The sequence below is a fragment of the Rhinopithecus bieti genome, unplaced genomic scaffold, assembly GCF_001698545.2.
Source record: "Rhinopithecus bieti isolate Rb0 unplaced genomic scaffold, ASM169854v2 scaffold_44779, whole genome shotgun sequence".
Classification (NCBI taxonomy): domain Eukaryota; kingdom Metazoa; phylum Chordata; class Mammalia; order Primates; family Cercopithecidae; genus Rhinopithecus; species Rhinopithecus bieti.
Window position 1 is genome coordinate 119,464 of NW_016817929.1, and position 72,089 is coordinate 191,552.

Sequence of the window (72,089 nt, forward strand, 5' to 3'; positions counted from 1 at the left end):
GAGGTCCTTGCCAAAATAACAGTTCATGGCTTGCTTTTCTAGATCTGGGAGTGAGTAGGACTACTACTAGACTCTCATTTGACCTCTCCTTTGGGAATTGCAGGGTATATAATGCCCACTGATTGGTGGGAATTTTGTCAAGGTGGGTCTGATAATCTGTGGCTTCTTTCCCTTCCCAGCTCTTTAGAGTCTTTCTTTCTTTTTCATTGTTCTCTAGAGCCCTCTCTCTTTTTAGAGATGTGGTCTTGCTATGTTGCCCAGGCTGAGTGCAGTGACTATTCACAGGCCGGATCTAGGGCACTGCAGTCTTGAACTCCTGGCTTATAGTCCTGCTGGTTTCTGAGAAGCAGGGGAAGAAATGGCCACCATGCTCTGCAGCTAGGTTTCAGGTAGGTTTGGGCCATCTGAACCTACCTTCAGGTAGGTTAGGGCCATTTCTGGTTTCTAGGCTTATCTCAACTCAGCATGCACCTCTCCCTAGAAAGGTGCATCCTGAGTTGAGATTAAGTATTCATCCTGGTTGCAAGATGAATACTTTTCATTCTTTTACTACATAATCATTTTAAAGTTAAGTTTCATCTATGAGGGGTATTCTGGGTCCTAGAAAAGAGGTGGTACCTGGGTCAGTTCCTTTGCAGTCTGGAGTCTAACATGTACAGATTAAATGAATGTGAAAATATAAAAATGCTTTGTAATTACAAAGCAGTCTACAAATACAAATGTTGCCGTAAAGAAAAAAAAGTATGGTTGACATCTTTCTTTATCCTGGAAAGTACAAATCTATCTTTTTTGAATATTTAGCACTTCTCTGAACTACTGTATCTTGCCAGCACTTTGCACAGTGCATATTAGAATGATTCCTTCAGTTAATATTTATTGAGTGCCTGCTTGCCTACTGTGCATCTCTTAGTGCCTTTCTGGTTCTTTTTTTTTTTTGAGACGGAGTCTCGCTCTGTCACCCCAGGCTGGAGTGTGGTGGCGTGATCTCGGCTCACTGCAACTTCTGCCTCCCGGGTTCAAGTGATTCTCCTGCCTCAGCCTCCTGAGTAGCTGGGACTACAGGCGTGTTGCACTGTGCCCAGCTAATTTTTGTATTTTTAGTAGAGACGGGTTTCGCCATGTTGGCCAGGCTGGTCTCGAACTCCTGACCTCAGGTGATCCACCCGCCTCGGCCTTCCACAGTGCTAGGATTACAGGCATGAGCCACCAAACCCGCCCCCTTTCTGGTTCTCAAGTGAATCTTCTCCATTACTGCTGTCTTTTGGTTTGAGAAAGGACAGGACCAGAAATTGGCCTTCTCAGCATCCTTGATCACCTCCATTTTAGTGGTACTAGAGTCCCCTTAGCAGGTGGGACTTCCTAGGACCCTAGTGTAAGGTATTATAGAGTTGGCTCTTGGCCCTTGGTATGCAAATGTTCTGCATTTCTTTTTTCTTTCTTTTCTTTTTTTTTGAGACGGAGTCTTGCTCTATCGCCAGGCTGAGTGCAGTGGCATGATCTTGGCTCACTCAACCTCCGCCTCCCGGGTTCAAGCGATTCCCCTGCTTCAGCCTCCCTAGTAGCTAGGACTACAGGTGCATGCCAGCATGCCCGGCTAATTTTTTGTATTTTAGTAGAGACGGGGTTTCACCATGTTAGCCAGGATGGTCTCAATCTCCTGACCTCGTGATCTGCCCACCTCTGCGTCCCAAAGTGCTGGGATTACAGGCGTGAGCCACTGTGCCTGGCTATGTTCTGTGTTTCCCCCAACCACAGATTGGAAATATTGAGCAGAAAACCCTCAAAATGATGCAATAAAAATTTAAAACTACTGTGTAACAACTATTTACATGGTATTTACATTGTATTAGGTATTATAAGTAATCTAGAGATGATTTAAAGTATTTGGGAGAATGTACATCAGTTATATGCAAATACTATGCCATTTTTTATATCAGGTACTTGAGCATCCAGGGATTTTGGTATCTATGGGTGTCCTGGAACCAATCCTGGAACCAATACTGAGGAATGACTCTACTTTAATGTAAAATATAGTGCTCAGCATGAATATTCCAGGTATAGTTTAAAATCAGTTTACAGTGGAGATCATTCCTTTTCAACTTCTGGATGCAGATATTATTTTGGTATGGCCCAAAATTGTTCTTCAGGAAAAAGCCTCTACTCTTGTAGGCATGAAACAGCCAACTTTATTGTAAAACCAATAGGACTAAGATGATTATTGGTGAATAAGAGAGTGGCTCCTAGCTCCCCTGTCAAAGTTATAATGAATTTAGAGAGAAGAGGTTTGGGGATGGAAACAATTTAGTTTTAGGTTAAACCACATAAAGTACTTGTGAGATAGTTCTGGGTGATCACTGACTATATGGCTTTGAAACTTGGGATAGATCTGAGTGAAAAATTGGTAGGGGGAGGTGCATCCTGAATTGAGATGTTCTTATTTAAACATTTGAATTTAAGAAACTGTACGGGAGGGGGACCTCCTCTTTTGGCTTTGGAGCCCCCCCAACCCCGTCTCTGTACAGGGGAGCTGCTTATTTCTTCCTTCTCCCTTCTTTCTTGCCCCTCTTGCCTATTAAGCTCTCCGTCCCTTAAAACCACTCCACGTGTGTCCGTGTCGTTTCATCTAAACCGGCATGAGGACCAAGAACCCTGGTGTTCCTCCACTCATCGGAGCCGTTATCATTTTGGTGCATTGGCTGGGAAAGGAAATTCAATCATGAGACTGGTGAGTATGGAGCAGATTTCAACTTTAAATCTGTCCTTTAATCTCAAGGCTCTCTTCCAGCTACCCTGTCGCCAAACTTTCTTTCTATCCGTGGTCTCTCTCTCTCTGTGTGTCTAATGTGCAGGATTCTGTTAGAAAAGATCGTGAATCACGGCAGGCAGTGACTCAATAAATCTCTCTCTCTCTCTATGTTTTATCTGGCAAGCACATGGTATTTCTAAGCCACCTAGTAGAAATCAGGCTCTAGACCTCCTCTAAGAACCATAAGTTTCTGCTTTTTAACAGGAGTAGGATGTCTTCCGTAGCCAAATTTTAGTCTCAATATTGTCCCACTGGCAGGAAAACGGCCATTCAGTTCCTATGTTCCTTTAAGCCATCATTCTGGCCCCTACTAAGACAGTACTTAATTAGTAAGGGGATTTTAAGTCCAGAAGTTAACCAGAACCATTCTTCTATGGGTAAATGCTTTAGCATGGGCTATAATAGCAGGATATAGAGTTCAATCTAGCACGCCCCCTCCCTTAAAGGGGCTCTTCCCAATTACCTGGTTTTTCTTGAAATCCATTTTTTTGGGAGGCCACACAAGTCTAGGAGGTCAAAGGGAAATAAAAGGCAGAAAACTGATTGCTTGGAAACAACGTGACTAAGGCCCCAAACTCAGATCCTCTGATGCCATGGCTTGGAGGGTTACACCTGCAGTCATGGGTGGCACATTTAAATGGGTGCTGGGAATCCAGGAACGAAGTAGAGAAAATAGTTGGGGGACGCCTCCTACTGCTTTCTTCTCCATTCTGGATCTCATACCGAAAGGAAGGAGACTAAAAGGATGCTTTTATTCTCACTTCTCTTTCTAGATGGGTAACAGATCGTCTTCAACATGCACTCCCCTTGAGTGTATTTTGAAGCACTGGGACTCTTTCGACCTTGAAACTTTGAAGAAAAAGTGGCTTATTTTCTTTTGCAGTCATATTGGGCAGGCCCAGGGAAAACAGTTCCCCCAAATTAAAAAAGTAACTTTCAGGGAAGTCATCTGAGGGTCCCCCTTATTTGGGGCCCCTTCAAGTTCCCTTCTCATTGCAAGACCTTTGGCAAGTAAAGGGAGACTTAGGCCAATTTTCTGATGACCTTAATAAGTATATAGAACCTTTCCAAAATTTAACTCAGGTATTTAACATCTCGTGAAGGGATGTTGCTGCTAAGGCAAACCCTCACTGTAGCTAAAACAGGCAGCTCTGCAAGCAGAAGAAAATTTTGGAGATAAGCAATATGTCTCCTATAGTAGAACAAAAGGGAAAAGAAAAAATTGAGAAGGCAAAGGGGAAACACCATTCCCAATAGGAAAAGAGGCAATACCGCCTGACAACCCTAACTGGAACTCCTTTCTGTGGTGTTGTTCCTTCATCCGCAGTTTAAAATGGCTTCTATCTCTTTTATAATGTTCTTCCAACATGGAAAAGGTTAATTTTCCAAATCTTAAAATGCTTGGCGTAGAGTTGAGCTGGGGGAAGGAAACCCAGAAGCCTGATATGCTGGCAAAAGGGTAAAATCTTCTTACCAGTTGGGCTTTTGGCTTCTCTCTTCCTGTGGAAACTGGAAAAGGGATAATAAAGGGATAATAAAAGGGATAATAAAGATGATTGTTTATGTTTTCTTTAAATATATAATCAATGAAAAAGGATTTGTGAGGTTGCTCTTAAGCTGTAAACAATCTGCTCTGCTTTGTATGTCTTTTTGTATGGTTCTGTTAAAGAAAAGGTATCTCGGCCGGGCCCGCTGGCTCACGCCTGTAATCCCAGCACTATGGGAGGCCGAGGTGGGTAGATCACGAGGTCAGGAGATCGAGACCATCCTGGCTAACACGGTGAAACCCCGTCTCTACTAAATAAAACACAAAAAATTAGCCGGGAATGATGGCAGGCACCTGTAGTCCCAGCTACTCGGGAGGCTGAGGCAGGAGAATGGCGTGAACCTGGGAGGCAGGGCTTGCAGTGAGCCGAGATTGCACTACTACACTCCAGCCTGGGTGACAGAGCGAGATTCCGTCTCAAAAAAAAAAAAAAAAAAAGAAAGAAAAGGTATCTAAGCTCAGGATGAGGCCGAGAACCCCACAACCCTGCTGTTCAAACCAGCCCAGCAAAGCGTCAACTGGCAAACTTGGCTACAGGCCTCCATCGTGTTTCATGTCATGGGAACATAATCTGTAGCCGCATGGTAATACTTTGTTTTAGTCTCCGCCATTTTACAATGGTGGCTGTCTTCTTGTGCTAAATCAGATATGCCAATTTGTCAACCTGGGCTGTGTCAGCTGATCCATCAAGGGCAAGGTTTACAAAACATCTTAAGCACTGATCATGAGAGCAGTTTAGGGAGGGCCAAAATCTTGTAGCCTCCAGCTGCATGGCTCTTGGGCCATGGTTTCTAATCCTGTAGCTAGTTTCTTGGTCTGGTCCCCAGGCAAGAGGGAAGTATATCTTGAGAAGCAGCTGTTATCGTCTTTGTTTTAGATTATCAACTGTGAACCAGGCTCCTCCCCAAGTTGGTTCAGCCTATGCCCAGGGATGGGCAAGGACAGCTTGGGGGCTGGAAACAAAACGGAGTTGTTTGGGTCAGATCTCTTCCACTGTCTCAGTCACAATTTTGCAGTGACAGTTGTAAAAGCTGCCTGTCCGGGTGGATCATGAGGTCAGGAGTTCAAGACCAGCCAGGTCAAAATGATGACACCACGTCTCTGATAAAAATACAAAAATTAGCCGGGCGTGGTGGCAAACACCTGTAGTCCTAGCTATTCGGGAAGCTGAGGCAGGAGAATTGCTTGAACCTAGGAGGCAGAGGTTGCAGTGAGCCGAGATTGTGCCATTACACTCCAGCCTGGGTGACAGCGAGACTCTGTCTTAAAAAAAAAAAGCTGCCTGTCGCTTCTTTAAAAATACCTTTTACACTCCTGGTTAAGTCATAACCTAATTAAAGCTCTTTAGTTTCACCTGTGAGGTTACTTGTTGTAAAGTTCAAAAGGCAAAAATTTTAACTGCTTGGCGTGGCTAAAGCCAAGTAACAAGTGATTTAAAATAATTTTCTTAAAGAGTGCTCAGCTTAATTAAAAGTGGATATTCAAGTTATAGGTATATTAAAAGGCCTTTATGTTTTTTCTCTTCTTGAATCTTGTTTTCTGGAAAAGGCTCATCTCAGTCGACTGAATTATTTTCTCCATTTTTTGTCTTACTACTCTTAATGCATGCATACAAGGCCCTAAGATAACTTCTGGTAGCATGGGATTCATTGGGAAAAACAGAGGAGGTGCCACAGACCCCGTTTTGGGAAAAAAACCCCTCTGTTTTCCTCATGAAACCCCAGGAATTAAAAGCAAATAATTCCCTCTCAAAATCAAAGGCTCTGTTCTGTTTTGCATTGTGTTATCTGATGGTTTTGAGTTTTTGGGGTATCAGAAATTACTTTGCATTATGAGAAAACTTTGGTGGATAATAATTAAGTACAAAATACACTGTAAGGGATGGCTAATAGTAGTTATAAATCAGGGATGCTCTTGGCCACCTGGAAGATAAGGAAACATCCCCACCCCCGCACTGGGAGATGAGACTCCCATCAGGGATGGGCTAATTACAAAATAAGCCAATCGGCTTGGGTTACCTCGCACTGCAATGCACGGTAGAAGCACTACAGCATCTTCTCCCATAGTATCTACATGGTCTTTTCATAAATTAAGCATTAAAATAAAAGCATAGCAAGGAGTTCTTAAGACACTAATCTATCCCTTAGTAAAAAGGTTATAAAAAGTTTGTAAAGATTTCACCTTGGCTGGGTGTGGTGGCTCACACCTGTAATCCCAGCACTTTGGGAGGCCGAGGCAGGCAGATCATTTGAGGTCAGGAGTTTGAGACCAGGCTGACAAACATGGAGAAACCCCATTTCTACTAAAGGTACAAAATTAGCCGGGGGTGGTGGTACATGCCTGTAATCCCAGCTACTTGGGAGGCTGAGGCAGGAGAATCGCTTGAACCTGGGAGGTGGAGGTTTTGGTGAGCTGAGGTTGTAGTGAGCCAAGATTTTGGTGAGCCGAGATCATGCCATTGCACTCTAGCCTGGGCAACAAGAATGAAACTCCATCTCAAAAAAAAAAAAAAAACCCATTTCAAAAAAAAAAAAAAAAAAAAAAAGATTAAAGATTTCACCTCATGGTCAAATTGGTTAGGATTAGATGGAATAATCTATAAGGTTTCATGTAAACGAATTGGGGTCAACATTAATAAACTAATGCAAGGGTAAAGTTTTGCTTTGAACAAGATTTTCATTTCATAAAAAGGCTAATGAAAGGTTTTGCCTTGAGTCATCATTTTGGCAAAATAATTTATGGCAATCTGGAAATTGTCCTTCCTGATGCCTGGCTTTTTGGATGGCTCAGAGGGCCCCTGAAACATTCAGAAAAGTGGTAAACAGGATTATTTGACATGTGTAGTCACATGAGATTGCCAAAATGATGTCCAATCTTATTTAAGTTATATTTTGGTGAATAATACTAATATATGTTCCAGAATTGTATGGGATCTCTAAGATTCTAATGTCTAACTATGTGCTATCAATCATAATTAAGGGTAAAGTTATTGTAAACCATGAAGATAAACTTCATTTGCAGACAATTGTTGTCCTGATTTGTTCCTTCTCAAAAAATAGTTTATAATCAAGCTCTATTAAGGAGTTTAACAGGTGTTCTCAAATGTAGGTTTTTAATAGCTTTAAAGATTGTAACATTGGAATAGAGAAAGAATGTACGGGACTCATAAAGAACTAACATGTTCACAAATATCAAGCAAAACAAGAGTTAACTAAATGGACTACACTCAGAAAGTTAAAGCAGACTTTTTAACTTTGCTTGGAATATTGCTGATCCTTGTTTTGTTTTTCAGAGTCAAAAAAAGTTTTAAACTATTTATGGCCTTTAATAATTGAGTAAGGTATACTCCTGTGAACAAAATTTGGGGCGTGTTTATTTTTCTCTGCCTGGTTCCTCTAGAATTTGGAGACTAGTTGTAAGTACTCTTAACTTATGGCAATATAGCTGTTTGCATCAGTGCAATAAGAATCCATTTTTCTTTGTCAACAGGACACAATTGGAAAAACTGGTTATTTTAACCAAGGCTTTGACTGAAAAGGATGTATTTCCTTTTAAGGAATGAAGCTTGACATGCAGAGCCAATAAAAGCCCCTTGGGGAGAATTGGCCTCATATCTTGTCTGCACAGTCCCCACACAGGATTCCTAACCGGTGGTCAGTAAAGAATGTCACTTTCTAACAGGTCTGGGGGCTCCGAGTTTATCTTGGGACCTCAGGAGGAGGGGATCACCCAACTCACAGGTATTTAAGGATACAAACCCATGGCTGGGCTTGGCTTTAAAAGGGATTATCTGAGATTCCTTGTGGAACAGTTTCATCAAAGCCAATCCAAAAGGCCTGTATAGAAATAACCTTTCTCACTGCACTTTATGCAAATAATCAGGCCACGTATAGGACTAAAGTTTACGGACAACACACACGGTCCTATCATAATTTGTTTTTATCAAAAGTGAGGACTGGAGAGAAAAATTATGTTCCAAAGTTTATCATACATTTCTCCAAAGCTTAGCATACATTTCTCATTAAATCCTAGTCTCATTGTTTTTAAACTTTTTGCCTACATTTTGTACTAACCCTGCTTATTCCTCTGAATCAAGTGGTAATCTCCTCCAGTTTGGAAGAAATAAAAAGGGATGGGTAATGTAAAAATCTGAATCAATATGCTAGTTCTGGGCAATTATCCTGCAAATTCTGCCAGGTAATGAAAGTGAGTATGATGCCCATAACCCAGAGGTTTTTTGTTTGGGAAGATAAAACCAAGGCTTTATAGACCACCAAAGGAAAATTCTGTATCTTGGCAAGTAAAATTTTACATGGAAATTATCTACTACACCATACTTGTGGAAGTTGCTATACTCACTCTACTATTTGCAATAGGGTTATACATGGTAGCGCCTTCTAACTGAAATATTGGACAGAGTTTACATTGCTGTTGTATTTTGCTTAATTATTATCCTTATAGCAGGGATAATAGTTACTGACAAAAAGGAAGCATGAAAGTTTTACTATCACTGAGTATGCTAGGACTTTTTTTTTTGTTTTTTTGAGATGGAGTCTCAACTTTGTTGCCCAGATGGAGTGCAGTGGCGCACTCTCGGCTCACTGCAAGCTCTATCTCCCGGGTTCACGCCATTCTCCTGCCTCAGCCTCCCAAGTAGCTGGGACTACAGGCACCCGCCATCACGCCTAATTTTTTTGTATTTTTAGTAGACGGGGTTTCACTGTGTTAGCCAGGATGGTCTCGATCTAACCTCATGATCCACCTGCCTTGGCCTCCCAAAGTGCTGGGATTACAGGCGTGAGCCACTGCGCCTGGCCTCTGCTAGGACTTTTTATTGGGTTTAGTAATGATTAACACCTCTAGTAGAGGAAAATCTACAGGTACTTAAAAACGAAATCAAAATTATCAACAGGCTCAGGGAAAATGCCAGCTTCAGCCCTGGGTGGCTACAGTCCCTCTTTAATGAATTCTATTCTTCTTTATGGAATTGGTTAGCCCCTTTATCAAGCCCTCTCTTGCTTATATGTCTTGTATTGACATTTGGACCCTGTATACTCAATACTATAACTCGAACTGTTTCTTCTCACCTCGAAGCAGTCAAACTCTAAATGATGCTGCAAACTGAACCACATATAGACACGCCCTTCTCCAGAGGACCCTTAAGTTGACCCCAGGAGGAGCCCTCGCTGCTGGTCCCCATTTGACTTCCTGCTGAAAAGCAGAAAGTAGCCAGAAAGAGTCGTAGCCCAAAACCCCCTAACAGCAGTTAGTGTCACATCGCCACAGGGAGGAATGTGGTAGGAGTTACTAAGAAATTATTTTAGGCAGATAGACAGGAAAAGGGCTCTTTGGGAAGTTCTAGTTTTTTAAAGCATCTCCAGAAAAGATTCTTGTAAAGCCCAGGCTCTTACAGTCAGGCTGTCAACCTTTGATATACAAATGCAGACTATTTGAAACTGGGTCAACGCAACATGGTGATTCCCACAGCCTTCTTGCCCTTGCCCCACATGTTCCTGGCAACATGGCCACCCCCACCTATCCCCACGTGTGTAGAACATCATGGCGCCCTGTATTTGCATATTAAAAGACTAGGGTGGGAGGGCCAGCTCTTTCTCTGGCTATGTGAAGACATGCCTAGTCAAACTAATCCCCTGAGCCCTATGCAAATCAAACACCGTGTTCTCCAGCCTTTGCATATATACCTAGCTGGTATCCGTGGCGGGTGGGGACCTTCTCTTTCAGCTTTGGAGCCCCTTCTCCTTCTGTCTCTGTACAGGGGAGCTGCTTCTCTCTTCCTTCTCCCTTCCTTCTAGCCCCTTCTTGCCTATTAAACTCTCTGCTCCTTAAAACAAAAAACAAACAAAAAGAAACTATGGGAAATAAGACAAAACAGATTTGAAAACTTTCAGTGCTCTAATCTCATAAAATACATAATTTTATAAAATTGTAGGTACATACTCTTTGTACTCAGAATTTCCATTCAACATTATTTTACAAGAAGAACTCAGTTAATTAAGTGCTGGAGCTATGCTGTTCCAATCCTTTTCCTGTCATTATATGACGTATGACCTCAAGCAAGATACTTCAGCATCATGGGCTTCACTTTCCCCATTCATACAGAGTGTGGGGCCCGATGCTGCTTACACACTTACACATTTGTATGTATCACTGTAGTGCACATGCTTGCCATTTTTAATGGTTATAGTGTTCTAAGGGGCTAATACTTATGAAAGAGCTATGGGGAGAATAACAGAAACAGAGGAGTAAGAATACATTTACAGGCACATGCAAGTGAACTGACACCAGAAGACAAAGATGAAACATAACAGCCTTAGTTTTAGAGATCAAATAAAGGTTTAGTAAGAAAAACTAATACTTAGATTTGCATGAAACAGATCCTTAGGATTAATATTCAGATCTTACCAGAAATCTGCCTTAAGAGATGTGATGGGAAAGGAGGGCTATTAGCTTATAAATACCGTAAGTTATCAAAACATGTAACAGTTAAAACACAACATATTAGGTATACATCTAGTTGCTCTCTTAATTGCCCTCAACCCACTTGGCAGAGTAACTGACAAGCTCTATTCCCTTGTAAATTTCCTGATGGCCTTGTCACAGGCCTCTTGCAGCTAATTTGCTGCTTTCTAGCATACATAACATGGAAGTGTTCTCTCCAATTTAGGTGCATGCTTAACAAGATTTAGTTGTTTGTGCCCTAAAGTTTATCCCAGTTATGTAATTATATCCCTCATCACACAGACATTATATAACTGATGGCATGAGTGAAGAGTTGTCTTTATGAAAACCAACTTGAATAGTTGGAAAGAATTGCCAGTGACACTCCAGGAGCAGTGAGAATGCCTAGTGCCTAGATCTTGGTTTCTAAATAGCTACCTATTAAAAGGAGCCAGGGATTCTTGGAAAAAGGTTTCATTCCATGCCTGGGGCATTGAAAATGCAAGGTCGGCCGGGTGCGGTGGCTCAAGCCTGTAATCCCAGCACTTTGGGAGGCCGAGACGGGCAGATCACGAGGTCAGGAGATCGAGACCATCCTGGCTAACACGGTGAAACCCCGTCTCTACTAAAAATACAAAACTAGCCGGGCGTGGTGGCGGGCGCCTGTAGTCCCAGCTACTCGGGAGGCTGAGGCAGGAGAATGGCGTAAACCCGGGAGGCGGAGCTTGCAGTGAGCTGAGATCTGGCCACTGCACTCCAGTCCGGGCGACAGAGCGAGACTCCGCCTCAAAAAAAAAAAAAAAAAAAAAAAAAGAAAATGCAAGGTCAACTTGAGATATCTTGTGTTAGAAGGCAATCAAGTGTCCAAAGACTAGAGAGTGAATGTCAAAAGGACACAAGAGCTACTTGAAGGGCTCCACCTGGCCAAATTTGGGACAATTTGAACATCAGAAACAATGATCATAAATGACTGTTAACACATTGAATCATTTGTTATCACTGCAGATGAGAGCATCAAACTCTTTACTGGTAATTAAACTCCTACACCAGTAATTAAGGGAAAATAATTGAGCCTGACTCTGCCTCTAGTGCATTCCTAGTTGATGAGGGAAGGTTATACAAGAATGCCACTCAACAAATGTAGAGTGATAGAATTAGAAAATTGTCATTTTGCAAACACTGATGAGACAATGGATTCAGGCAAGGATCGTTAGTTACTTTTTACCAGGTAAAAAGTTGTTGGCAATCAAAATATCCATATGCTGCCAGTGTCAGTACACAGATTAACTGTAATTGGCAATCAAAATATCCATATGCTGCCAGTGTCAGTACACAGATTAACTGTAATAGGAAAAACTATCTTTATGTTGGGAAGATCTGGTGACCTCAAATGAGTGATCCATTAATAGTGACTCAACCTGATATTAATGAGACTTTTGATATGATGCACTATGAAATACATCTGTGAGGTTTTATCATTAAAAATGTTTAAACAACCCAATCAAGCCTTTTGCCCTAACTTCTAATTTATGGAAACTACAGGGGGTACCAGAACCCACATGTAAATAGTCAGTTGAATCCTGAACGTGAGATGTTTTTCAAGACAACTGACCTGCTCTCTTAAAAAGACGAAATACCAAAGTGGGGACTGTTCTAGATAGATGAAACATATAATAATCAAATATTATGTGTGAAAACTGACTGGATCAACAGAGGAAATTTAAACACAGACTAGATGTTCAGATATTAGGGAATTACTGTTCTTTTTTAAAAAAAGGTATGTAAATGTATTGTGGTTATGTAAAAGACCATCCTTATTTTTATGCAATGCATGCTTAAGTGTTTAGAGATGAAATGTCATGTCTGTAAGTTCCTTTCCAATGTTTGGTTAAAAAAAATATGGCAACATGTTAGTTTTTAAATCTAGGTGGGTATACAGTTCACTTTATTATTTTAAACCTTTCTGTATATTTGAAAACTCATAATAAAAGTTCTGGAAAATAAGGCTATTTGCTAAAACTGTTGAATAATCTGTGGGTCAGACAACTGTAAAAGTGGGAAAAATACACACAAATCTACAGTTCTCCACTATTACTAGTCTGTTATTTTATAAGGGGATAAATTGCCTCTGTTTATCAGTGGAAGACTTTATAAATGCATTATTTACATAAAACATACAAAGACAGGAAATACAGAGTAATGCAAAGGAAGGTGCTATGGACTGTCACGTGCCACGTGCTCAACCAAGGGAAGTAAGTGCTGTGTGAGGGATGAAGCAGCATCAAAAAAATAAGATTATCAAACCACTGTTATTTAAAAAAACATAGCTATATAAGCACAGTTTGAGTATTCTGCAACCTGTACTTTGTGCAGGATGATACTATGAAATCAAGGTTAACTAATGTAAGGGAAATGGAAATCAAGTTTTTTAAAGAAAACACTCAACAATATAGCCTTTAGGATGCTAGCATCCCAGGTCTTTCCTTCAGTACCTGTTTGTAGGATGGTTTTATAAACAGTAATGTCCAAAGGAAGTTGCATGGTTAATACAAGCTTAAATTGATATTTATAGTACCAGAATTGATATCAATTTCCCCTCATTTAGCTCAGGAAAACTTCCTGTACAAAGATGTCCCATGAAACCTGATTCACTACTTTTAAGCAGTTCCCAAGTAAATGTTATTTGTTGAACATTTCTTTGATATATGCACAAAAGTATTTTTAGTTATGCCAACTTTCACTCCATGCCAGTCAATTCTACTTTATTACTGAAATCTAATTTATATAATTTATTCATTAATTCAACCATGTATTGGCTATGCACTATTATGCAAGGGACTGGAGAAACAAATATGAGCACAATGAAATCTCAGTTCTCAGAATATGGCCTTATATTCTGGTAGTGGAATGCTGTAAATATGAAATACAATAGTATTTTTATCTATTTCTATTTGCATTTCTGCCCGTTTTCCTTTTATGTTTAAGACCCACAAATCCAGTAATCATTGTTTAATGATTACTGCATCAATGCTTTTGCCAATTAAATTTTTTCCTGACATGTTAAGAGTAACCTCTATTTTACTTGCATGTGTGAAGGAGTGTCAGGCTTCCAATTATTCCTTAAAAATCAGTCACTTTGTTTTTAGTTTCTTCTAATATCCAGGCTGAATTCTTTTTTATTTAGCCACTCATTTCATAGGCAAAGCAAGTCCAATTACATTTCATGTTATAGCAATTATCTATGTATTTTTTTCCTCACTCCATTAAAATTTCACCTTTTTCCCTGACCCACATTCTGCAGTGAACTCAAATCTATTTTCCATTATTTATTTTTTCTCACATTATTTATATAGCTACACTATTATTTCCACTTCCTTCTCTTGGGATGTAGGTAGCATTTGGCAACCCATTTTAGCAGGTTGCTTATGCTCATCCCATGACAAAATATCACATCCTCACTCTCTCATTGCTCTGGAAATCTTTCTGTTGTGTAAACCACCTGTGAATTTCAGCACTGTAACAAGCCTTGAAAGGATCCAATTAGGAAGTCTGGGACCTAAGCATAGTAGACACTTAAGAAATGTGTTTAAGTGGAAGAAATGAACTTTCCATGGTAAAACAGTCACAGATAAATCTAAAGTATAAATTTAGGAGTCAGGTGAAAAAAATGCGAACTGTATACCTTATACCTACTTTTTTCCTTCAGGATGACCTTGAATGTCAAAACCTAGTAAAATCAAGGCTAATGTGTATTAAAAATTCATTTAAGCTTGGAGCATTTAATTTTTGCCTGTTTAAATCTCTACACATCTTATGTTATATACACATTAGTTTCTATCATATCTTTCATTAAGCTTCTCTTTAATATTTCGATATGTGAGGGAAGGTGTAACCAAACTGTGGTCACATAGAAATCTTTAAAATACTTTCAACTGTTTTTTTCAAACCTACTGGCTCCATATGGCAGTTATGGCATAACAGGAGAAGGGGAAGTAAAACAGGGAAGGGAGTCCTTTACATATTTTAAGGCTTCAAAGCTGGGAGTAAAAGGCCTGAAAGCAGCTTTCTCTTTATATTCTATAATTTTAAGATCACTCTCTAGTGTGAAATCTCTACTTGATGGACACCTTCCCAAGTTACATTCATAAGGCCTCATCAGGATGTACAGTTGACCCTTGAACAACATGTTTGAACTGTACAGATCCACGTATACTGGAATTTTTTTTTTCAACTGAACAGAGTTTGAAAGCACATTATTCAGGGATGGGAAACCTGCGTAGATGTAGGGTTTTTCATATACACAGGTTCCACCAGACTGACCGTGCAACTTGAGTATGGGTAGATTTTGGTATACATGGGTGGTCCTGGAACCAATCCCCCGAGTATACTGAGGGATGACTGTACTTGAAATAGAGTTGATGAGTTATGTTTCTGAACACCCTTCACAGGGTTTCTTTCTGTAATGAATTAAACTCGTATCAAATAAAAGTTAAGAAGTCAAGTTTCCTTCTTAAATTTCACATTAAATCTAAATAGGTTATATCCCTACCACTACTTCTGATACTTCTGCTGAGTGGTATCTAACATATTGCACTTCTTCGGATTTCTGAACATCTTGACACACAGAATGCACAAAATAAAATTGAAATGAAGTTGTAAAACCTAACTGAAGTTTCCCTTATCCATTAATTACGATGTTTGGCACCTGTATGAACACGCTGATGCTGAATAAGGTTTGTACTCTGGGTGAAGGTTTTACCACATATACGACATGCATAGGGTTTCTCTCCTGTGTGAATTCTCTGGTGTTGAATAAGGCATGTTCTCTGGCTAAAATCCTTATCACATTCATTACATTTATAGGGTCTCTCTCCAGTATGAGTTCTCTGATGTTGATTAAGTGATGAGGAATAAATGAAAGCTTTCCCACATTCATTACATTTATAGGGTTTCTCTCCAGTATGAATCCTTTGATGCTGAGTAAGATTTGCACCTTGTCTATATGCTTTCCCACATATATTGCATTTAAAGGGTTTTTCTCCATTATGAATCCTCTGATGTTGAGTAAGGTGCACACTCTGGCTGAATGCTTTCCCACACACACTGCATTTATATGGTTTCTCTCCAGTATGTGTTCTATGATGTTGAGTAAGATTTGCACTCTGGCTGAAGGCTTTCCCACATATATTACATATATAGGATTTCTCTCCAGTGTGAGTGGTTTGATGTTGAATAAGGGTTGAGGAATGAGCAAAGGCTTTTCCACATTCATTACATTTATAACACTTCTCTCCAGAATGAATTCTCTGATGTCGAATAAGGTAAGTACTCTGACTAAACACTTTCCAACATTCATTGCATTTATATGGTTTCTTCCCAGTATGTATTTTTTGATGCTGAAGAAGGTGTGTACTCTGACTGAAAGTCTTCCCACATTCATTGCATATATAAGGTTTTTCTCCAGTATGAACTCTCTGATGATTAATCAGTGATGAACTGTGACTGAAGGTTTTACCACATTCCAAGCATTTATATGGTTTCTCTCCAGTATGTGTCCTTTGATGGATGGTAAGGTGTGCACGCTGACTAAAGTCTTTCCCACAGTCATCACACTTATAGGGTTTCTCTCCAGTATGAATTCTCTGATGTATAGTAAGGTGTGCACGCTGGCTGAAGGCTTTACCACACTGGTGGCATTCATATGGTTTTTCTCCAGTGTGCATTCTCTGATGTGCAATGAGGGATGAAATATGCCTAAACTCTTTCCCACATTCTTCACATTCATACGATTTCTCTTTGGCATGGGTACTTTGGTGTTTCAGGAGGGATGGGTATTTCCTAAATTTTTTCCCACACACATTACACTTGTAAGGCTTCTCTCCAGGAAGTATTTTCCTATGTACAATACCATATGAGACATGATTGAAGGTTGCCCTGCCTTCATTATACACAGAAGTTTTATTATCTAATTGGGTATCAAACTGTACAATTAGGTTTGAATGCTTTTCAAAATTATTTCTATATATATCATATTTACTAAGACATTCTTCTGTAGGATCACCTTCTTGTGAAAGGACTGACTTCAAACTGAAACCTCTTTCATTAGTGTGAAATTTCCAGAAGCCACCTGTTGCTCGCCTCTGTAATCTATCACTGTAGTCATATGAGTCTTCTAATTTGATGGTCTGGGTTTCTTCCTTTGTCAGTTTAGACATATCCTCCACTGGAGTACATGCTTGGGCTTTAGTTTCCCATTCTGAAATTAAAAAAACATAAAAAATCTTCATTTATTTTGAGAGAGGAAACTGCCAAAATAGAAACAAAATAATAAACATAGATAAAATGCCCAAAGAGAACAACAGCTCTGAAAACGTCATCTTCATGGTCTTTCAAATTTGGGAAAGGAGACAAAAAGGGCAAAAAAATGGGAGACTAAGTTGTTGAAAACAGACAGGTTCTTCATATTCAACATGGACACAGAGGGAATAAAACAGATTAAGTCAGGTGACAGAGCTAAGAGAAGCCAAAATAGTGATAACACTGTGTGGGATAACTTGGGATGGCTTCATGGATTAATTTATGTAATGGGTTCATAAAGTAGACATGCTGAGTCTCATCACTCTCTCTTCCAATCTGCTCTGCACAATCCACATAATATTCCTAAAGCAATTTCACCAAGTGCTTTCTATGCTCAAATATCTCTAGTAAATCTCCCATAGCCTAAAACAATGGTTTTCAAGGTAGTCGTCCCACTAGCAGCATAAGCATCACTATCATCAAGAAATGTGTTCACATTATTGGGTCTCACCCAGACATACTGAATCAGAAACTCTGGCGGTAGAGCTGAGTAATCTGTTTTATTAAACCCAGCAGTTTTGCTACATACCAAAGTTTAAGGACTAGTCGCTTAAAGTATAAAAGTGAAAAAGTTTAAAATACCTCCACTTGGCATTCAATCCCAGAATAACTAAGCCCTTTCTATTCTATTCTGTCTCCTACTACAACTCATGTTCAGCTTAATTTAAAGTTATCCGCTACTTTTTTTTTTTTTCTTTTTTTGGAGACAGACTCTGTGCCATCTTGGCTTACTGCAACCTCTGCCTCCCAGGTTCACGTAATTCTCGTACCTCAGACTCCTGAATAGCTGGGATTACAGGCAGGAACCACCATGCCCAGCTAATTTTTGTATTTTTAATAGAGACACGGTTTCATCATGTTGGCCAGGCTGGCCTCAAACTCCTGGCCTCAGGTGATCTGCCTGCCTCAGCCTCCCAAAGTGCTAGGGTTACAGGTATGGGCTGCCATACCCAGCCTAAAGTTATCCACTACGCTTCATAATCTTCTCTAGATGCCACGCTAATCCTAGACTCCAGGCCTTCTCTTGTGATGCCTTCTGCACCTATTAAAAAAGATGTTTATAGTCCAACTCATATTTCTCTCTACAATGCTTCTTTGAATTTAAAATACAGATTAGAGGCCAAGCTCTGTGCCTTTCTCCTGTAATCCCAGCACTTTGGGAGGCCACGGCAGGTGGATCACTTGAGGTCAGGAGTTCGAGACCAGCCTGGCCATCATGGCGAAATTCTATCTCTACTAAAAATAGAAAAATTTAGACAGTTGTGGTAGTGTGCGCCTGTAGTCCCAGCTACCTGGGAGGCTGAGGCATGAGAATTGCTTGAGCCTGGGAGGTGGAGGTTGCAGTGAGCCATGATCGCCCCACTGCACTCTAGCCTGGATGACAGAGCAAGATCCTGTCTCCAAAAAAATAAAATAAAATATAGATTAGGTTGAATCATATAGGAAATTGCCTTTTTTTATAGGTCAAAATGGCTGAATGTCAGCAACCCTATATGGTTCAACCTAATATAGTACTGGGCTCATGACAGAACTTGGCTTTATATGAGTACAGTCATGGATTGCTTAACAATGAGGATACGTTCTGAGAAATGCGGTGTTGGGTGAATTTCATCCCTGTGTGAGCATCATAGGGTATACTTATATGAACCTAGATGATATATATATATATTTTCTTTTTTTAAACATGGAAAGCTAAATGTACCAGCACTATTACTGAATATCAATAATTTCCCCTACTTGATCTGCAATACAAATATCAAGTGCTTATATATCAGGCTTCTATATATGCTCCATTGTTGTCTTATGGGACCACTGTCATACATGCAGTTTATTGTTGACCAGAACATCACTATGCAGCACATGACTGTAATTCACAATTCTGTACATTTCTTATATTTCCAACCTAGGTGCAAATTCTGGAAATAGTTTATCCTTCTTACACATTTCCTTTAGAAAATGGCCCAAGACTCTGGATATGGTGGCGACTCAACTGAAATGGTAAAATAAATGACATTAACATGTAAAAAGGTGAACTCAAATCAAAGTGTACACAGATGTGCATGCATAGACATAACCAAACACACACACACACAGACACACACACACCCCAAACCAAACCAAACCAAAAAGGTTGACCCTCAATCTAACCTGGCTGTAATAAGGCAGTCAAATATGTATTTGTTGGTGCCTATTATGTTTCTTATATAATTATTTAACACAAAATTTAAGTTACAACCTCTATCCTTTGAAACCAGGTGGGAAACATATAACTTGCAAATATCAAGAATTACATAATGTAATTTAATCAAATATGGAATTTATAATATAGCAAAAATGGTACTAAATACTTCAGAAACTTTCTAAGAGGCAAATCACAGTATAATACCTTCACAAATGTATCTATTCAATTGAGTAATATGCAGTAATTGAAAATGACAGCTACATCATCAGTAAGGGACTAGTTATTAATAGAATAAGGGATAACATAATATTGATAACTGATAATTAGGTAGGTCTAGGTACACTGACATGAAAAGGTGTACAGGATACATTAAGTGAAAAAAAAAAGCAGATGTATTAAAAAAATAGAGCAACATCCTAACTGTGTCAAGATATGCTATTTGTGTTACAGACAGACAGACACACCCCCACACACCCACACACATAATCTAAGGGGAGAAGGTCCTGGTCATTACTGAGGAGAGAGGTACACTTAATATTTGCTTCCTTGTATTGCTTGAATTTACAAACTACTTTTTTTACTTTTATTCAAATACAAAATCATAGTTTATATAAGAAAATGTTTAGGAGTAATGTTAAATGAAAAAAGAGTATAATAACAAGCATGAAAACACATCAGAAGTGGAAAAAGATTACCAAAATGCTAATAATGATATTATAGGTTTTCTTTTCTAGTTTCTAATTTTCAATAAATTTGCTATATTACTTTTGTTGCTATTTATTACTAGTAAGTAGTTATATTCCATTCCAGTAGGTATAGCAAAATAAAAGTAATAAAACAGAAACATAGACAATAGTTATATTACTTTTATGAAAGAAAAAAATTTATAAACCAACTTTCTCAAACCAGGATTTGTTATTCCCCTCCCCAGAAGAAAATGAGAATGTGGATGGACTGTACAAGTAGGTGTGTATACACACAGAAAAGAGATAATATCAGAAGCTGAATTCAACTTCTATGTAATCAGTATCAGTCTATGACAGATTGTACATACAACTGAAAAGTACTAAATTTATAATTAACAAACTTAAAGTGAAAGACTGAATAATGACCAGGAATAAATTGCTACTATAAACACACTTTTGTTTTTGATATGGAGTTTTGCTTTTGTTGTCCAGGTTGGAGTGCAATGGTGCGATCTCGGCTCACCACAACCTCCACCTCCCGGGTTCAAGCGATTCTCTTGCCTCAGCCTCCTGAGTAGCTGAGATTACAGGCATGTGCCACTATGCCTGGCTAATTTTGTATTTTTAGTAGACAGGGTTTCTCCACGTTGGTTAGGCTGGTCTTGAACTCCTGACCTCAGGTGATCCACCCGCCTCAGCCTCTCAAAGTGCTGGGATTACAGGCATGAGTCACTGCGCCCGGCTGATAAACGCACATTTTTAAACAAATTAGTTTACCAAAACTTCTGAAACAGATCATTAAGCAGGGTTTAAATACATGTTTATCACTAAAACCAGAAAGGATTGGTTAGAAGTGTTATATATATTGTATAAATATTATACAAACAGTATAATATTTCTAAACAGAGGAGATTAATGTTGACTCAGGTAATCAAGGAAAGCTTCAGTGGGGGAAATGTGAGTTGAAATGAGCCTCAAAGAATGGCAAAGTACTGTATAAACATAAAGAACTATAAACCATAAAATATAAACATAAAGAACTATAAAAGATCTGAGACAGTAATGGCCATCAAACCAATACTACTATTCTGTTTGTTAATTATCAAAGTTTCCATTTCCTGAAGTGTGACTAACCTACTTCCTGAAGTACCCTAACCAAAGGTAGATTCAACTTACTATGTATCTCTGAGCTGGCAAGAAAGCAAAATCCTCACAGGCCAAAAATTAAGTAAAAGCAGGAAGGCAAGAAGTCAGTAATAGCTGAAGTTGACTGCCTGAGATAGCTTTCCAATCATGTTTATGACCTTAAGCTTCCATTTTGAGGGTACAAGGGATTCTGGCACTAGAAGACAAAGGCTGGGGCCCAGTCAAGGAGAGGAGGCTGACAGGAGTCCCTTGAACAGAGGACTACACACTATGTAAGAACAGGCTAGGCTAAAAAAACAAAACCCCAAAACCTCACCTCTACAGAAGGAAAAAAGGAACTGTCTTTCTCAGTCTTTGTGCTCTTTGGAGGGTGGAAAATCCCCCCTCTCCAAATGCATAACCATACATTGCCCTTTCTTGAGTATTCAGAGCCCAAATTTGTGCTCTCTGATGATCTAAAAAACTCTTCATGTTGAGAACTGACTTCAGACTGCAAGTATCTCCCAGAAGACTATCCTGACTCTAATCCAGGCTTATTTCCATTATACTGTATATGTTTTCTCAGTGCCTAGAGTGTGCAGAATGTGTTCCTCAGAGAATCTAGTGTGCTGTAGGTGTATTTTGTATTTTGCCAACTAAGGTATATAAGGCCATAAATTATAGAGAATAATTAGCTTTTAAAGTTTATGACCCTTAAAGTACCTAATGACCAAAGTTAGTTTTTTAAAAAAGTGAAACAATTCACTCTAAGGTAGCATTTTTTTTTTTTTTTTTTTTTGAGACAGAGTATTACTCTGTCACCCAGTGGGAATGCAGTGGTGCGACCTTGGCTCACTGCAGCCTTGATCTCCCGGGCTCGAGTTATCCTCTCACTTCAGTCTCCCTGAAGGTGGGACTATAGTCATGAATCACCACGACCAGTTAATTAAAAAAATTTTTTTTAGTAGAGACAGGTCTCACTATGTTGCCCAGGGTGGTCTCAAATTCCTGAGTTCAAGCGATCTGCCTGCCTCAGCCTCCCAAAGTGTTGGGGTTACAAGTGTGAGCCACTGTGCCTGGCCGTATCATATCTGTCATTATTGTTTAATTCACTGTTGTATACTAGCATCCATATTGGTGGACATATAAGAAGTCAGTGTCTTAGATTTAAAAAATGGAATAATGGCTGGGTGCCATGGCTCACACCTGTAATCTCAGCACTGGAGGCCAAGGCAGGTGGACTGCTTGAGCCCAGAAATTGAGACCAGTCTGGGAAACATGGCAAGACCCTGCTCTGCAAAATATACAAAAATTATCTGGGCATGGTGGCACGCACCTGTACTCCCAGCTACTCAGGAGGCTGAGGTGGAAGGATCGCTTGAATGCAGGAGATGGAGGTTGCAGTGAGCCATGGTCATACCACTGCACTCCAGCTTGGGTGACAGAGTGAGACTCTGTCTCAACAACAGCAGTAAAATAAAATAAAATAATAATTAAAAAAATGGAATAACAACGCAAGATGCAAGAATATACATAGTATACTTCTTTCATATACAAAAGAAGATACTATATTAATAATTTATTTTTGCAAAGAGAAACATAGGAAGGATACGCCAGAAACTGATGATCATGGTTACCTATAGTGAGTAGGTGGAAAGAGAGCAGAAGGAAAGGAAATGTATACTTTTCTATATAGTTTTTGAGTTATCAGCCATGTTACTGTTTTCGCATACTCAAAATGTAAATTAAAATAATTTTAAAAGCAAGAAAACACTATCCTTAGTGGTATATATTCTAAGGACAAAAAGGACTTCAAAGAAATCTTGAACTTTCTAGACTGTTTGTTATAGTGATGTAAATTTGAAACTATTTTTGTGTGTAACATATGATACAGCAAATAAGTAAATATACTGATGTTGGAAACTAGGTTATTCACTGCATGAGAAAGGAGATACAAAATGGAAAATTGGAATATATAAAATGGAATATCCTTGTGGTGTTAGATTTGAATTGGAGTTTAAGTATGAACTCCTGACTTAAAAGAACTAACACACACGTACACATGCATACACACACACACACACACACACACACAAAACTTCCCAGCTCTATCCACTGAACAGTAGCAATGATACGCTAAATGTGTGTATAACACATAACAGTAGCAATGATTCATTAAACAGTGAATGCACTTATGGCCCAGATCTTGGTTTCTAAGCACCATTCCCTACTAAAATGAATCAGGATTCCTTGGAGAAATCCCAAGTCTAAGGTGAGCATAAGGTGAGCCTAAAGAACATCTGGTTGTGCCAGAAAGCAAGGAAATGGATGAAGACTAATTGGGACATGTCAAAAAGATGCTGGACTTTGTTTGATGCTAGAGTGCCCAAATTTGGGACAACTGAGCATCAAAAACACAAAATGTAAAACTGGAATTAATGGACTAATAATACATAAATATACATACATATATATATTTTTTTCCTTTTTCTTTTTTGAAATGGAGTCTTGCTCTGTTGCCTAGGCTAGAGTGTAGTGCCACAATCTTGGCTCACTGCAATCTCCACCTCCCGAGTTCAAGCGATTCTCCTTCCTCAGCCTCCTGAGTAGCTGGGACTACAGGCACGCACCACCATGTCCAGATAATTTTTGTCTTATTATTATTATTTTTTTAGTAGAGACAGGGTTTTACCGTGTTGGCCAGGCTGGTCTCAAACTCCTGACCTCAAGTGATTCACCTACCTTGGCCTCCTAAAGTGCTGGGATTACAGGAGTGAGCCACCATGCCTGGCCAACTAATAATATATTGAATTTTAAAAATTTCCATTAGTCTAGAGTGGTATATACATAAAAATGGCGTGGGGGAGAGAGAGCTATTCTTTTTTGTTTTTTTTTTTGAGATGGACTCTAGCTCTGTTGCCCAGGCTGGAGTGCAGTGGCACAATCTTGGCTTACTGCAACCTCCGCCTCCTGGGTTCAAGTGATTCTCCTGCCTCAGCCTCCCAAGTAGCTGGGATTACAGGCACCTGCCACCACACCCAGGTAATTTTTGTATTTTCAGTAAATACAGAGTTTCACTGTGTTGGCCAGGCTGGTCTCGAACTCCTGACTTCGTAATCCGCCCACCTTGGCCTCCTAAAGCACTGGGATTACAAGCGTACCCAGCTGAAAGAGCTATTCTTTAATGAAGAATGCTATTAATCATTTAGAAAAGATGACTGAATTAGAAAATCACCATTTTGCAGCTGGGCATGGTGGCTCATGCCTGTAATCTCAGGACTTTGGGAGGCCAAGGCAGGTGGATCACCTGAAGTCAGGAGTTTGAGACCAGCCTGGCCAACATGGTGACACCCTGTTTCTACTAAAAATACAAAAACTAGCTGGGTGTGGTGGCTCATGCTTCTAATCCCAGCTACTGTGGAAGCTGAGGCAGGAGAATTGCTTGAACCCAGGAGGCAGAGGTTGCGGTGAGAGGAGATCACGCCATTGCACTCCAGCCTGGGCAACAAGAGTGAAACTCCAACTCAAAAACAACAGAAACGAAAATCACCATTTGGCAACCAGCAATGTAACAACGCAAAGATCATCAAATGGATGCTAAAAATTTTAAGTAAAAGATTATCGAGGAATAGTCATGTGACCTCAAAGTATCACTCCACAGATTACTTATTAATCACAAAGAATGCACCTTTAAAAAGGAGAGATCCTGTAGACACCACCTTAACCAAACTGAGCATCACCAATGATAAGATGAATTACCATTATGTACCTCCTGAGGAAATGCAATGGAAGATACACATCACCTTTCAAATATTCTTGGTAAAATCTTTAAACTGACTAATCTTTAGGAAACAATGAGGCAAATCTACACTGTAGGTCATTAAAAAAAAATGGCTTGGATCCTTTAAAAACTGTCAATATCATGAAAGACTTTTTTTAAAAAAGAAAAAAGGCTGGGGAACATTTCTCTATTAAAAGGTACTAAAGATAGGAGATAAACAAGTGGAACATGTGATTCCTGACTGGATCCTGTACTGGGGAGAAAGATATCTATAAAGGATGTTTTTGGGACAGTTGGGAAAATCTGAATATTTGACTATACCTTTGATGACACTATTATATAAATGTTAAATATCTAGAGTGAGAGAATGGTATCATGCTTATGTAGAAGAATGTTCATGTTCTTAGAAGGTATTTAGGGGTTGTCATGATGTCTATTAAAATGGCTCAGTGCAAAAACCTTTGTACAGAGATAGAGCAAAAGTGGCTAAATGACGATAATTAGTGATTCCAAGTAGACAGTACATAAGTGATTAATGTAATGTGCCTGTGTAGGTTTGAAACTGTTTAAAATGAAGTTACTATGGAGGGAATAAGCAAGGAGTGAGAATGAAAAAGTCCATGAATAAGGAACAAGTTCAATAATAAAAATATGATGCAGACATAAAAAAAGAAATGAGGAAGCTCTTTACATACTCATTTGGAAGACTTTTCAAGATATACTTTTAAGTTAAAAAGGCAAGGTACAAAACAGTATGTATAGTATGCTACCATTCATATTAAAATGGAGAAAACTATTTTATATTGGCTTTACATGCAAAAAACCCAAAGCAAAATAAACATCTCTAACAACTGTTTATCGCCATACTTTTATCCTGGAGACAACAGTTGTTCAAACTTTATTACCTGACTTCTACTTATGTGGGAGGACAGACTTCTACAGGAAAACAGTGGTTCATGGACGTGCTCTAATGACAGCGGTCACGTGCTAGGGAGATGTAGGAACTGGGTGAATGTGGTATTCAGGTGGGTAATTTATACATATATTTATATATATATTTTGCTTTATACATTTTAAAATTGTGAATCTTGTGAATATATTATCTTTTAAGTAATTAGAAAATAAAAAAGAAAGGGATGATTTAGAAAAGTGAAGGCAGGGGATGTAGGGATTTGTCAGTGAACAGAATAAAAGAAACTCAAAAGAAGAAGGTTTAACATTTAAATTTTAGGGGCATTCATGCATGTTTAAATCTAGAGGAAGGGGAACATGGCACAATGAAAGCCCTAGACAGAGCCCTAAGAGATGGGACCTAGAGGTCATGTAGAAGGACAAAATGAGAAGAGACACGGGAAAAGTGTGTTAACAGCGATCTTAGGAAGCTCTTCCTGAAGAGGCCTCTGTAAGGAAGCCACACCAAACAGCTCAGTGTTCTTCACAGGCTAGAAAGCCTTGGCAAAAAGTGACCTGGTCATATTTAAAATGCATATCTCACCACACTTAGGATATAGATTGTTAAATGCAAAGAAGCTCATGTGCTTTCTGTTTCTCACCTGGACTAGGGCCTTCTAAAATTTCTTTTATCACCATCCATGGTTCTTCCAACATGGGAATCACAGTTGGTCTGTACACTGTAAGTCCTGTTCAGGAGGAATATAATGAATTTTATCCTGGAGATAAACAGTTGCTCGAAGTTTTATTACCAGACTTCTACCTATCTGAGAGAACAGACCTCTGTAGGAGAACAATAGTTCATGGACATGATCTATTTTTCATTTTATTTTTTGAGACGGAGTCTCGCTGTGTCGCCCAGGCTGGACTGCAGTGGCGCGATCTCGGCTCACTGCAAGCTCCGCCTTCTGGGTTCACGCCATTCTCCTGCCTCAGCCTCCCGAGTAGCTGGGACTACAGGCCCCGCCACCACACCCGGCTAGTTTTTTGTATTTTAGTAGAGATGGGGTTTCACCCTGTTAGCCAGGATGGTCTTGATCTCCTGACCTTGTGATCCGCCCGCCTCGGCCTCCCAAAGTGCTGGGATTACAGGCATGCGCCACCACGCCTGGCCCATGGACATGATCTAAGAAGATAATTAGGTTGTTGGTTGTTATCCTTTTCAGAGATAGGATAACAATTTCCTGCCACTTAAGAGGATATGTGAAGGAAGAAACCTTCCCTTAGAGTAGCAAAGGCTGGGCAAGGCAGCATCAGGTGGCGGCACTATGAAGTTGTGCATCAGTTGCCAATGTTCTCTCACTTAAAAACCTTTCCTTTGGGAAACGGGAGTAAAACAGTCACTCTTGTGCTTGAATGAGATAAGAGCATTTATTTCTAGACCCCATTTTTAGCCAAGCATGTCTGAGGGCCAACCCATTTTTAACAACGGGTGTAAGAAAGAGACCCGGGGGGACAGGCTGAGAGGAGGAGGGGTATAGATGATCCTTACCCAGAGAAACCATGTTCCAATAGTTCTGTAGCGTCACAGTCTTGTATAATTCCTTCTGCACAGGACGCATTAACTCCCAGTCCTCCTGGGTGATGTCTACAGCCACATCTTTGAATGTCATCGATTCCTAAAATATCAAATGTAACTTAACTCAGTTCAAGAACTAATGGCAAAGGGGACACTGATAACACTGGGTGTATGTATGCTGGGGGAGTGTCACAGAATTTTAAGCTTTAGTAGGATCCTAGAAGTTGTCTAGTCAAAACCCTTCCCCGACATAGCCCCACAGCGTCTCTCCATGACCCTAAATGGAAGTTTGAAAATAGATCAGAATTTATTTTCACTTGGCACTCGTGCATGCATTGGTGGCAGCTCCATTTTACAAAGAAAAGTTTATTATTAATATTTTAAAAGAGACGGGGTCCACTCTGTTGCATGTGCTGGACTAGTGCATGCATTGGTGGCAGCTCCATTTTTAAAAGGAAAAGATTTATTATTATTATTATTATTATTTTTTTTTGAGACGGAGTCTCGCTCTGTTGCCCAGGCTGGAGTGCAGTGGCTGGATCTCAGCTCACTGTAAGCTCTGCCTCCCAGGTTTACGTCATTCTCCTGCCTCAGCCTCCCGAGTAGCTGGGACTACAGGCGCCCGCCACCACGCCCGGCTAGTTTCTGTATTTTTTTTTTAGTAGAGACGGGGTTTCACCGTGTTAGCCAGGATGGTCTCGGTCTCCTGACCTCATGATCCGCCCATCTCGGCCTCCCAAAGTGCTGGGATTACAGGCTTGAGCCACCAAGCCCGGCCGGTTTATTATTATTATTTTTTAAAAGAGACAGGGTCTCGCCTGGTCACCTGGGCTGGAGTGCAATGGTCCAATCATTGTTCACTGCAGCCCCGAACTCCTGGGCAGAAGTGATCCTCTCACCTCACCCTCCCGAGTAGATGGAACTACAGGCACACACCACCACAACTGGCTAATTTTTAAATTTTTTTGTAGAGATGATGGGGTTTTGCTGTGCTGCCCAGGCTGGTCTCAAACTCCTGAACTCAAGTGATCCTTCACCTCAGCTCCCCAAAGTGTTGGGATTACAGAAGTGATCCACCATGCCTGACTTGAGTTTTAAATTTTGAAAACAGATGACACAGAGTTGAATGGTTTTGCTTTTCAAGCTATGCTTTAAGAATAAATCCAACATATTATAATTAAAATGTTAAGATATTTTTATGTGTTCTATGGTTAAATTCAGTCTTTCTTTTAAAAAATGTAGCAGATACCAATAATCACAGTGTTGAACTGCTGCACTGTTAAAATACATTTCACAATCTGGTAAGGTTAGTGCCTTTCTTGTTTGCTCTTCTTTTGTTAAAAAGATAGTATTATCTTACATGTTTCTTTTTTCTTTTGTTTTTACTGAGACAGAGTCTTGCTCTGTTGCCCAGGCTGGAGTGCAGTGACCTCCCAAGTAGCTGGGATTACAGGTGCATGCCACCATGCCCAGCTAATTTTTGTATTTTTAGTAGAGACAGGGTTTTGCCATGTTGGCCAGGCTGGTCTCCAAACTCCTGACCTCAGGTGATCCAGCTGCCTCCGCCTCCCAAAGTGCTGGGATGACAGATGTGAGCCACTGCGCCTGGCCACGTGTTTATTTTTGCATATAATTGTCAGTATCTTTAAAAAATAATATTGGAGGCCAGGTGCAGTGGCTCATACCTATAATCCCAACACTTTGGGAAGCCAAGGCAGGAGGATCACTTTGAGGCCAGAAGTTTCAGACCAGCCTGGGCAACTTAGTGAGATCCTATCTCTTAAAATTTTTTTTCTTTTAAATCATATTGGGATTTAAAACTTGTATTAAGTTTATAACTTAGGGAGAACTGGTGACTTTATAATATTTAAGGTTTCTTTCATGTTCCACAAAATATTAGACATGAAAGTACTGCAATATTTATACTATGCTTAGTTTTAGATATTTTAAATTTTTTGGGGGGGTGTGATACTGGAAGCATTTTTTTCATTTTATCATTTATCTCATTTTTATGTGTATATGTTGAGATATATATGTATATATGTGATTAATTTTTGCACGTCATTTTCTGTAGTCATTTTATCCAGTTTTTCTATTAGTGTTTCTAACAGTTTTTTCCTTGATTTTGTTAGGTTTTCCAGGTAAATGTTCACATCATCAATGAATAATCATTTTAACTTGGTTACCAAAGGCTTTCCAATTTCACAAAGACCAATTATATTTTTACAGTAAATCCTTCTCTTAAGGTAGCTTGAATTATTCTTTAAAATAATACAGACTCATGGCCAGGCGCGGTGGCTCACACCTGTAATCCCAGCACTTTGGGAGGCCAACGCGGGTGGATCACCTGAGGTCAGGAGTTCAAGACCAGCATGGCCAACATGGCAAATCCCTGTCTCTACTAAAAATACAAAAATCAGGCAGGCATGCTGGCGCGCATCTGGTAACCCCAGCTACTCCAGAGGCTGTGGCATGAGAATCACTTGAACCCAGGAGGTAGAGGTTGCAGTGGACCAAGATGGCACCACTGCACTTCAGCCTGGGCAACAAAGTGCGACTCTGTCTCAAAAAATATATATAAATTCATGATCAACAATAATATGACAGAATGCATGGCCTTTAACTACTTGTTAATGAGGAAAAATAATAGTAACAATCATCTACTAATTGTTTAACTGTAATCCAGGCTAACTACAAGTCTCATAATATTTAATACTCACAATCTAAGAAGTAAATTCTATTTATGAGAGTAGAGTAACTCAGGCTAAGAGAGGTTAAGTATCTTGTCCCAAACTGCAGTTCCAATGGTAGAGCCGGGAACCAAAACCTAAATCCATCTGGCTGTGGAGGTCAATCTCGTATCCTCTATGTGATATTGCTGACAAAGTCAAAGTAAGGAAAGACATATCAAGGGAAGGCAATGGAAGCCCCTTTTCTTTATAGTACATTCACCTACCTTAACAGACCAAGATAACATAGGAGAGAAACTGGAGCTTAAGTCTTTGATAGAGCTTCTGGGGGCACAGTAGTTATAGGGCCAGGTCAGAAAATGTCCTCACACACTAAGAAGGCATCTTAAAATCAGAAAAGACAGTCACACTCACTTTGGTCACCAAGTCATTTAGCCATCCTGCCTGGAAAGCATGTTTTCCTCTGGGGTCTTCCTCTGGGGTATCTTGGGAAAGGGTAGAGTTTTGAGGAGCTAGAGAAGAGAAAGAGGTCACGAGGGAGATTAGTCCTTTTTGAATAGACTAGGAAACCCCTCACCAAATAGATGCCTACACTTTCTTAAATTGAGAAGTAAGAAGGAAATCAAAAACAGCACTCCTACTTCAAAGCATCAGACGAAAGGGCCAATGACTTGTCCTAAGACATCAAAACAGACTTCAAAAACAAGCTTGCTCTAAAAATCTTACAGAGTATGAACAAAATTCACATTTTAACTAAATCCTTACAGGATATTAATTTTGTGAGTTATCTCTTAATAAGGGAATATTCTCTAGACCCTTTCTTCCTTTTTTGGAAGTATTTTATTGTAAAATTCAATTCACAAAGCAAATGATTTATTAGTAGAATGGTGCAAACCTCTGCAGGCACTTTCTGAGGGCTCATACAGTGGTAATTTGGTTGTGTCTGGTCATTCTTTCAAGACATTTTTCCTGGGGGTTTAGATAATGTGTGTTTGCTCCCAAGCAATCTGGAAGGAGAACACCATGGATGGAGCTCATGTTAAAGCCTTGTTCTCACTCACTAGCTTTTGTTCTCCCCAGTTTCTTTCTTTTTAAAAAATGCATCCTGGACCTCTCAGTGTTCTCCCCAATTTCTTTAAAGGAGCTGCTCAGATGTGCTAGTTGTCTTCTTTAACCACCCAGGGATTCCTCCCCTCTCTGCTCTGTGATTCTCACCTTCCTCTTCTAGAATCTGAGTCAAATCCTCCACCAGAGTCACTGCTTCCTCGCTGCTCTCTGGATACTGGGACTTTACCCAAGTCCTAACCTCACCAGGCAGGATGGTCAGGAATTGCTCCAGCACCAGCAGCTCCAAAATTTGTTCCTTTGAGTGAATCTCAGGTCTCAGCCACTTAAGGCAGAGCTCTCGGAGTTGACTCAATGCCTTTCGAGGACCAGCCAGGTCTGGGTATGGAAAATTCCTAAAATTCTGTCGACAGGTCTCAGTGTCACGCAAGAATCTCGAAGTAAGGATTTCCTTCTCAACATTGTAGGGTCCACTCTGAGCCTTGTCTGACTTCCACCTTAGAAGGATTTGGGAACGTGAAGAATTGTTCATCCTCTTGCTTGAGGCTAACATTGCTACAGACAGGAGAGTCAATCTGGCAATATCCTTTATTTCTCCAGTAGTGAGCCAACTGCTTGAAGTCTCATGCTAGAGTCACAAGGACACTATATCAAAGGCTGCTGCAGCCGAGGGCAGAACAGAATCAAGGTAGAGTTAGCAGCCTTAGTGACAAATTCTGAGCCCAGAACTTGCAGGGATGGATAAAAGACCCTGAAACACAAGCATGGACCACAAGGTCAAGAATCCCTGGTGTACTCTACTATACATATATACACACAGAAACAGACTCGCAGTGTGCATAGATGAACACGCGTAGCTTTACCTTGTCTTCCTCCCCTATATCCTTAGACTTGTAAGGGAACTGCAATCTGCTTGGGGTTGGTGGGGGATGGTGCTGCTATTAAAAAGGTAGTGTCAGAGGCAATGACTCAAAGAATCTAAGCAAAACGACAGATTAAACCTCTAACCTGTTGAAACAAAATTAAACATTTTATAGAGAAAATAGTTTCACTATTTTAGTCACTGATGTTACAGAAGCTGTAATGACTGAACTGGCTCTCAACAATAACAGAGCGAATCTGTTACTTGGAAGAAACAAGGAGAATTTCTTCTTAATACAGTGCTCAAGGTTCCCAAGGGAACTGTCAGGGGAAAGGGCGAGCCATTTGTCTGCTTTGCATGTTAATGCCAGCCGATTCTAGCCTTTCACTATCAGATGGCTGGGAAGACCAGCGGGGTGGACTGGAAAAGAGTGAAGAGGTTGGTGTGACTCGAAGTCCTTTAAGTGCTTCTACAGGAGACAGTTCTTTAAGGATATATTCGAAACAAGGATTCTCGAAGGAAACCTTAGAACCGGCCTGATCTGGAGGAGAACCGACACCACCTGTCCCCAGGCTCCAGCTCCGAGCCCTGCTCAGGCACAGTCGTGCTGCCAAAGACAACTGTTTACAAGGCCCTGCAGAGAAGATGCGACAGCCTTGCCTTGCCTCCTGTCGCCTCCCCTTCCCGGCCAAGTCCCTCTGCCTCTTACTCCTCTTCAGCCGCAGGGTCGAGGGCGAGGGCAGCGGGGGAGTCGGGGACCCTGCGACGCGCAACGCTGGGACTGGGCCCACAGCAGCCTCCACCCCGTCTTTGCCCTCCCGCAGGCCGCGAGCACGGGAGCCCGCGCGTGGACGGGCTCGGGCTGTCACTGACCGCGCGGACACTCGCGCGCTGCGCCCGCACATCAATACCTGTCGCTGGGACCCGGCCGACGGGCAGCCGTAGCGGCCCTAAGGCCACAGGCAACAATGGCGACGCTGGCACAGGCGCCTGCGTGGCGGGCTCAGTACTGAGCGGCAGTGGGTCCTCGGGCTCCGCCAGTTCCCTTCCCTGCAAAGCACAGAGTGTCCCGGCCAGGAGCTGCACGTTCCAGCCCGGTCCTGAGAAGCCCGGCCCAGAAGCCTCGGCGCCTCTGCCTAGCCGCGACCTCGCCTCGGCGTCACTGCGCATGTGCACCAAGAGAACGCTGCGCGCCAGCAGAGCCAATCGGAGCCCGAGTTTCGGCCTCCCCCTCCCGCGCCTCTGGCCCTGGACCTGTCTCCATGGCAACCTCCTCCACCCGTCGCTCTGACTTGCTTGTCAGCCTGCGAGGTTCCGAAGGGAACTTCAAAGTTTCCCCGGGCAGACGCAGGTCTGGTAGACGTCTTAGAGGCCAGGGAGGTGCCAGTAGCTGGAGGAGCGCAGGGAGTTGAAGCCGCGCGCCAATTACCCAGAGAAAACCGGGTGCCAGATTTCCTAGAGGAAGAATAGGCAGGGAAGATGTGGGTCTGAAGGCAGAAAGGCTTAACGTGCGGTTTCGGGCTTTACTGTGCATACATATTAACTGTTAAAGGTTCTCATTTCCTCCTCAGTAATTTGATTCTGAGACTTTCAGATTGGGGAAAAAAATCCATGTTATTTCTTTCTTTTCTTTTTTCTTTTGAGACGGAGTCTCGCTCTGTCCGCCAGGCTGGAGTGCAATGGTGCGAGCTTGGCTCACTGCAACCTCCGCCTCCTGGGCTCAAGTGATTCTCCTGTTTCAGCCTCCCGAGTAGCTGTTATTTCTAAGAGACACAAACAAAAATACATAAAACACTGTAAAATAAAATGAAAGAAAACATATTCAAGGTGTTCCCGTTATCTACTGTTCTATTAACAAACTACCCCAAAACTTAGTGGTTTTGAAGAACAATCACCTTATTATGCTCAAAAATTTCGTGGTGAGGAATTTGAAAGGGGAACCGAGTGGATGGGCCTTTGCCTCATTATGTGTGTAGCCTCCGTTGGGATGATTTGATGGCTGGGAGGGACCGCTTCCAAGATGGCTTTTCCACTCACATGTCTACTGCTTGGGAGGAGTTGGGCTAAAATATGAGCTTGGCTTGTATTTGACCAGAGAGCCTCAGTGTGGTCTCTCCAGTATAAAGGACTGAGGCAGCTGGACTTATTACATGGTGGCTCTGGGCTCCAAGAGTGAGCATTCCAGTAAACAAGAGAGAAGTGCCATGGCCAATTATAACATGGCCTTGGAAGTCACCTGGCACCAATTTTGTCAGACTCTTGGTCAAAGCAGTCACAAACCTACACAGAATCAAATGGAGGCAGAATCCTGTGGGGCTGGGGGAGGACTGTCAAAGAGTCTTAATATCATGACACCAGGAAAATTTTAACAAAAGGAAAGTTGGGCCAGGCGTGGTGGCTCACGCCTGTAATCCCAGCACTTTGGGAGGCTGAGGCGGGTGGATCACCTGAAGTCAGGAGTTTGAGACCAGCCTGGCCAACATGGTGAAACCCCGTCTCTACTAAAAGTACAAAAATTAGCCTGGCATGGTGGCGCACGCCTGTAATCCCAGCTACCCAGGAGGCTGAAGCAGGAGAATCGCTTGAACTCGGGAAGCGGAGGTTGCAGTGAGCTGACATCGTGCCACTGCACTCCATGTACTCCAGCCTGGGTGACAAGAGCCCGACTCCATCTCAAAAAAACAAAGAAAAGAAACAAAACTTGGGGAGTGTGATGGTCTTTTGATGTGTCAACTTGACTAGGCTACAAGTCTCTTGCTATTCAAGTAAACACGAATCTAGGTGTTGCTGTAAAGGCATTTTGTAGATGAGATTGAAGCCCATGAACCCAGTTGGACTAAGTAGTATGGGAGATCATCCTCGATAATTTGGGTGGGCCTGATTAAATCAGTTAAAAGGCCTTCAAAAAAGAACTGAGGTTTCCCTGATGCAGAAGAAACTCCATCAGCGTACCACAGCTTCCAGCCTGCCCTTCCTGATGGGGTGCTCTTAGGGACTTTGGACTCGTCTAGTCACCCCCTCAATTGAGTAAGCCAACTCCTTGCCATACGTATCTTAAATATCTACTGGTTCCGCTTTTCTGGTTGAACCCTGACTGATACACATAATGATTCTAATATCTGATAAGCTAGATTTGAAAAGATCACAAGGGAATAAATGTGTTTGATGGAAAATACATATTTATCATAAATATACAGTATGTCCCTAACAATAAGGCCTCAAAATCATGATGTTGGGAGGAAAACATAACCAACAACTGAAGCTGGAAATTTAATACACCCTGTAGTGCACCTGTGGTGCTGCCAGGATCCTCCTTCAGGGTTGAGGCATCCATCCCAGCAGCTGCTGGGTGAGTGGCTGCTGATGGCTCACAGCTAAACACTTCCTTGGGAGTTGTCCTAACTGCAGGGGGCTGCCTCTCACAAGTCACATCTTCTCCCTGGGGGAAGTCCATATCCAAAGACTGCTCAGTGCAGGCCTCCAAGATCTGGCCCCCTGTCTTCAACTTGCAGCCTCTATAAAGGGCCACCTTGGCTTAAGAGTTCCCTGTGAGACCAACTGAGGCCTCTGAGCATTTAAACCTATTACTCTGTCCAATTCTCCTTATATCACTCCTGTGCAGGCATTTTTCTAGAGAACACTACCCAGTAATTACCTTGTATACAATTCTCCATCTCAGAATCTATTTTTAGGGAATCTGCTTTGCAGATTCCCTAAAATTGGTACCAGCAGTTGTTCCAAGAACGCAAACTCTAAAATGGAATCTTTTTCTTTTTGAGGCGGAGTCTTGCTCTGTCACCCAGGCTGGTGTGTAGTGGTCCAATCTTGGCTTACTGCAACCTTCGCCTCCTGGGTTCAAGCAATTCTCCCTGCCTCAGCCTCCCAAGTGGCTGGAATTACAGGCACCCACCACCACACCTGGCTAATTTTTGTATTTTTTAGTAGACACTGGGTTTTGCCATGTTGTCCAGGCTGGTCTTGAACTCCTGACCTCAGGTGATCTGCCCACCTTGGCCTCCCAAAGTGCTGGGATTCAAGGAATGAGCCATAAAATGGAGTTTTGAAACTGAGTTACCTGCCACTTTGCTGACAATGAGGGAGGGCCCTATGACTTGTGATTGGCAGAGTAATGATAGCATATGTCAGGCTGTAGCAATATGATTGTTAAAATTGTCAGTGGTGTTGAACTGGGGTAGAATATTGACAGAAGGGAATGCACTGGTGGGTGCTATATCTCAGATCTTTATAACGTTGGGGGAAGTGGTAATTCTAGAGATGATGGAATTGAATGACTATTACCAGGAGCTATTGACAATGAAAGGCTGATGGTGATTAGTGACAAATTTAAGGGAAAATGTGAGCATCAGAAGACTTCTTGAAGCCGTATAGCAAAACAGCTGAGAATCAGGCCCTAACTTCAGCTAAGATTGAATTCTAAATCCCAGCAAGTTTGCTATGCCAAGGTCAGGATCCTGCTGGGAAAGAAGTAGAACTCTGAGATTTGGAATGGGAACATTTTGATTTATGCATGCAAACACTTTCAAACACCAATCACTCTGAATTTCTTGGGCTTGCTAAAGTGGCCCACTCCTCCAAGTCTAAAGCTAGGGCTCTGCCTTGGGATCTACCTACCTTTTCCTCTCCCTACCCCATCCACTAAACCAATAACTAGAATTAAGTCACCAAAAAACCCAACAGGGGAAATTCTGGGCATGGTAACAGAGGAAAAGAACCATCCGCTGAAGTTACTACAGGCCCTAGTTTATATGTATATGTAGGAACCAGGACAGTATGTATGAGACTGGACCCTGAGGATGCTGGATCAAGAAGGTAGAACATATATTTGAGTACCAGAGAGTTTATTGAAAAGGAGCACACTCCTGGCTGGGCACAGTGGCTCATGCCTATAATCCAAGCACTTTGGGAGACTGAGGCAGGCGGCTTACCTGAGGTCAGGAGTTCGAGGTCAGCCTGGCCAGCATGTTGAAACCCCGTCTCTCCTAGAAATATAAAAAATTAGCCAGGCGTAGTGGCGGGCACCTGTAATCCCAGCAACTCAGGAGACTGAGGTAGGAGAATCACTTGAACCCGGGAGGTGCAGATTGCATGAGCCGAGATCGCACCATTGCACTCCAGCCTGGGTAACAAGAGCGAAATTCCGTCTTAAAAAAAAAAGAAAAAAGAAAAGAAAAGAAAAAAAGCACACTCTTGTGATACAGGATTTAAACACTCTGACAAGGATGCCCGGAGATGGGGATTAGAGAAATACATGGCTCATGTTAAGCAGAAAATGTCAGAATTGCTTGACAGAGGGTAAAATAAGAAGTTAAAAGGCTCAGGGAACTGGGCATACTAGCATAGGGTAGAGTATGTAAGGCTGCAATACTTACCAGCTGTCTATGTTTCATTGGAAAGTCTGGAAGATCATCTGCTGTGATAAAGAATGTGCTAGAGAGAGGCACCAGCATCATTGAGAAATTCTGTGATAGCTGTCCTCTGTAGGCTGAGGCTGACAGTAGGGGATTTTTACAAGACTGGGGCTCCCTGAGGATGGCTCCAGAAACAAGGTGAGCTCAACTCACATAATGAGCAATAAGATTAAAGTGGAAGATGGGGAGAGGAAAAAGGGAAGAGGTGCTTCAGAGAGCTTTCAAGGAGATTAATAGAACATGGTGTCTCTAAAGACAAGAAATATGGGCAAACAACAGGGGAAGTAATCAGTCTGTACAGTCAAGTGAAATAAAGGATGGAGAATCAAGAAATCAAGCCTGATAAAATGTAATAATCACTGCCATTTTCAGACCCAGAACCCATGACTGAAGAAGCCAGATCTTCAGAAGTCAGGACCCTCTCTCACCACCATGAATATATATGGTAATGATTTTCCCAGCCCCCTCCCACCCAAAGGGACCTATGGCCATTTACTCAGGTACACGGGGAAAAAGGGAATTTCAAGGCTGCTGGATAAAGGTTCGGGCGTTGTGGCTTACACCTGTAATCCCAGCACTTTGAGAGGCTGAGGCAGGTAGATCATGAGGTCAGGAGATCAAGACCATCCTGCCTAACATGGTGAAACCCTGTCTCTACTAAAAATACAAAAAATTAGCCGGGTGTGGGGGCGGGCACCTGTAGTCCCAGCTACTCAGGAGGCTGAGGCAGGAGAATGGAGTTGACGTTGATACTTAGGGATGTGAGGCAACATCATGATGACCTCTATATTAGAATGGAGGAGTGTGGGAGCCAGGTAGTCCATGAAAGTCTGTCTCATGGCAGACTCACAGGATTCATTGCCCTATTCAGTGGTAATTTCCCAAGACCTTGAATGTATAACTGGAATGGATGTACTTATTGTTGGCAAACCAAATTAGTTCCTTGGCCTATAGGGTAAGAGCTACCAAAAAGGCCAAATGGAATACTCTGAAACTACTTCCCTACCCCTTTCCTGGCCAAGACCTAAGTCAAAAAGTGTCACTTCCAGAGGGAATGGCAGAGATTCATGCCTCTCTTAATGACCTAAAAGGTACAAGGTGGCAGTCCTCATTGTATCCCCATTTGATTCAAGAGTCAGACCCTTCCCAAACCCATATGGATTATGAGGATGACAGTGGATTATTGTAAAAGATCAAACAAGAATTTTCTCCAATTGCTTTGTCAGAACAGACTGAGACATCCTCAATTACATGGCTTTGCTCTGGCAAGTATGTTCCATCTGCCAGGTGAGCAAGACATGGCAGGCAAGTTGGAGGCCTTGGTAAAATACAAGCACTACAGAGGGTGGAAATGGATCCTACACAGTTTCAGGGGCCTGCTACAGCAGTAACATTTTAGAGGCATGCCAGCAATGCTCTCCAATATAGAGGGTGGATTATTGTTTCACATTCCTACCTGTTTTTTTTTTTTTTTTTTTTTTTTGAGACTAAGTCTCACTCTGTCACCCAGGCTGGAGTGCAATGGTGTGATCTTGGCTCACTGCAACCTCCACCTCCCGAGTTCAAGCGATTCTCCTGTCTCAGCCTCCCGAGTAGCTGGGACTACAGGTGTGTGCCACCACGCCTAGCTAATTTTTTGTATTTTTAGTAGAGACGTAGTTTCACTGTGTTAGCCAGGATGGTCTCGAACTCCTGACCTTGTGATCCGCCTGCTTTGGACTCCCAAAGTCCTGGGACTACAGGCATGAGCTACCGTGTCTGGCCCACACTCCTACCTCTTAAGAAGGAAGCACAATCTGGATAAGACCTTTGGGTTTCTAAGGCGGAACATTTTAATTTGAGCAAGAATCATGACATGGAATGCTGTCAGCTCTGAGTGGGGCACAGAGCAGGAAAAGGCTAGGCAGCGGGTCCAGGCTGTAGTTCAAGCAGCACTTCCACCTGGGCCATATGACCCAGCAGCCATTATAGTAGTAGAGGTATCTGGGCCGGAAAAGACACCATGTGGAGTTTATGGCGAGTCCCACCGTGTGAATCACAATATAGACCCCTTGGATTATAGAATAGGTCTCATCATCTTCAGCAGAGAATTATGTGCCATTCAAAAATCAGCTCCCAGCCTGACACCGGGTAAAGCACTTGACCATGGAACATCATGTAACCCTGACCAGACCTGTTTATCATGAGCTAGGTTCCACCAGATGCTTTAAGTCATGAGGTCAAGCAAGTCTAGCAGTAATTCATAAATAGAATGGAAGTGGTGTATGTGAGTTTGGACATGTTTTAATATAGGTGTTACTATTATTTAAGTATAGTAAGTCCAGTAGATCAGAAGATGACTGGCATTAAAAAGATAGTTTGTAATACAGATCCCAAGAGAAGGGGGTATTCCATGCTATGGGGATCCCTGTGAAGAAGCACTGGGTTGGTCAGGAGGCAGAGGGTGGGGAACTGTGGTCAAGAGCATTTACTGTGGTTTCCATCAGAAGGAATGATGAGGCATGGTAAGTGGATTCAGAATTGACTAGTTTGACTTTTTTTTTTTTTTTTTTTTTTTTGAGACCGAGTCTTGCTCTGTCACCCAGGCTGGAATACAGTGGCATGATCTCGGCTCACTGCAACCTCCGTCTCCTGGGTTCAAGCCATTCTCCTGCCTCAGCCTCCCCAGTAGCTGGGATTACAGGCACCCACCACCATGCCCAGCTAATTTTTATATTTTTAGTAGAGACAGAGTTTCACCATGTTGGCCAGGCTGGTCTCAAACAGGCTGGTCTCCCAAAGTATTGGGATTACAGGTGTGAGTCACCGCGTCTGGCCAGTTTGAATAATTTTAGTGCTCTCTGGGGCATAGGTCTGTGCACAGTTGTCTGTTACTTAGGTGCAGTGTGGATGGAGGGAAGAAAAAGTGGGAGAGAGGAGTAATTCTTTTATTTTTTTTGGTGCTGGAGTGATTAGAGCAGGGGGATAGTGGCCCAGAAATAAAGAAGGTGGCTGGGGGTGTGGGCTCTGTACTAATTGGTTTGCATTTGAAAACTGCACTCACAGGCAAATTGTTAATTATCTCCAGGAATCAGCTACCCCTGGTAAGGGCAGTCCCTCCACAGTCAGGAAGGCTTCACATGTCAAAGCATCAGAATACAGAAAATAAAAGACATGGTTAACACAGGGCGAAAGCAGGACCAAAGTGCATAAGTAAGCTGCACAGGCAGATGGCCCAGCCTTTTATGGCATGATAACATGACACTTTCCCTCAGTGCACACCTGTGATGGTGTGGGGGAACCAGCTAATGGAGGAAGAAAAAGGCCAACCTTGGTTCATGGATAAGTTGGCCCAATATGTGGGTACCAGCTGAAAATGGACTGCTCCTACATCATAGCCCTATTTAGGAGTGGCCTTGAAAGAAACTGATGACAGAATATCCTTCCACTGGACAGAGCTTCTGGTGAACACCTGGGCATTTATTTTATGTAGAAAGAGTAGTGGACAGAAGTAAGGATACACATTAACAAAGATGGCTGGCTTGGATGGTTGGTCAAGGGACTTAGAAGATTGAAGGACTGGAGGCAAAGAGGTCTGGGGGAAAATGCAAGTGGATAGAGCCATACTAGGGGGCATGAAGTGTATCTTAGTTGGTTTTTGCTGCTATAACTGAAAATTGCAGAGTGCCTAATTTATAATGAACAGAACTTTATTGACTCATGGTTCTAGAGGCTTGGAAGTCCAATATCAAGAAGCCAGTATCTTGTGAGGGACTTCTTGCTGCATCATCCCATGTCAGAAGCATAAAGAGGGGGAGAGAGGGAGTAAAAGGGGCTGAAATTCCCCTTTGATAACAAACCCACATTCATGATAATGGCATTAATCCATTCACTCTGCTCTCAAACCTAATCACTTCTCATTAGGCCTTACCTACCAACATTGTTGATATTGGGGATTAATTTTCCAACATCATGCTTTTTGGGGGACACGTTCAAACCATGGCAGGGTGTGACAATCTTTATATTATATGTTAATGTTCATCAGAGAGGATCCACTATAGAAGAAGCATGAAACTACCAAGTAAACAGAAAGACTTGTCCAGTTGTCATCAGCCAATCTCTGCCATTAGCTACTCCCGTGCTGGCACAATGCATGATAGAGTACCCATGGAAGCAGGCATGGAGGCTGTGCATAGGTGGATGTCCATATGCTCCCATTCTCCAATGCTGATCTAACTATTGATGCTTTGAACACCCAACCTACTAGTAAGAGAACAATGCTGAATGCCTGGTGCAGTATAATCACTGGAGGAGCCCATCAAGCTCGGTAGCAAGTTCATTACATAGGACACTTTCCACTCTGGAAGGATCAGAGATAGATCTTGACTGGAAAAGACACATGTTTGGGATTCGAGTTTATCTGTCCTATCTGCAAAGTCTTGGACAGTAGAACTCTCCAAGAGTTCCAACCCAGGGTTCCAGGTAACATTCCTGTTATCTGGAGGGTTTCAAGAGTCCAGGAATGGAGATCCCTAAACAAGAGAAAGACCATGATTTGAGTTCCAGTTCTGCTACATGCTCCTCATATGTTCTCAAAGGAATCATTTAATCACCGTCCCACCTCTGTTTTCTTCCCCTTTTTAATGTAAAATTTTATTTTAATTGACAAATCATTATTGTAAAATTTTATGGGGTAAAAAATGATGCTTTGATATATGTATACATTGTGAAATGATTATATCAAGCTCATTAACATATACCTTATCTCACATATTTATCATTTTTTGTGTGTGGTGGGAATATTTAAAATATATTCTTTTAACAACTTGAAATATATAAGATGTTATTATTGTCTATGGTCACTGTGTTGCACAATAGATCTTGAAAACTTATTTCTCCTGTCTAACTGAAACTTTGTACCCTTTAGTCAACATCTTCCCATTCTCCACACACCCCCACCGCCAGCAACTGGAAGCCACCATTCTACTCTCTACTTCTAGCTTTTTTATATTCCACAAATAAGCGAGATCATGCAGTATTTGTCTTTCTGTGCCTGCCTTATTTCACTTAATGTAATGTCCTCCAGGTTCATCCACGTCGTTGCAAATTTCCCTCTTTCAAATGGATGAATAGTATTCTATTGTGTATATATACCACTTTTTTTTTTTTTTTTTTACAGAGTCTCACTCTGTCGCCAGGCTGGAGTGCAGTGGCGTGATCTCAGCTCACTGCAACCTCCACCTCCCAGGTTCAAGTGATTCTTCTGTCTCAGCATCCCAAGTAGCTGGGACTACAGGGGCACGCCACCACGCCCAGCTAATTTTTGTATTTTTAGTACAGGTGGGGTTTCATAATGTTGGACAGTATGGTCTCAATCTCTTGACCTCCTGATTTGCCTGCCTTGGCCTCCCAAAATGTTGGGATTACAGGTGTGAGTGACCACGCCTGGCCACATTTTCTTTATCCATTTATTTGTTGATAAACACTAAGGTTGATTCCCTATCTTGGCTATAATGAATAATGCTTCAATGACCATGGGAATGCAGATATCTCTTCAACATGCTAATTTCAATTCTTTTGTATGTATACCCAGATGTGAAATTGCTGGATCATATGCTAATTCTAGTTTTGGTTTTTTGAGGAACCTCCATACTGTTTTCTATAATATCTTGGCTGTGCTAATTTACATTCCCACCAACAGTGTACAAGGGTTTCCTTTTCTTCACATCCTCACCAACATTTGCTATCTTCTGTCTTTTTGATCATTGCCATTCTAACAGGTATGAGGTGATATCTCATTGTGAATTTAATTTGCATTTTCTTGATGATTAATGATGTTGAGCATATTTTCCCGAATCTGTTGGTCACTGGTACATCTTTTGAGAAATGTCTGTTCACATTCTTTGCCCATTTTTAAGTTTTGTTGTTGTTATTGTTTTCTTGCTGTTGAGTTGTTTGAGTTCCTTATACATTTTGGATACTAACCCTTTATCAGATGTATCATTTGCAAATACTTTCTCCCACTCGGTGGGTTGTCTCTTCACTCTGTTAATTTTTTCCTTTGCTGTGCCGAGCTTTATAGTTTGATGTAACCCAATTTGTCTATTTTTGCTTTTGTTGTCTGTATCTTCTGGGTCATAGCCAAAAAAATCATTGCCAGGCCAATGTCATGGAACTTTTCTTCTAATAGCTTTACAGTTTTAGGTCTTATATTTAAGTCTTTAATCCACTTTGAGTTGATTTTTGTACACGGTATAAGGAGACCCCCATTTTCTAGACTGTAAATGAAGAGAGAATATTGTCCATGCTGCCTAATCTCACAGGTGTCTTAGGAAGACCAAATGGGATTCTGAAATCAAGCAGTTATGTTTCAGAGAGTGACAGAGTTGTAAAACCATCATTCTGCCACCATTATAGTAAAGACAGATCAGGCAATAATCATCCATGGATGTGAAACATTGGTGAGGTAGGAGGAAATTTTGTTGCAGAGCAGAATGTTTTCATGGACTTAAAGTGTTTCTCCACAGACAGCTTATTAGTTACAGGGGGGAAACAGAAATAACCTAGAAATAACCTAGAAAACAGAGAAAACCTTGGTTGGTTGGTCAAAATTGATATTACCAGTATGAGACTGTCTTTGTATTGTTATAAAGTAATTTACAAAGAAAAGAGATTTATTTGGCTCACAGTTCTGTAGGCTGTACAATAAGCATGGCGCCAGCATCTGCTTCTGGTGAGGACCTCAGGCTGATTCCACAAATGGCAGAAGGGAAAGGAAGCTAACATGTGCAGAGATCATATGGCCAGAGAGGAAGTGAGAGAGAGAGGAGGAGGTGTCAGGGTCTCCTAAAAACCAGCTGTAATGAAAACTAATAAAGCCAGAACTCACTCCCCATCCCCTGCTCAGAGAAGGGACTAATCGACACTTAAGGGCTCCACCTCCCACTACTCCCCACCTTCAACACTGGGGATCAAATTTCAACATGACATTTGAAGGCATCAAATATCCAAATCATAGCAGCTACAGACAGACATTCTGTGCCTCCAAGTGTGAAACCCTGAATAGGATACAAGATTAACTGGTATTTAAACCAAGAAAGAATAACCTGAATCTAATCTTAACAAAACATTACATAACTGTGGAATGTGCTTTTAAAATACAGGGAGAATGAGGAAACTGTATACTAACAAAAGGCAAGTATCAGACAGTAAATGGAAAGGCTAAAAATATTCCAGACGAAAGAAGGTAAAGATACTTTGTAATTAAATGTTGTAACTCCCTTTAGGCTAGATCCTATAATTGAGAGGGTTAAAAAGGACATTTTGAGTCATTCGGAAAATTACAAAAGGGCAGTAGAATAGTTGAAAGTATCGTATCAAGATTAAAGTTATGGATGTTGGTAACAGTACTGTGGTTATGTAAGAGAATATTTCAATTCTTTTTTTGTTGTTGTTGTTGAGACGGAGTCTCGCTCTGTCACCCAGGCTGGAGTGCAGTGGCACAATCTCAGCTTACTGCAAATGCCACCTCCCGGGTTCACGCCATTCTCCTGCCTCAGCCTCCTGAGAATATTTCAATTCTTAGGAAAACCCCTCAGATGTATTATGTATTTAGGGGTAAATGGTCATAACATATGTAACTCAAATAATTCAGGGGAAAATATTATGTGTGTATATATATATGTGCATGAGTGTGTGTGTATCTCCTAAGAAAGGAGACAGGAAGAGAGAGCAAGAGCATGAGCGAGTGACAGTGCACAAGCTATTAAGTGGCCATGAAAATGGAGAAAATATGAAAAAAAATGTGAATCTAGGCAAGGAGTATATTGATATTCTTTGTACTGTTCTGATTCTTGCAAAGTCTACACTGCATAATATCTTTATAATGCATTCTTAGGTGCCTTAATTTTTTCCTTCTTTAAATTTTCCTGGGAAATAATTTCAATCTTATATTCAAAAAGGAAAAGTTAAGCAATGAAAACAGACCAGGCGCAGTGGCTCACACCTATAATCCCAGCACTCTGGGAGGCCGAGGCAGGCAGATCACGAGGTCAAGAGATCAAGACCATCCTGGCCAACATGGTGAAATCCCGTCTCTACTAAAATACAAAATTAGCTGGGCGTGGGGGTACATGCCTGTAATCCCAGCTACTTGGAGGCTGAGGCAGGAAAATCGTTTGAACCCAGGAGGTGGAGGTTACAGTGAGCCGAGATTGTGCCACTGTACTCCAGCATGGTGACAGAGCGAGACCCCATCACAAAAAAGAAAAAAAAAAAGAATGAAAACAAAAATAAGCACCTAAAGATACATTAACGAGATATTGTATATGCAAATATTTTATCAAGGAAATTAGACGATTTTGAAAAACATTAAACATTTCTTAAGTAATGGACAGCAGAGCCTACATGGGAAAATTTTTGATGAGACTCTTAGTTCATCAAAACAACACAAAGGTGTGATAATCAAAATCATCTCACGCTCACACAAAGGCTGTGAATAGAAGGTTTTAGGGTAGGACAGGGCAATGTTTCTCCAGTAAGAAGGATGTCATTCAGTCCCTTCACTCTGTAGTTCTTGTCTTCAGGGACTACGTATGCTGTGAACTGAATATGTATGTCCCTCTAAATTAATATCTTGAAATCCTAAACCCCAACGTGATGATGTTAGGGAGGTGATTAGGTCTTGGGGAGGTGACACCCTTATGAATGGGATTAGTGCTCTTATAGGAATGGACAGGGGAGCCTCCTCTTTCTTTTTCCCTCCCTTCCTCCCTGCCATTGAAGATACAAGGAGAAAATGGCTGCCTGCAAATCAGGAAGAATATACTTACCTGACACCTAATCTGCTGGCACTTTGACCTTGGACTTCTCAGCCTCCAGATTGTAAGAAGTAAATGTTTGTTGTCTAAGCTAGCCAGTCTTTGGTAATTTCCTAAAGCAGCCAGAGCTGGCTAAGACAATGTGCATGTACTCCACGGGGGACTTCATATGATAAAATTGGATGGAGGCCCAAGAAGGGACAGATGTAGCCTTAGCCTAGCTCTTGAGAGCACCAGAGCTCAAGGCTACCTTCCAGAAGAAAAGTGAGATAACTGAGAGGTGAGGATACATGGGTTCAAAATATTCTCCAGCCTATGCTGAGGTGTGAGGTCCCCGAAGTCATGATTCAATCAATGCATATTCTTCTGTTATAGGTTGAGGACATTAGTCTTGTTTATAGATGAGGAAATGGAGGCTCAGAGAGATGTTGTGACTTAGCCTAAGTCAGTGAGCCGAGGCAGAGTCAGTACCTGCTCTGCGGATCTACCTCCAAGGTAACCCTGTTTTTATGTTTTGGTTACTCATACTTAAAGCAAACATGGTGGTCTTGGAACCTATTTCTCAGCTGGCAATAATTTCTTCAGTTGGAAAGGGAGGTAAATTAATAGGACTAATTAAAAGAAGGGTCCTGCTGGGCGCAGTGGCTCACGCCTGTAATCCCAGCACCTTGGGAGGTCAAGGAAGGTGGATCACCTGAGGTCAGCAGTTCGAGACCAGCCTGGCCAACATGGTGAAAACCCGTTTCTACTAAAAATACAAAAATAAGCCGGGTGTGGCGGCGAGCGCCTGTAATCCCAGCTACTCGGGAGAATGAGGCAGGAGAATCGCTTGAACCCGGGAAGCGGAGGTTGCAGTGGCTGTGATTGCGACCATTGTACTCCAGCTGGTCAACCAGAGCTAAACTCTGTCTTAAAAAAACAAACGAACAAACAAACAAAAAACGGGTCAGAGGAAATGTTAGATGCTTAGCAGATTTCAAAATTCAAAGGGGCTTCTGGAAAATTCCCTCTGTAACGGTGAAAAATGGAAAGAATGGAACCGGAAGATGGTGTAGAAGTGGGGGTTCTCCAGTCCCCAGCAGAGGCAGGGCCTCACTTGTCCCAGCTCAAGTCCTGCTCCTTCCCTGTGGCCTCCTAGGCTTCCCCTCCTGCCCTCCACTGCGGGAGTTAGAAGGAAGGAAAGAATAAAGTGTAGATAAACGAAACAGAGATGAAAAACAGTAGACGAATTACATAAAACCAAAAGTCCTTTTTTTGAAATGATAAAATTGGCAAACATTTACCTAGACTGACCAAGAAAAAAAGAGGGAAGAGTTTCAAAATAATGAAATTAGAGTTGAGAGTGGGAACATTACTATAGGTGTTACAGAAAGAAAAGAGATAATAGAATACTGCGAACAATGTACGCCAGCAAATCAGATAACCCATATGAAAGGGACAGAGTCAATTTCAGAGAACTGGCGCCGCGAGGGGCACAGTGCCACCGCGCACAGTGAATGCTCTACAAAGTGCCTGTGCTGCGCCCCGACGCCGTAGGAGGGCGCCCGATCCCGCCTTTTCTGCCCCGCATGAGGCGCATGCGTGTTCTGTCTGTAGACGCGGACGCGCGGCCTGGGAGCGGATACCAGCTTCGTTCCCTCATAGCCCACCCGGGATGCCCCGCAGGGCTTCGGACAACCCAGGGCCGCGTCCTCTGTGAGGAAACAGCTGTGACAGCTGAGGAAGGAGGAGCCAGCTCTAACCGATTGCTTAAGTTGTTACAGATGGTGCAGAGCCAGTGGCTGCGTTTTGTAAATCAGGTGTATTCATTTAGCAAACTTTCCCCTTCGGAATATTCAGCATCCCAGGAGGTTCAGTTTGATTTTGTCTATCGCTGGCGGGGCGCGGGCTGACGCCTGGGACCCCTGCACCTGGGGAAGCCGAGGAAGATCGCTTGAGCCCAGGAGTTCCAGACAAGCCTGGGCAACACAGCCAGACCCCATCTCTACAAAAAAGAAAGAAAAATGTGTCTATTTCCAATCCAATGGTGAAATTAGGATGTCTGTAATCTCCTCTTAACATCCTGGATTATACATTATTACTTTCTTTACATTTCTTTTTTGTTCATTTTCAAAATTGGAAAATACATTCACTTGTCTTGTAAAAGTTTGTCTTTAAACATATTTGCAAATTATATTTTGCAAGAGAAAGAAAAAATCTTTTATTTTTGTTTTTGTTTATTGTAAGCAAGGGCAATGCAGGTCTTCTTTTTTTGTCAGAATTTTTTGTTGGAAAGCTTAATTTTCCACTTGTTTCAAAATATCATCCCATATTGATGAGTTGCACAGAAATTTCTAAACTATTTGCACGAAGATGCTTTTGATTTTGGCCTAGTGTATCTCCTCATTCAATATGATACACATTGTATTATACGTACATTAAGATATATAAATATAAATGCATTACTTATATATGGGTATATGATCAGTGTTGTTAGTTTGGGCTGGAAACGCTCTAATTGCAGTTGCTCTGCCTGTCAGTGCCACACAGATGGGAAATTCTCATAATTTCTGAGTACTCTCTACCTTGTATGTCCCTGCCACAATCAGGTGAGTCCCTTGTGCCCCTCTAGACGCTAAAATGTCCCAATAGATCCCAGAGGGCAAAAGTCAGAGAGGGGACACGCACACTGTCTCAGCATCTCTTTGCCTGACTTCTGAAGAACACAAGTGTGGACAGACTCCAATTAGTACAAACAGAAAATCACAGCTGACACTACAGCCATCTTCTGGGGTTATAACCGAGAGTGAACTGAAGCAGAGATTCCAGGGCAGCATGCCGCTTATTTGCAAGAGGAAGTTGTACAAGTAAGTGCACTTTCCCATGGAGTTTGACATGGGGCAAAAAAGGGCAGACAGTTTCAGGGTACTCAGTGGAGGAAGTGGTTTATGTAGAAAAGTGAAAGTCAAACAACTCCATGTTTCCACAGCTGAGATGTCAGAGAAGCCTAGGAAAAACAAAATTCCCCCAAAGAGGTCACGTTCTAATTGTGTTTTAGTCCCAAGAAAATGACTTAAAATACTCGTTGGATTAAAATATCTGGGTAGTGCCAGGCGTGGTAGCTCACACCTGTAATCTCAGCACTTTGGGAGGTTGAGGTGGGCGGATCACTTGAGTTCGGGAGTTTGAGACCAGCCTGGCCAACATGGTGAAACCCTGTCTCTACCAAAAATACAAAAGTAGCCAGGTGTGGTGGTGTATGTCTGTAACCCTAGCTACTCGGCAGGCTGAGTGCCAACCCAGGGTTACTGGGTAGGATTAAGCAAGCAAATGTAGCAGGAGAATCACTTGAACCCAGGAGACGAAGGTTGCGGTGAGCTGAGATCGCACCACTGCACTCCAGCTTGGGCAACAGAGTGAGACACTGTCTCCAAAAATAAATAAATAAATAAATAAATAAATAAATAAATAAATAAAATATCTGGGAAGTATGAGGTGAACTCAATTGTGGAAAATGAGGGGTAAAGGAGAGAATTTGTGAGACTGAAAAAGCATGGGGACAGTCTGAAATATTTATGAATCATGGAAAGATGGTTCGATTATCAAGGCATAGTAGGATGCCACATATTTATATTTATTTAGAAACAGCCATTGGGAATTTAGTTGACACTGTAATTAGACTGGGTCAGTAACCTAATCATGTGCTCTGACAGATGCAGCCTTGGGGAGGGGAGATATTTGGAGTCATCTGGGGTTGGGCTTGAACAGCTTGACCTTTCCCTTTGAAGAAAGAACATTAGAATTGTTGGCTCTGCCGTGTATGTGCTGAAATGAGTGTCAGTGAAGCTGTGCACTGGAAATAAGGAAAGGTGGGGACTGGTGTTTGAGATGTGGGGTCAAAGCACTGGAGGTCCCCCTGTGGTGGGAGAAAGTGGGCATGGGGAGTAATTGTGTGAACAGGCTGAAAGAAGCGGGGCTGTGGGAAGAGGCAGTGTCTATAATCATTCATCTAAGGGGGGAAATATCCTGGTAAGAGCTGGCTCTGGCACCTACCCCTCAAGATGAGCATGGTTAGGAATCTGAGATTCAGAGAGAACAGAGCTAGTTTCAGTTTCAACCTTGTTTATTTTTTAGGCGTTTAATTTTGTTATTGAGCCCAGAGTTCCAGACTAGCCTGGGCAACATAGAAAGACCCCATCTCTATAGAAAAGAAAGAAAATTGTGTCTATCTCCAATCCAATGGTGAAACTAGGATGTCTGTAATCTCCTCTTAACATCCTGGATCATACATTATTACAGAGCTAGTTTGGTCACATCACTTGTCATGAGGAACCAATCCATAAACAACTAGGTAGGATTAAGTAAGCAAATGCATGTAAATCTCATTTTATATACATTGTTTATTACATTGAGACCTTAGGTAGGGTCTCAATGAATACTACTAGGCTTTTTTCTCTTTTTAGGACTTGAGGGTGAAACGGTCATAATGCTGCCTCTGTTCATGACATATTGTCATTATTTGTCCATGCAGTGTCTTTATTGTTTTAGGTGGTCCTCCACAGTTCACACACTTTTATATGTGTGTGTTATGAGATACAGGGATATTGCTGTGGCTGCTTGTTACTATGCAGAAGTCCAGCTACCATCTCACCAGAACACAGTGAGTCAACCAACCTTCCATAAACTCTGTATTTTATAAGCCTGTCTGTCCTATGGGCCTTGTGGGTCACAACAGCAGCATAATGACATAGGTGCCCCTGCTTCTCTTATGTGCTAGATTTATGTGATGAGAATTGCTGAACCCTGCAACATGGAATGAGTCATTACACTGTTCCATCCCACCAATAACAGATTCCAGTGTTGCCTGGCCAAGTGTCCAAGGCCATATGGGGCATAGCTAGGATGGAGGTGCTGATGCTGCCTGAATCCCAGAGGTGGAGGGGCTAAGATGACTGAAGGCAGGTTACACAGAGGGTGGGGTGTGGGTACTGCAGGGAGGGTGGGAGACTCTAAAGGACTGGATGAGTGTTGGAGAACCAGCGCTCATGCACCTAAACAAGAATACGCAAATGAGAAATTCCAGATGGTATCTGTAGTTGTGGAGTCAGGAATCCCCATGTGACCACTCTGAAGGGTTCCTAGGATTTGGTGTCAGAGGAGGAATGAAATTAATACCTCTGGACACAAGGTCTAATGAGAGTATAAACCCTCTGACTTTCATTTCATTATCTGTAAACTGACTATGTGACTATCTCCATGTGAGCAGCAGTGGGGGGAGCCTTCTCACCTTTGACCCTGGGAAGGGAGCCCCCTCCCTCACCCCCACTGTGTGTGTAAGATCGCTCTGCATGTGCACATGGGTGGAGATGGGATAGGGTCACTCTCAGGTGAATGTCTGGGGGTTCATGACTGGTGTACCTGAAAAAAGATGGTATTGCATGGTTTTTTGTTTTCCTAGCTTCATTTGCTTAGTTATTGAGCTGTCCCTGAGTGTGAAAAATAAATCCACTCACTGTTTCTCTTGCTTCATCTTAATTAGAAATGAAGACTAGGCTGGACGCGGTGGCTCACGCATGTAGTCCCAGCACTTTGGGAGGCCGAGGCGGGGGGATCACGAGGTCAGGAGTTTGAGACCAGCCTGGCCAATATGGTGAAATAGTGTCTCTACTAAAAATACAAAAATTAGCCAGGTGTGGTGGTGCATACCTGTAGTCCCAGTTACTCGGGAGGCTGAGGCAGAAGAATCGCTTGAACCCGGGAGGTGGAGGTTGCAGTGAGCCGAGATCCTGCCACCATACTCCAGCCTGGGCGACAGAGCAAGACTCCGTCTCAAAAAAAAAAAAAAAAAAAAAAAAGACTAATTTGACCACGGCCTCCTTTTGAGATCATTCTTTTGCCAGACTCCTCTGACATCTCAGGCTGACTGTCTTCAAACCTGTCTACGAACACTCCTTGCTGGTGTCCTGTGCAAAGCCCCTCTGAAGAGTATCACGGAACATTCTGAGACCCAGTCCCCGTCCCAGTGTGCCCCTTTCACTATAGCTGCCTTGGAAACCTCTGGCCTGTCTTCAGTTGCTGCAGCAATTTCTCCTATCATTATCTTGATGATGATGGCATCTGAAAGCTCCGTCTAGATTTCATTTGAGGCACAGTCTCTGTGTGTTATAGGCACTTAAGATGTAATACATTTCCAACTGAGGCCCTCAACTTCCTCCCCAAATAAAAAGTTACATGTCCTCTTATCTCCAACTTCAGATAATGGCTCCACTAGTACCCAGTCATGAATCTCTGACATGGCCTCTCAAAACCACTGTCAAGCATAGCTGTGATCTCTACACGGAGCGCCACAATCGTCAGTTACTTCCACACCAGCACCCAGACAGTATTCCCACCCCGCACTCACACTGCTCAGTGCCAGTTTAAATGTCATTTTTTCAGATGATACAATAGTTGGCATTTAAAAAACCAAACCAAACAATAATGTCTCAATGTCCAAAACTGACGAACACATTTTGCTTAGTTTTTTCCCAAATGTGGAAGTGGATCTGATATATAATTATTTTCTCCCTCTGCTTCCCAACATGTTCTTCTGACACATAATTTTTAGCCATACCAGTCATAATGAGGGTCCCGCAAAAGAAGTTTTTGTAAGCTGAAATTAATTGACAGCTGTTTAAGACTGTCACTGTGCCATGAGGAATTGTTGGACATGTTCAAATGAAAATGAGATAAGCTAAGAAGTATACTTTAACGATGTTATTGATTAGTTTGCTTTCATTAAAGCCAGGAAGGCAAATGTATTAAAACTTTCCTTTGGTACAAACTATTTAAAGTTACAAATGATGTGAGTTTTAACACACTCACTTTACAGTTTCTTATGTTTTTAAACTACTTTCACGTTGCAGCAAAAACGAACCTTAAAGGCTTCACAGAGGCCGGTCCACGGGAGGGGAACGCCCGTCTCGCGGTCCCACCAGGCTCACAGGGACGGAGCGGCCTGGGATTCCGCCCACCCCTTCCCGCCGTCAGCGCTTCCTCCTCCTCCTCGGAGGGTCTGGGGACTTCTCCCAGAAGCCGCCACCTCGCGCGAGGACACCGGGCGTTCGCCGCTCCCGGCGGGAGGGAACTGGCTTGGGGCCCTGCGGCACCGCGCGCGAGTGAGGCAGAAACCCACGCACCATGCAGAAAGCCCAGAAAAATGTCCCTGGAGAAGCCGGGGAACAGCTCCCTCCACAGCTGTCAGGGCCCGAACAGGCTGTTTCCTCACGGAGGTCTCCGCCCCAGGTTGTCACGAAGCCGCCACCACGCCTCCCCGGGGTCCTGAGGGAACGCAGCGCTCCGCCTCACTGCACACACGGCAGTCCGCAAGCGAAACACGCTTGCGCTCCGGCAAGTCCGCCAGGGCGGGTTCGCGCGCCCTCTTGCGGCCCTCTCGGCGCAGTGCAGGGAGCTTTGCGTTTTAGGGACTTGCGCTCCCTCCAGCCATCCTCTATTGTTTTTTGGTATTTTTAGTAGAGACGCGGTTTTGCCACGCTGGCCAGGCTGGTTTGGAACTCCTGACCTCAGGCGATCCACCCTCCTCGGTCTCCCAAAGTGCTGGGATTACAGGCGTGAGCCATCATGCCTGGCCCTGGCCATCCTCTTTAGTTACTGAACTTCAGATTATTCAAAGCCATCATACTCCACTCAACAGCTTCAGAATATCCTCTAGTATTCTCCAACACACATGGAACACTCTCCAGATTAGACCGTAAATTAGGTCACAAAGCAAGTCTCAATCAGTTTTAAAAGACTGAAGTAATACAATATTTTCTATAACCACAATATAAGGAAACATTAACAGAAGAAAAACTGGAACATTCACAAATATGTGAGAATTAAACAACACTCTTAAACAACCAATGGTCAAAGAAAAAATAACATGGGCAATTGGAAAATACTATGAGACAAATGAAAATGAAGCATAACATACCAAAACTATAAGAATCAGTGAAAGCAGTTTCAAAGGGAAAATTTTAAGAGTAAACATTTACCTTTAAAAACCAGAGATACCGGCCAGGCGCGGTGGCTCACGCATGTAATCCCAGCACTTTGGGAGGCCGAGGCGGGCGGATCACGAGATCAGGAGATCAAGACCATCCTGGCTAACGCAGGGAAACCCCGTCTCTACTAAAAATACAAAAAATTAGCCGGGCGTGGTGGCGGGCGCCTGTAGTCCCAGCTACTCAGCAGGCTGAGGCAGGAGAATGGCGTGAACCCAGGAGGCAAAGCTTGCAGTGAGCCAAGATAGCACCACTCACACTCCAGCCTGGGGGACAGAGCGAGACTCCGTCTCAAAAAAAAAAAAAAAAAAAAGAAAAAAAAAAAAAGATATCAGGTAAATAACCTAACTTTACACCTTAAGGAGCTGGATAAAGAAGAGAAAACAAAACCCAAAGTTAGGAGAAGGAAGATGCCATAGTTTAAATGTGTCCTCCAATGTCCATGTGTGGGAAACTTAATCTCCAATGTAACAGGGGTAAGAGGTAAGACCTTTAAGAGGTGATTAGGCCATGAGGACTCTGTCCTCATGAGTGGATTAATGCCGTTATTAAGGGAGTGTGTTCCTTACAAAAGGACAAGTTCAGCACTCTCTTGCTCTCTCTCTTCCCTTTTCTTGACCCTTTTGCTTTCTGCCATGGGACACCATAGCAAGAAGGCCCTCACAAGACGCTGGCACCTTGATCTTGGACTTCCCAGCCTCCAGAACTATAAGAAGATAAATTTCTGATTTTTGAAAAATAAATTATGCAGTCTGTGGTATTTTGTTGTAGAAGACAAATGGACTAAGAAGGAAATAATAAAGATTAGAGCATAGTTAAACAAAATAGGGGATAGAAAAATAGGGAAAAATCGACAAAACCCAAGGTTGGTCCTTTGAAAAGGTCAAGAAAATTGACAAAACTTCAGGTAGAGTAAGAAGAGAAAGATTATTAAAACATTACTATTTTATTATTTTCATAATTATTGAACAATATTTAACAGTACTATAATAAAACTATTGTAATATGAAAAATTTTATATAAAACTAAAATTAAATCAGAAATAAAAGTGGGGACATGACTATTGACTTTGAAGAAATACACAGAATTATAAGAGAATATTAAATCAATTGTATCCCAACAAAGTGGTAATCTAGATGAAATGGATAAATTTTGAGACAGAGTCTCACACTGTCATCAGGCTGGCATGCAGTGTCACGATCTCAGCTCACTGCAACCTCTGCCTCCTGGGTTCAAGTGATTCTCCTGCCTCAGCCTCCCGAGTAGCTGGGACTACAGGCTCGCACCACCACTCCCAGCTAATTTTTGTATTTCTAGTAGAGATGGAGTTTCACCATGTTGTCCAGGATGGTCTCAATCTCTTGACCTCATGATCCACCCACCTCAGCCTCCAAAGGATAAATTCTTGGAAGCACTCAGACTTCCAAAACAGACTGAAGAAGAAATAGAACATCTAAGGACATCTTTTTTTTTTTTTAGACAGAGTCTTGCTCTGTCGCCCAGGCTTGAGTGCAGTGGCACGATCTTGACTCACTGCAACCTCTGCCTCCCAAGTTCAAGCAATTCTCCTGCCTCAGCAGGAGTAGCTGAAATTACAGGTGTGCGCCACCACACCCGGCTAATTTTTGTATTTTTAGTAGAGACGGGATTTCACCATGTTGGTCAGACTGGTCTTGAACTCCTGACCTCGTGATCTGCCCACCTCAGCCTCCCAAAGTGATGGTATTACAGGCGTGAGTCACTGCACCTGGCCAGGATATCTTTTTAAATAAATAGAATGAATTAGAAAACTTTCAACAACAAAAAGGGCCAGGACCAAATGGTGATTTCTACAAAACATTTGAAGAAGAATTAACACCAATCCATCTCAAACTCTAACCATCTGTCCTACACCCAAAAATAGAAGATAACTGATCTAACCTTTTTTATGAGGACAACATTACCCTAATATTTGTAAAAAAGACTTCACAAGAAGAGAAAACCAATACGATGTTTTCTCAGTACAAACCAATATCTTTCATGCATACAGATACAAAAAAACTTCATCAAAATACTACCAAATTGAATTCAGCAGTATATTAAAATAATTACACACTATGATTAGTTCAATTTATTCCAGGTACACAAATTGATTCCACATACAAAATCAATTACTGCTGTATCCCACATTAATAGAATGAGGGGAAAAAATCTCACATGATTATTGCAATTCAAACAAATATTTGACAAAATTCAATACCCTGTCATGATCAAAACAACACTCAAAAAATTAGGATTAGAAGGGAGCTGCCTCAGCCTGAAAATCCCACAGCTAACATCACCCTCAGTGGTGAGTGTGTGTGATGAAATCTTTCGTCCTAAGATCGTGGATGTCTTGTCCTCTCACCACTTCTATTCAACATCATACGGAAAGTTCTAGCCACAGCTTACACAGTAAATAGAAATAATAGGCATCCAAGTTGGAAAAGGAATAAAACTATTTCTTTCACAAATGACATCTAGTATATTGAAAATTTTAAAGAATATACACACATGTGTGTGCGCGCACACACACACACACACAATTAGTGCTCATCAGTGAATTCCGCCAAACTTCAGGATACAAGATCAGCAAACAATTGGTTTTATTTCTATACACTAACAATGAACAATCTGTAACAAAATTAAGAAAACAATTTCATTTACAATATCAATACTAAAAATATTTGGGAAGCTGGACACAGTGGGTCACGCCTGTAATCCCAGCACTCTGGGAGGCCCAGGTGGGAGGATTGCTTGATCTCAGGAGTTCGAGAACAGCCTGGGCAACATAGCAAAACCCCTGTCTCTACAAAATATACAAAAATTTAGCCAGGTGTGGTGGTATGTGTCTGTAGTCCCAGCTACAAAGGAGGCTGAGGTGGGAGGATGCCTTGAGCCTGGGAGACAGAGGTTACAGTGAGTCCAGATGGCACCACTGCACTCCAGCCTGGATAACAAAGCCAGGTCTTGTCTCAAAAACAAACAAACAAACAAACAAACAAACAAACAAACAAACAAAACCAAAAGCAATTGGGAATGAGTTTAACCAAGGAGTTGCAAGAGTTGTACACTAAAAGCTACAAAACTTTGTTCAGAGGAATTAAAGAAGGTCTAACTAAATGGAAAGACATTCTATGCAAATTTTAAGATTTAATGTTATTAAAATGGCAATACTACTCAAAATGACCTACAGATGCAATGCAACCCTTATCAGTACCTCAATGGCCTGTTTTTGCAGAAAGGGAAAAGCTAATTCTAAAATTCATATGGATGTTAGGTGTGGTGGCTCATGCCTGGAATCTTAACACTTTGGGTGGCTGAGGCAGGAGGATCATTTGAGGCCAGAGGATCATTTGAGGCCAGAAATTTGAGACCAGCCTGGGCAACATAGCAAGACCTTGTCTGATTTTAGGGCAACACAGGATTTTCACCCTTTGCCTGCAGGTCACTGCAAGATGAGCGCATAAATAAAGGCTGAAGATCACAACCGGCGCTGACTTTCTGAATATCAAGCATGTAGACCTCAGGAACCATCGGGTCACCGTCTCAATAGGTTCTTTTAGCATCCAGGGATGTCTTAAAGCCCCTTGGTGCAAGGCAAATGCATTTATTGATTCATAAAATGTGCAGATCAGTACTTTTCAAGAAAGGAACATTTTGAGGAAGAGCCCCTTTATGGGGTTCTCTGTGCTGTCATGCTGTGCAGTAACTCATCTGCCTGGGGTGAGGGTGGTGGCAGAGTGGAGGAAGCCACTACTGTTATCAGGGACTCGACTCGGGGTCCACTTGACCCTGACCATGTTGGGGAGAGCCTTGACCTCTGACCTCCCAGGCGGGGTCGGAGGATTCTGGTGAACAAATTCTGTGTAAAACCCTCACAGGCCTGCCCCCGCCCTTTCCCAAAGTGCCTGACTGTGGGAAGCACTCTTCCTGCATCCAAGGAGTGCTGTCCCGTCCTGAAAGGGAGTCTCCACTATCCGTGCTTCAGCCTTTCCCCTTCTACAGTAGAATTTGTGCCCTGGGCTGCCCCTCTCCTCTCAGTTGGTCTTTCTGCTTGTGTGGACTCACAAAGAGCGCAGGAAGAAGGACGAGGCCCACCGGGTGTGTTGCAGGGGGGCGGCCTTGCTCTGCGCTCCACCCAGCACCATGTTCACCCCCAGGCGCCTGGGGGTTTCGGTTTCTTCTGGCTCACAGGGGTCATGCGAGGACCGCAGGCTGCTGTTCATTGGATTTGGCAGGAATGTTATCATCCTGGGCTTTGGGGAAACCTCTTCTGCCAGCCCCCTACGGTTGTGCTTTGGCTTCCTGATTTTGCCAGGCCTGTTCCACGCCCACGGCTTTACCATCTGTGCCACCATCTTGGCACAACTATGCAATGACTACCGCCATGAGATACTGAATCACCTCTTTGTAAGGCATTTCCTGAGGGCTCAGCTGGGGAAGGGCAGGCAATGTGATCCCACGGGCGTCCTCAAGTCCTCTCACCCTGGGTTCTGCCCCCAACCCCGGGGTCTGGGTTCTTCTCATCAGAAGTTGGTCTTCTGCTGCCCTTGCTATGAGGCCAGTCAAGGGAAGAGTCTCGGTTCTCCAATCACAGGTGCCTTCTCCTGAACCCCAGTTTCTGAGAGCCTGGACCCATCTTTGGCGAGTCCCAGGGCAATTAGAGCAGTTCGGACCTTTCTAAAGGAGCACCCAGCAGCGCCTGATCCTTGCTGAGCATGGTGGGGAAGGGAGGAGTGTGGTAGTGATCTGAGGCCAGAGTTGCTCTGGGGACTTGGCAACTGTCCCATCTCCTCTTTGAGCCTCTGGGGTATGGCGGCCGATTGAGAGCCTCCCATCTCTCTGGCTGATTGCCTCTCTCTGTCTCCACAGAAGAATCATGCCGACCCTGTTGAAACCATCATCCAGGTGCTCTGGAGGCAGCACCTGCCTGGACCACAGCAAGCTCAGCCATGAGCCCAGCCTCCATGGCTCCCTGCTTGGGATCCAAGTGCTTCCACATTGCACCCCTGGTGGTCAAGGTCAAGGTGAGGTGTTCCTCGACTTGGAGAGGGCACTGAGAGGGAAGGCCAAGGGAGCACTGAGACTCAGCAGTGTGCCTCTAACTGGGGGAAGGGCAGTGAAGCACAAGGATCTGGTGCTGGGCTGGACAGAAGTGTGTGCCCAGCGACAAGGTGCTTCTCCTCCGTGAGCTCCAGCTGCTGCCTCTGGAGGGTGCGAGACAGAAGCAAGGTGTGTTGCACTGAGCACACACAGATCATGCATGGGGTTGGAGAGTTTTTGAAAGTTTTCCTTGTTTTGTTTTGTGAACTGGGGACTCAAAATTGTTACCTATGGTTTTTGCTGGCCATTATTTAGGTGCTCTAATGTTCACCAAAATTCTTGTCATTTCCTCTATAAAGCCATCTGCCCATAACTGTTAATGCATTCCTTGGTATCCATTTGTGTTTTCATTTTTAATTTTCTTTGAGGATAAGACTGAAAGTACCTCAAGAGAAAAATATAAAGAAATTTTAAGATGACAGCACCTAAGGATGCATTAACAATAGGATATTATGCAATGCAAAGTTTTCAAGCATAAGAATATTACAATGGCCGGGCGCGGTGGCTCAAGCCTGTAACCCAGCACTTTGGGAGGCTGAGACGGGCGGATCACGAGTCAGGAGATCGAGACCATCCTGGCTAACACGATGAAAACCCGTCTCTACTAAAAAATACAAAAAAACTACCGGGCAAGGTGGCGGGAGCCTGTAGTCCCGCTACTCGGGAGCTGAGGCAGTGAGATGGCGTAAACCCGGGAGGTGGAGCTTGCAAGTGAGCAGAGATCCGGTCCCACTGCACTCCAGCCCGGGTGACAGAGCAAGACTTCCCCAAAAAAAAAAAAAAAAAGTGTGCACAAATAATAAATCAGTCTAGATGAATCTGGTTATAGAGTATATTGGTGTCCATTGTAATATTCTTTTTTTTTTTTTTTTTTTTTTTTGAGACAGAGTCTCTCTCTCTCACCCGGGCTGGAGTGCAGTGGCCAGATCTCAGCTCACTGCAAGCTCCACCTCCCGGGTTTACGCCATTCTCCTGCCTCAGCCTCCCGAGTAGCTGGGACTACAGGCGCCGCCACCTCGCCCGGCTAGTTTTTTGTATTTTAGTAGAGACGGGGTTTCACCGTGTTAGCCAGGATGGTCTCGATCTCCTGACCTCGTGATCCGCCCGTCTCAGCCTCCCAAAGTGCTGGGATTACAAGCTTGAGCCACTGCGCCCGGCTTATTTGTGCACACTTAAGGTCTCTTTTCCTCTTTCTCTTTTTTCTGTCTGTACACAAACACACACGTACAAACATATATGTGCACGATATTTTTTCTCCCAACCATTTGAGGCTATTTAAACATCATTTGAGGTGTGTTTTTACTAACAATGGAGATATCCTCCTACATAACCACCTTACAATTATCAACTACTATATTAGGGTTCTGCAGAGAGACAGAACTCATAGGATAGATACAGATAATAGGTATAGATATAGATACATGAAAGGGGATTTATTAGGGGAATTGGCTCACGTGATTATAAGGGCTGAGAAGTCCCACTACAGGCTGTCTTCAAGTGGAGCCCCTGGGATGCCAGAAGCATGGTTCAGTCAAAGGCTAAAAGCCTCAGAACCAGGGAAGCTGATGGTGTAATTCTCAGCCCGAAGTTAAAGTTCTGAGAACCCAGGAGGCTGTCGGTATAAGTCCTAGTGTCCCAAGGCTAGGGAGCCTGGAGTTCTAATGTCCAGGGGCAGGAGACAGTGTCCCAAATCATTTTCTCTCCTTTTTGTTTTATCCAGGCCCCAAGCCATTGGATGTTGCCTTCCTACATTGAGGGCAGTCCCTCCCCACTCAGTCCTGTCACCATTCACTGTAGAGGAGTTTAAAAACCATGGGAATTCCAGGATATCCTGCGGAATTTCTGGGAGCAAGCTCTTGGGAAACTGACAGAGCTAGCCACGGGCAGGGCATTTTCTCACCACTTTTCTCTGTGCTACTCTGTTTTCACTGGTCGCATATCCCCAATGGACACAGCATTCCCAGAGAGTGTGGAAGGAATCAAGGACCCCAACTCTGTGGGCTGGATCCAGCTTCAGCCTGATTTATACTCTAACGTCCTTCCCTCTGACTTGTAACGCTGTGAGCACGGCCACACAGAAAAGCTACCAGGAGGAAGATAGCAGCTTTTCCCTCAGAAAACATAAGTCCAGAATCTGCCCAGAAGCTGTTTCTCAGCATCGGAAAAGAATAGTGATCTTGCTACACTGATCCTCCGCTCACATTTCCAGATAGACCTGGATTGTCCTGGGACTCCCACAACCCAGGGAAGTGGAGCATCAGGATTTTCTATGGCGATAATATGGCCGTAAGGGACAGAGTAGTGCACTGCTCCTGTGAAAAGATTAGGAGAAACTGCTGGTGCAGATGGGATGACAGAGTTGGAAAGTTTTGAATCCTGCTTACCTCAATTATTATGAGGTAAAAGCTCATTTTCTTCTTCTAGGGATTTTATATGGAAAGAATAAGCCTCCTCTGATCTCTATGGGATGCAAACATTCTCAAATACAGAGAAGGCAATGTCAAAATCACAAGGATGTGATCGCCCAAGGCAGGCAACAGATGCGGGAGCAGGAGGCACTCCCACATGCAGCTGGTGAGTGTGCAAAGGTTTTGGAAGGCTTTGGGCATGTGAATTAAAAAGCCTTATCCATATGTGTTACTTTGCCTAAGAAATTCCATTTTTTATGATCCCATGGAAACAATTCGGTTGTTTGCAAAGACTTTCCTGCAGGGTTATCAAAATTGTATTTATAATAGTGAAAAATTAGAAGCAATTTTAGCTCTTGGGTCCATAAATAAAGTCTAGATTTTTGAGGTATGACAGGTGGGGAAGGACAATCAGGTTGGGTTCCCCAGAAAGTTGTGAGATGGAGATTTGTATGGAGGCTTTCATATCACAACCCGCAGAAGAGAAGGAAGTGGGATTGGGTAGAGGGAGAAGTTAGGCTGCTATGCAGTCTCAGTAAGGGCACCAGTTGACCCCAGGAAGAGCTGCAGAACTGAGACAGCCTTTCAAAATTACCCCAACTTTGAGTGAAAGGGCCAGAACTTTGCCCCATGTCAACTAGTCATTGGCTGTGGCTGTCCCAGGAACAAGGTGTGTTCCAGGGCGAGGGGATGCTCTTCGGCTGAGGGCTCTCTGTCAGCCGTACTCCCAGCAGCTGGAGAACAAATTCCTCAGTTCTGAAAGGGGGTCCTGGGTGGCACCACCTGACAGCCGCTGCAGGCCACACCTTCCACCACTTGGATTCACTTCCTCATATAAGTTTTGGGAGAAACAATTCTAGGATTCTGGTGGGTCTCTTTTTCCAGGAAGAAACTTTAAGAGGCCGAGGGATGGACTACAGCCTCCCATCTCCACTGTAGCTGGTCTTAACCCTGCAGTTGACATTGATTGCCACTCTCCTCTGCTATCCATTCCAGGTGCCCCTCAACCTCTGCTGACACCTCTGCTGGTCTTGGTGGCTTCCCGGTGGCATGATCCAGACATTCATCCCTGAGCTCCTGGTCACCATGTGCCTCTCAGGCCATGGCTGCTGCACTTATCTATCAATCAAATGTTACTATCAAAATGGGGCAAGGTAGTCCAAGGAGCTTTCCAGTATTAAAGTGCATTACCTGGGTGCCAAACATGTTTCTCCCTCCCCCCACTGTGTGTTAATCGCCCTACTTCCTTCTAATAATCAGGATCAAATACCCTTGTTGGGATGGTGACTCCTCTGCTTGCTGGCTGGTTCCTTGGCAGCAGCTGTAGTTTACAGCTCAAAAGAACGCTTGATGTGTTTCCCAAGGGAACTGTTTCACCCTCTAAACCTACAGAATAGAGGTTTGTGGGATAGGGAAGTACATAACCCTCAGCTGGGCAGCTGGGAGTGATGGTGGGCAAGGACTCTCCTGTTTACATTCCTTGGTTCCCAGGCCGCGGATGCTGCTTATCAGGAACACAACCATGTAAAGGCACGATGTCCTTTGATTTACAATGCAGTTATATTCCAATAAACCCGCCTTAAGTCGAAAATAAGTCAAAAATACATTTAGTACCCCAATAAAACATCGTAAGTTTGCAAAATTGTGAGTCAAACCATTATTAGTTGGGGACCATCTGTAGTTGATCAGCGTGATCTACTGGTATTTTAGCTGTCTGCTAAAATAAGACTTAGCTCTATTTAGAGGAAGATAAGTCAGGGATATCTATACTTTTTTCAACTATAATGTTTGTCATCAAATGAAATATTAGAAGTCATGCAGGGGAAAAAAAATAATCAACTGGCCAGATAGCAACATACCCAGAAGCAATTCATTTATTGCAGTTAACACCCAAGGATTTTAAAATAAATATTATTTAAAATAAATAATATATTCAAAAAAGAAAAAAGAATGAAGAATTTTAGCAAATAAATAGAATCCATATAAAAAGAGTACTAAGATTCCATAAATAAAACATCTGATTAAAATGAATAATTAAAAATATGGTTTTAATAGATTAAAAACAAGATAATAACAGAAATACAGGTAAGTGGAAAGTACCCAGGCTGATGCGCAGATAGATAAGAATGGGAGATACAGAAAACTGTAAGAGCCATCTGAAACATGATGAAAAGTCCTAAGCTATCTATAACTGGAAACCTAAAATTAGAGAGAGAGAAAACGAGGTAAAGCAATATTTGAAGAAACCCGGGTGAGAATTTCCCCACCCTGATGAAAGACATCATAACACAATCGCAAAAAGCTCTACAAACCCTCAGTATGATTCAAAAGCAAACTCCTGCACACCCAGGCACATTGCAGTAAAACCTATGACAGCTAACAGCAAAGAGAAAATCTGACAAGCAGCTAGAGAAAAAGAAAACAATGGGACTCACAATTCGCAACAGCCTTTTTAGTAGAAACTCTGGAAACTGAAGACAATGGGACGTCATTTTATTTTAGATGTTAAAAAAAAAAGCCGAGCGCGGTGGCTCACGCCTGTAATCCCAGCACTTTGGGAGGCTGAGGTGGGCGGATCACGAGGTCAGGAGATTGAGACGATCCTGGCTAACACGGTGAAACCCCGTCTCTGCTAAAAACACAAAAAATTAGCCGAGTGTAGTGGTGGGCGCCTGTAGTCCCAGCTACTGGGAGGCTGAGGCAGGAGAATGGCGTGAACCCAGGAGGCGGAGCTTGCATTGAGCCGAGATCACGCCACTGCACTCCAGCTTGGGCGACAGACCGAGACTCCGTCTCAAAACAAACAAACAAACAAACAAACAAAAAAAAACAAAACAAAAGAAAAAAAACAAAAAACCCCAAATGGCAGCCTAGAACTCTATTTCAAGAGAAATTATGCTCCTAAATGAATGTAATATATATCTGAGAAGCTGACAGAATCCACTGGAAGACTATGATAAAACGCCAGAAGAGTTAATCAGGCGGAAGGAAAATGACAGCAACTGAAACAAGGAGCTTCAGGAAAGAATTAAGAGCACGAGAATAGCTAAATATGTGAGTACATATAAGCAGACATTGCTCAAAAACAATAATGGTAATAATATCTTTGGGAGTTTAAAATAAATATAGAAATAAAGATCTATGACAACAATGGAACAAAAGGCAAGGAGTAAATGAAATTAAACTTAGTTCTTTTCATTGCTTTGAAATGGCAAAATATTAATTTCAAGAGTGTTCCAATGAGTCAAAGATTCATAGGGAATTTAAAGAGTGATTATTTTCAAGCATTTCAGTCTCAGGACTGCTTTACACTTTTTTTTTTTTTTTTTTTTTTTTGAGGTGGAGCTTTGCTAGTTGCCCAGGCTGGAGTGCAATGCCATGATCTCAGCTCACTGCAACCTCTGCCTCCTGGGTTCAAGTGATTCTTCTGCCTCAGCCTCCCAAGTAGCTGGGATTACAGGCATGTGCCACCATGCCTGGCTAATTTTGTATTTTTAGTAGAGGCGGGGTTTCTCCATGTTGGTCAGACTGGTCTTGAACTTCTGACCTCGGGTGATCCGCCCACCTCAGCCTCCCAAAGTGCTGGGATTACAGGCGTGAGCCACCATGCCCGGCCTGCTTTACACTTTTAAAAATTATTGAGGAACCCAAAGAGCTTTTTCAATATAGGTTATATCTATTGATATGTACTGTACTTGAAATTAAAATGGGAAAAATTAAAATATTTATTTTAAAAACTGGGCGGGCGCAGTGGCGTGTCTCATGCCTGTATTCCCAGCACGTTGGGAGGCCAAGGCAGGTGGATCACGAGGTCAGGAGATGGCGACTATCCTGGTTAACACAGTGAAACCCCATCTCTACTAAAAATACAAAAAATTAGCCGGGTGTGGTGGGATGCACCTCCCAGCTACTCGGGAGGCTAAGGCAGGAGAATTCCTTGAACCTGGGAGGCAGAGGTTGCAGTGAACCGAGATCGCACCATTGCACTCCAGCCTGGACAACAAGAGCGAAACTCCGTCTCAAAGAAAAAAAAAAATCACTAGGAATGTGGAAGATTTGAAGAAAACTATTAACCTGCTTGATTTAATTAATATTTATAGAATATTAACATCTGATTGCAGAATTTTCAAGTGAAAATTCGTACTTTTGTGTTATTTTCAAGTGAATATGGAGTATTAACCAAAATATACCAGAGGCTGGGTCATAAAATAAGTCTCAACAAACTTCTAAGGATTAAAATAATATAGTGTGAAGCTGGGCGTGGCAGCTGATCACCTGTAATCCCAGCACATTGGGAGGCCGAGGCATGTGGATCACTTGAGGTGAGGAGTTCGAGACCAGCCTGACCAACATGGTGAAACCCTATCTCTACTAAAAATACAAAAAAATTAGCTGGTCATGGTGGCACACGCCCGTAATCCCAGCTATCCAGAGGCTGAGACACAAGAATCACTTGAACCTTGGTAGCAGAGGTTGCCGTGAGCTGAGATTGTGCCACTGCACTGCAGCCTGGGCGACAGAGTGAGACTCTGTCTCAAAATAATAATAATAATAATAATAATAATAATAATAATAATAAATAATATAGTGTGTTCTTTGGTCACATTGGAATTAAACTAAATATCTATAATAGATAAATAGAAAATCCACAAATGCTTTACAACCAATTAACATACTTCTAAATAGTCAAGGGTCAAGGTAGAAATGACAATGAAGATTAGAAAATATTTTTAACTGAATAAAATACAACATAATCCATGGACAGAAAAATTAACTCAAAATTGCATGTAGGACTAAACATAAAATACAAATCCATACAATTTCCAAAAGAAAACAGGAGAAAAAAACTTCAGGATCCTAGGGTAGGTAAAGATTGCTTAAATAGAACCAAAAATGTGTAACAAAAAATAATAAATAAATAAAAGAAATGACAAATTGATATCCATCCAAGTCCAAAACATCTGCTCTTCAAAAGACACCACTAGGAAAATTTAAAAGGAAGCTAAAGACTGAGAGAAGATATTCACAGTATGTATTTATAATAAAGGACTTGTATCTAAATAAAGAGCATTACAACTTAATAACAAGACCAATAACCTAATTCTTAAAATGAGCAAAATATTTAAACAGATACTTCACAATGGAGAGATATAAAGGCCATTAAGCACATGAAAAATGTTCAACACAATCGTCAGGGAAATGCAAAGCAAAATCACCTTGAATCACTGCTACATATATTAGAAAAGTTACAAAATAAAAAAAAACCTGGTCGGGCTTGGTGGCTCACACCTGTAATCTCAGCACTTTTTGGGAAGTCAAGGCGGGCGGATCATGAGGTCAGGAGATCGAGACCATCCTGGCTAACATGGTGAAACCCCATCTCTACTAAAAATACAAACAATTAGCAGGGTGTGGTGGCACACACCTGTAGTCCCAGCTACTTGGGAGGCTGAGGCAGAAGAATTGCTTGAACCCGGAAGGCAGAGGTTGCAGTGAGCCAAGATCTCGCCACTGCACTCCACTCCAGCCTGGGCGAAAGAGCGAGACTCGGTCTCAAACAACAACAACAACAACAACAACAAAACCTGACAATTCAGTTGGCAAGGCTGAAAGTACCTGAAACAATCATACATTGTTGGTGGGTTGTAAAATGGTACAAATTCTTTGGAAAACAACTGGCAGTTTCTTATAAAGTTTTACATATATTTATCTTATGAACTAGCAACTCCAAACCTAGAAATTGATGCAATATAAATGAAAAAAATATGTCTACACAAAAAGTTGCATATGACTGTTCGTAGCAGATTCATTCATCATAACCCTAAACTGGAAACAACTGCCCATCATTGAGTGAGTTAATCAACTGTGGTCATATATTAATATAAAGGTATGCTACTCAGCAATAAGAGAATGAAATACTGACACACACCAAATTAACGGATCTCAAAACTTTACGCTGAAAGAAGGCAGACACAGGAGAGTATGCTGTATCATTCCATTTATATGAAAGTCTAGAAAAGATAATTCTAATCTATACTGACAAAAAGTAGATTTATAGTTTCTTGGAGTCAGAGGTGGGAAGCATTGGCTGGGAAAGAATACAGGAAATTTTGGGGTTGATGAAAATGTTGTTTGATTGTGGTGGTGGCTATATAGGTGTATAAGTTTGCCAAAACTTATCCAAATGTAAAGTTAAACTGGGTACAAATTGTTATATATAATTTACGTCTCAATAAAGGTAATAAAAATCTATTTGATACAGCTAAATAGGTACTTTAAAGAAATGTATAGTGTTAAACACAAATATTAGCAAAAAAGAATTGTTGAACATTGCTTATCTAAGATTTCATTCCAAGAAGCTAGAAAAAAAAAACCAGTAAATCATACCCAAATAAAATACATAGAAGAAAATAAAGGAGCATAAATTAGTAAAAAAGAAATTAGCTCTATAAAAGTAGGTGGGTTTTCTTTTTTAAAAAATTAAATGTTAAGTCCTAGAAAACCTAATCAAGAAAACAGAAAGAGAGTACATAAATTACCAACACCAGAACTGAAGAAGGGAACATCACTTTAGATCCTAAAGATATTAAAAACAGAACAGATATTATAAACAAAATTAGATATTTTGGTGAAATTATATGGACATAATTTTTAAAAGAATTTACCAAAATGTACACGAGATAAAAAATCTGATTAATCCTATGTCTATCAAATCATTGAATACAGTTAAAATTTTTCCAACAAAAATTTTCCCAGGTGCTACTCTGGTAATTTTTACACACAAAATTATAGCAAATAACACCAAAACCAATAATACCAATCTTACACATCTTACCCACACTCTTCCAGAGGACCAAAAACAAACAAAAAACCAAAAGCAAAATAAAGGGAATTCTCAACTCATGTTATGAGTCCATAATTCTGATACAAAGTCAAACAAGGTTATTACAAGAAAGAAAACACAGAAGACAATATGGACATAGACACAAAATCCTATACAAAATTTTGACAAACTTAATTCAATAACATATTAAAAATACTACCCACAATGACCAAATTAAATCTATTCCAGGAATGCAAATTGCTTTAATAGCTAAAAGTCAATTTGTATAGATGAATCTTGAGGACATTATGCTAAGGGAAATAAGCCAGTTACCAAAGGACAAATACTGTATGATTCTACTTATACGAGGTATCTAGAGCAGTCAAATTCATAGAGACAGAAAGTAGGATGGTGGTTTCCAGGGTTTAGGGGGTGAAGTGGGGAATGGAGAGTCATTGTTTAATGGGTATTCAGTTTCAGCTTTCTAAGATGAAACAGATTCTGGAGATGGATAGTTGCACAATATGACTTAATAGCACTGAACTGCACACATAATAATGGCTAGGATTATAAATTTTATGTGTATTTTATGACAATTTTTAAATGTTTAAAATCAAACCACATAATTTAAACACATGAACAGAATGAAAAACTATAAGCATCTCAACAGTGGCAAAAAATGTATTTGATGAAATTCTACACCCATCCTGATAACAAACCTCAGAAAAGTAATTTGAGTGATAGAGACTATCTAAAATTTACACTTCAAGTCATACGAAATGGTAAAATGTTTTGTTTTCCTTTAGATTCTGGGAAAAAGGCAAGGATGTCTACAAATCCTATTTCTGGAGGTCCTAACCAGTGCAATAAAGCAAGAAAAAAGTGGTATAAAGATTATAAAGAATGATGTAAAACTGACTTTACCACAGATGACATACTGTGTACACAGAATGTCAAAAAGAATGAATAATTATAAATAAGTGAATTTAGCAAGGTCACTGGATATAAGATCAACTTTAAAAATCTATTCCATATATATATCATATATATATGATATATATGTATATGATATACCGTATACCTATATTGTGGCAACAATCAGAAAATGAAATTAAAATAATAGCATTTATAGCATCAACATCAAATATATAGTACTAATCTAACAAAACTCCTACAATTGAAAAAATACAGTAACTTCTATAATTGAAAAAATTGCAAAACATTGCAAAAATATAAAAATTGGTGAAATTTTGAGGTCAGTTCCGGAGGCGGGTGAATCACTTGAAGTCAGGAGTTCAAGACCAGCCTAGCCAACATGGGGAAATCCCATCTCTACTAAAAAAAAATACAAAAAATTAGCCAGGCGTGGTGGCAGGCACCTGGATTCCTAGCTACTCGGGAGTCTGAGGTTGCAGTGAGCCGAGATTGTGCCACTGCACTCCAGCCTGGGTGACAAAGCAAGCCTCCATCTCAAAATCAAAACAAAACAAAAGACAACCCCCCCAAATGTTTAAAGTATCTATATAAATGAAATGTTTTGGAATACTCATAAATGTCTCAGTATTCCTGTTCATACATTCATTTTTCCAGAATTAATCTATGTATCTGATGTAATGCCAACAAAATCCTAGCTTTTTGGTATGGGGCAATTGAAAAAAAAAATCATTCAACAATGTATATGAAAATGCCAAGGACCTAAAATAGTGACAATTTTGAACAAGAACAAAATTAGAACACATACAGTTGACCCGTGAGCACAGGTTTTAACTGTGTGGGACCACTTATACATGGGTTTACTTCTATCTCTGCCACCTGAGACAGCAAGACCAACCCCTCCTCTTCTTCCTCCACCTTAGCCTGCTCAACGTGAAGACGATGAGAATAAAGATCTTGACGATGATCCACTTCTACCTAACGAATAGTAAATATTATTTTCTCTTCCTTAGGATTTTCTTATTATTTTTTCTCTAGCTTACGTAAGAATACAGTACATAATACATATACAAAATGTGTTGACTGTTTATGTTATTGGTAAGGCTCCTAGTCAAATGTAGGTTATTAGTAGTTAATTTTTTGAGGTCAAAAGTTGTACAATGATACTTGATTGTGTGAGGGCTCAGTTCCCCAATCCCCGAATTGTTCAAAGGTCAACTGTACTATCAGTTTTCATTTAAAATACTTGGTATTGTTACAATAATAAACGCACAGAACAATGAAACAGAGTATAGTCCAAAAGACCCTAACATGCATGATCATCGGATTTATCATGAATGTTCAACTGCAAAACAAGGGAAAGAGGGAAAGACGGCCTTTTCAATAAATGTTGAACAAATTGCTTATTTGTATGAAAAATATTTTGACCTCTACTCCATACCACACATAAATATTAATTTCAGATGGATCATACGCATTAAATAGTAGATATGTGGAAGAGAATGTAGAAAAATATCTTTATGACCTTGAGTTAGGAAAATATTTCTTAAACTGGGCAAAAAAGCACTAATCAAAAGAAAAGTTATTCTTTATCAAAATTTAGAACTTCTGTTCATCAAAGGACATCATTTGGAGAGTGAAAAGGTAAGCTGCAGATGAGATATTTGTAATACAAACATCTAAAAAAAGTCCGTCTCCAGAATATATAAAGAATCCTACAAATGAGCAAATATCAGTTCCCACTAAAAATGGCAAAAGTCTTGAGGTACTTCTCAAAGAAGATATTTAAAAAGCCAACACATTTCGAAAGGGGGGCTCAACAGCATTATCCACTGAGGAAGTGCAAATTAAAGCCATAATGGAATAGCAGCATGCACAAGAGCCAGGCCCTGGGAGCTCAGGCTGCCACTGAAACTGCTCTCGTCAGGTTGGTGTGGGTCATCCCCAGCCCCTTACCCAATGGATACTTTTCAGTTCTTTTGTCATTTGAACTTGCTGACCATGTTCCTCTTCTTGAAGCGCTTCCCTCTAAGGCAGGAATGGGAGGAAGGGTTTAGATGTAGTGAGGATTTGGAGGCAGAATGGAGGGACCAACAGAGTTGGCATTATGCCATGTCAACTCTGTGACAGCAGAGCTTCTTAAAGGTCTGACTCTCAAACCTTTCACTCAGAAAGTGGCACATTAACTATCCTCAGTGAGGACCGGTCTCTTAGTAATAGTCAATAGGTTTCACTATTAAACCTCAATCAAAAATGGTCATTTTAGCCAGAATGTCAAACTGCTCATTCATGATGGAAGATAATTCACATCATTCATCCTTTACCTCCTTCCCGATGTTAAATACATATTTACCCTGGCATCGTGAAATAGGTATTTGATTTTCTTAGCCTCCCTGAAGTGTAACTCATCATGCCTTGTTCTTTTTGGATGTCAGGTCTTTGGTCTGTCAGGGCTTTCTGGTATTAGGGACACAACTTCTGCGTTCCCATTGTTACCCTAGGCCCCTCCTAGCAGAAGTATTTC

General features: G+C 41.8%; 1 protein-coding gene and 1 long non-coding RNA gene across 5 annotated transcripts; one reads left to right on the forward strand and one right to left on the reverse strand.

Moving 5' to 3' along the window:
* The first annotated feature begins 290 nt into the window (after nt 1-290).
* LOC108518233 (uncharacterized) lies at nt 291-7,930 on the forward strand. Its single transcript, XR_001882317.1, has 3 exons — nt 291-389; nt 2,578-2,725; nt 7,842-7,930. It is a non-coding gene; the product is annotated as an uncharacterized LOC108518233 (long non-coding RNA).
* Nucleotides 7,931-13,950: 6,020 nt separating this feature from the next.
* On the reverse strand, nt 13,951-33,201 carry ZNF287 (zinc finger protein 287). Of its 4 annotated transcripts, XM_017856488.1 has the most exons (7): nt 32,941-33,182; nt 32,031-32,175; nt 31,318-31,918; nt 30,517-30,614; nt 27,386-27,512; nt 26,496-26,582; nt 13,951-17,067 (listed from the first exon to the last, which is right to left on the reverse strand). In XM_017856488.1, the coding sequence occupies exons 3-7, from the start codon at nt 31,718-31,720 to the stop codon at nt 15,497-15,499; spliced, it is 2,286 nt and encodes a 761-aa protein (XP_017711977.1). In that variant the 5' UTR covers nt 31,721-31,918; nt 32,031-32,175; nt 32,941-33,182; the 3' UTR covers nt 13,951-15,496. The 4 variants fall into 4 exon arrangements, with proteins under 4 accessions (XP_017711977.1, XP_017711976.1, XP_017711980.1 ...); XM_017856487.1 differs by lacking the exon at nt 32,031-32,175 and having other exon boundaries at nt 32,941-33,201; XM_017856491.1 differs by lacking the exon at nt 32,031-32,175 and having other exon boundaries at nt 31,318-31,795.
* Nucleotides 33,202-72,089: the final 38,888 nt, after the last annotated feature.

Excerpts from the sequence above, each read along its gene's own strand:
- ZNF287 (XM_017856487.1), bottom strand. The coding sequence starts at position 31,720 with ATGTTAGCCTCAAGCAAGAGGATGAACAATTCTTCACGTTCCCAAATC. Across the intron at positions 27,513-30,516 it reads TAAATGACTTGGTGACCAAA|GAATCGATGACATTCAAAGA; the intron begins GTGAGTGTGACT and ends TTGATATTTTAG. Across the intron at positions 26,583-27,385 it reads TTGGAACATGGTTTCTCTGG|GACTTACAGTGTACAGACCA; the intron begins GTAAGGATCATC and ends CCTCCTGAACAG.